A 72,089-nucleotide genomic window follows, 5' to 3' on the forward strand; every position below is an offset into this window, starting at 1 on the left:
ATTAACAATCTTACAGGCCTGTTAAATCTGAACTTAATAATAGTTGAATCTATGAGTCAAAGAAATTGACAAAAAGATAAATCATATTTTATAATTCTAGGAAAAGGCTTGCAATTGCATGCTTCAAGATTATTCAACAGGTTAATTACTAGCTAAGTTCAGACTGCTTACATTATCTGAATTGGCCATCCACAGGTACATCCTCTTTATAAGCTATTAACTTAATTTGACCTTATTGCTGGCTAAGAATTCTCCTAAACGTACAGATGAAATGGAGTATTAAAAACTCATTAAGATCCTACGTGGTAAAAATAATTTCTAATTAAAGATTGTGCTAAGCAACCTTCGTAAAACTCAGTCCTAAAATTCGAATTTACTTCAATGAGTGCTGAGTTATTTAAAACTAGTGTAAATGTAATTGTGGTATAATAATGGTAATACGAATCAAATGTTACACAAACGCGCGTGTTGAGGAAGATATGCATGCAAATAGTGTAATTTATGCTCGACATGACATGACAATCCAAGTTGCAATTTCACATGAAAAATAATGACATGCATAAAGACGAAAGGGGTTTTAATTTTGTGGTGATTTTATCACACTTTTATTCATAATATCATTGCTCCAAGTAAATAGTCACGGCAATAGAACACAGGGCACTAATACAAAAAAAATGTGGACATCAATATTGTTTAGAGATTTACTGAGATTTTGTACGAATGATCAAGTGTTGACTACGTGGAAACTTGAAGCTCCACAAAATTGAGGGTGGCGAGATGAGGCAAACAAATTTCTTTCATTAAACTTTAATCTTTATATCGTATTATTATCATTCCTGTCTATGTAGACCGTATCATATTTTTATACTTCAAATTTATTTCCATTTAGATTAATTATTACACGTACTTTGGCAGAAATAGATCGAATCACAAAAGGTTTCTTGTAATAATTGTTGGGATTACGTGCTCTTTAAAGCATATTGATTTATTTATTTTCTTATTAACAAAATATTTAAGATATTTTCATTTATCTTAATTGTAAAAATATTTTAAATAAGATCCATTTAATCATATTATATATATTTTATGTGACATCACATGGATTCACATAAAATAAAAATACAAATTATTTTATGATTAAATAAATTAAGTTCGCAGTTGATAAATAGAATTGTGCACTTTATTTTTGTTTAGACTGTAATAAATTCATTAAATGATTTGTCTTAATCATGTATGAATTTACTGTTGTAGTTTGACTATATTGAACTGGATCACATATGAGATTTAGTTAACCTTAAAATGTCTGTCAAACTTATTAAATCTCACAGGCATTGATTTTATTGTAATCTAAATCTTGAGTTAATTATAGTTTTATGTTCGTCATTGTCATTTCATTTGAGTTATCAATGGACGCGACATACATTTATAGTTAAGATTACCCAGTATCTTGATGGAAGTAATTATGAATAGTGAGATTATAGATTAACAATATAGAATTTGTGCAACACATCTCTTGACGAGTTTTTGGTACTTAATCATAAAATTGTTTGGGCAGAGTGTGTCAATATATATAATTAGTATATTAAAAATGATCATTAGAGAAAATTAGTAAGTGTCAAGGAATAAGATATAATTAAATTAATTGGACAATTGAGATATCGATTTAATTAGCGATGTGATACAAATGATTGTTTAGTAAAGAAATCAATGCGACATGGGTCAAATTATTATTCAAAAACACTATCATAGATAGCATATAATTATAGAAGCCAGTTTCAATCTTTTGATGGAGTAGATTTGGAATTAAATAATTTGACTAGTTTAACTATATGCCTAATTATTGTAGTTACTATTATATGTATCATATGATCCAGGTTAGCTCATTTAATTGACTGCATCACTACTGGATTAATAAGCAAGATAACTACATATTTAGGTTAAAAGCCTAAATATTTTATTTGATAGGAGGCTTAATTTAATATGCTTGTGTGTAAGGGGGTTTGTGTTATTTTACAAGGCGGACCCTTATAACAAGAACAAGTGATGCCACTTTTGATTTTATCTTTGAATTTAAATCAAATTTAATTAATTTAATAGAATTAAAAAAAAAAGATAAATAAGGAGCCTAGAGTTTCTACCAAATAAAAATATAAAAATGGCTTGTTTTCTTTACAAAGAAGAGAGACAGGAGCCATAATATGCAGATCAGAGAAAAAAAAGTTTTTCTCTCTAATGTTGAGAGGAAAATTTTCTCTTGCTAGTTGCTTTCACTAGTGATAAAGGCGTCCATATGACAAGTGCAGATCAAACTTGAGTCATAACATGAAAAATCGTTGGTGATCGTGATCTAGCAAGATTGAAGGTGACAAATCGTGATTTGGGAGCCTAAATTACTTCTGCAAAAAAAGCAAAGGTACAATTTCTAGATTATGGTAATTTTATATTGTATGTGAAAAGCGATCCAAATATTTCCACTGAAAAACTATTTTTAACCAACAATAATTTTATATGAAATAAATCCAAATACTTGTACTTTTTGACAGTGATCAAAGAACATTTTTAAACTCAAATAATACAATTATTGTAACTTAATCAGAACCTTAATCTTAATGAAACTAATAAAAGGCCAAAAAAAAAAAGGACCCTCATAACTTTTCAGAACTAACCAGCAAAGATCTCTCTCTCTCTCTCTCTCTCTAAACCCTACCATGCTTGATGGAGCAAATGAATAAAAAGATTTTACGCAACAGACATTTGCGAAAGCCATGCAGATCATCGCTTAGCCAGAAATGCAGTAGTTTTGTGAAAGAACAAAGAGCCAAGTTTTACATACTTTGCCGATGTGTTACCATGCTCATTTGCTGGCACGAGGATGATGACGACATCTAGGGCTCGCTGCTACATCTGCCCAATCTCATTTTATATTTAGTATAATTTTTAAGTTCAATCTTTTATATATGAGATTGTAATATACACAGGAGTCGTCGGCATGAGCTGTTAGCATGTGTTGTCAATTATGGAATTGATTTTGTAATTACGTTCGGGAATCTTTTAGTTGATCAATCTTGTATTTAAATATAGAAACAATTTATTTCTTCCTTTTTAGGATGTAATTAGCTTCATATATTGCCTCTGATTTCGAGAAGAATATACACATAGAATTATTTTCTGCATTGAAACCTTTGTTTGACATGGTATCAGAGCAGGTTCCTCACCAAGAGAATCTGTGTTGACAACCAAATATTTTCTTTTTTCTTTTTTCTCTCAAAATTCGTATTCGTATTCTGAATATTCACCGTTGTTTTGAACTCTATGGCTGATATCACAGGCGTATCAATGGATATTATCCCACCACCAGCACCACAAGTTGTTGTTCATCAAGACAACTCGGCATTTCCAACTAGAATCACTCTGGATGAGACCAACTACTCATTATGGTCTCAACTCATGGAGATGCAGATTAGTGCTCGCAACAAAGCTGGTTATCTTACTGGAGAAACGAAGAAACCAGCACCTAGAGATCCTAATCTTGGATCATGGATTACTGAAAATCAGAGAGTCAAGAGCTGGTTGATTGACTCAATGAGTCCATCGTTGATGCAAGGATTTATTCGTCTCCCTACAGCCAAAGATATATGGGAGGCTGTATTGAAAACCTTCTATGACGGAACCGATGAAACTTGTATTTTTGAGCTGAACTAGAGGTCTTTCTCTACCAAACAGGATGGGTGACTATTGCCAACGTATTACAACGAACTGGTCGCCATTTTTCAGGAAATCGATCATAGGACTACCACTCAAGAAGGCACAGTTGAAAGGTTGTTACAGCTGCATTCTGCAATGGCTAGGCTTCGAGTTCATATTTTTCTAAGTGGCCTCGACTCAGAGTTTGAACAGGTTCGTGGAGAAATATTGCGAAAAGACCCAAAGCTTGATTTAGAAAGCACATATGCTTATGTTAGAAGGGATAACCAACAGAGACAAACAATGAGAGGCTCTCATTCAATTTCGGAGAACCTTGCTATGCTGGCCAGTCAAAACCGAAATGGATCTTCGAAAAATTGGGGCAATCAATCGTCTAGCAAAGTTAACAACCTTGTGTGCACTCATTGCGGAGAAAAAGGTCATTCACAACAACGCTGCTATGAAATCATTGGCTATCCAAATTGGTGGGATTTCTCAAAGAAGCCCCGTAAGAAAATATGTAGGAAGGCTAATGTGACAGCAGGTCAGCAGCAAAGGATGAAGAACAGCCACCACCTTCAGCGAATGTTGCCCACCCAGGTATTATTGGTAAGGCATCTGTATGTTCTGTAACTTCTAAGAATAGAATGTGGATTATTGATACAGGTGCATTTGAGCATATGACTAGAGATTCTGGCTAATTAAAATATGTTCTTTCCTCTTCTCAATCTGTTACCTCCACTGCAAATGGTAATACTTCTCCTATTATTGGGGAAGGTTCCATTACCCTGAGTAATACTCTTACATTAGATACAGTTCTTGTCGTCCCATCTCGTGAATACAATCTTTTGTCTATTAGCTAAATTACCTCTACACTTGCTTGCACTGTAACGTTTTGGCCTACTTTTTGTGTCTTTCAGGACATCCTAACTCGGAAGATTCTTAGTTATGGTGTTAGACGGGGTAAACCTATTACTTGGAATTGACAGAAAATGAGGGACCAAATATCAGTCAGGCAAATCAAGCTTCTAATGAAGATAGAACTCGGGCAAATGTTTGGTTATGGCATCGTAGATCAGGACACCTTTCTTTTGGTTATCTCAAAAAATTACAGCCTCATCTTTTTTCAACTCTAAATGATTTGAATTTTCATTGTGACATTTATGAGATGGCTAAAAGCCATCGCACTTCTTATTTACCAAGTTTAAATAAAAGCTTAGAACCTTTTGTGGTGATTCATTCTGATGTTTGGGGTCCTGCAAAATTGCGTCTCTTTCTAAAACTCATTTTTTTGTGACATTTATTAATGAATGTACTAGAATGATTTGGGTGTCTTTACTTATCAAAAAAAGCAATGTATGTCTAGCCTTTCAAGAATTTCACAAAATGGTAAGTACTCAATATCAAAAGCAGATTTGTGTACTTCAATCTGACAATAGTATTGAGTATATGGATGCCTCTCTTGGCAAGTTTTTAAACGTTCATGGAATTCGTCATTAGACCTCATGCATATACATCCCACAACAAAACGGGCTGCCTAAGAGGAAAAATAGACAAATTTTAGAAGTGGTTCGTGCTTCTTGTTAAGTGTTAGAAAATGTATATTTATAAAGGAGAAAACCGTCATTTTACATTTCAAGTCTTACTAACAGCCCTTACTTTTATGTATTTAACCTTCTTGTGATTTAATTATATGTGTTTTATTTTAATTAAGTATTTTATGTATTTTAGGGGCATTGTAGTCATTTCACAATAAAGGAGAGATCAGACGGTAAAACGGACATCACTTTTGAACTCAGGACGGTCGAAAACCTTAGGAGGAGCATAAAAATAAAAATGATACTATTCACATGTACGACACTATTCACGTGTATGGTACTGTTCACATAGGCGGATCGATGACGTGGCATTGACCGATGATGTGGCATTGACTGATGAGGTGTCACGATCTTGTTGGACTAAAATTCTTATGTACTGTTGATGGTGACGTGGCAGCATATCATTAGACGAAAAAATCTCGCGTACGGTGCATGCATCACACAGGATTATTTTCAACCAAACCGTGTTACTGTTCATCCGCGTGGTCAAACCGTGGACTGTTGACTGATGACGTGGCGCAATCCCGAGCGTCCAAACTATTTTTAATCCGATGGCCATGATTTACTCCATGTATCTATAAAAAGGGGGCCTCTCCCCCCTAATTTGATATCTCTGAATCCATTTTTGGGATCCATTTTCTGTAATTCTCTCTCCATCTTGTATTTTCTTCGTATTTTAATAAATTCCCATTTTGCCCCTAGTTCAATTATGCGTGGCTAATTTTCTTTCAAGCTTGGGTTGAAGGTGAAATCTCAGCATGTGTCATGGGCTTTATTTGGTAAATTTATTTTCTCTTCCCCTCTAGTTTTTGTGGATGTTTTGACTTCTCGTCGACAAATAATACTAATCTTGTCTAGTACTGCCTTGGTTTCACCGGCCCTCTAGTACAAGGTTATTATTATTTGACACGATAAGTCCTTAGCACCATATTGATTAGAGCGTGGTTCATGAGGTGTGAATTCCCCCCTCATGATTTAATTGGCATTAATACGGATTATTTAGCCCATGATGCATGTTGATACGGATCCAGATACCCAAGTACGTTATTTCAATAGAATTCTCTTCAATTTATTCTCGCCATTTCAATTCCAAATTTAGAATTTATTCTCGCCATTTTAATTTAAGTTTTAGCATATTCCAAATCATTTCCACCACAAATCCAATCACCCATTTACAAAATTAATTCTACACATAATTAAAATCCACCTCCTCGTGGGATCGACACTCGTCACCATTAATCTATACTACAATAGATTCGTGCGCTTGTGAGTACATTAAAATTTGCACAACACTTCTCTTTTTGGCATGAATAGGGATGGCAATTTTTCCCGTTGGGACGGGATCCTGCGAGATCTCGTCCCGTTTAGGATGAGATTGGAACATATTTTTTCATCCCAAATTAAAATGGGATGGGATAAGGATAAAAATAAATCCCGCTTTTATTTATGGGACGGGAGGAGGACCAATTATAAAATCCCGTCCTGTCCTGTATATCCCGTTAATATTATAATTTTAAATAAAAAGTGAAAAAGTCACAAATAAAATTAATAATTTATAGCAATAATTACCCTTCAAAACTCAACCAATTTCCTAAATTAACATTGCACCCTAAGTGTTGACCGCCTAACGCCCCTTGCCCTCACCACAAAAATTTTTACTCCGCCACAAAAGTTCCCAAGCAGCCACCCACGACTTGCCCACTACACCTCTGCTAGCAATTCATCCACAAAATTCTTACTTTTCAGCCTCCACACCGTAAGTTAACATTCATAATTTGGCCTTTTTTTGTTTTTATTGTTCACAGTTTTGTGCTCTTTTCATATAATTGATATTTGTTAAATATTATTATATTATATACTGCAATCTAGTTGAAGTTGTTATATTATAATGATTATTATATTTGTTTAAGTAGTATTGAGTTTTAAAATAAAGGTTCTTGTGGTCCCATATTATTATTACTTTTGTTTTATATGGTTTGATGTTTGTAAAAGGTTAATTTATATTTAATTCATTTATTTGAGTTGTGGATTGTTGTTTTCTTTTTGCTTTAAAGGATGGATTCTCCTCCAGTAGTGGACAATGAAAGTTTAGATAATGATGATGTGCATGTTGTTGAAGAAAACGCCAAAGAGAATGATTTAACATCAAGATTAAGATCAGTGGTCTGGAAACATTTTGAAAGAAAGATAAAAAATGGAAAAATAAGAGCCTTTTGTAAGCACTGCAATAAAGACTATGTTGGAGGTCCTAGAGATGGAACAAGACACTTGAACGATCACATGAAAATATGGCCTCAGCGTAATCAAATTGAGAAATGTGAAGGTAGAGACTTATTCTTTTGATCCTGATGTCACTAGGGGATTGATTGCACGTATGATCATTATGCATGAGTACCCATTAAGTTGCGTTGAGCATGAATGGTTTAGAAAAGTGTTGTCTTCTTTAAACCCAATGTGGAAAAACGTATCTCGCAATACTATAAAAAGTGATATTATGGAGCTATATGAGATGGAAAAGGCTAAGGTTGTGAGTTTAATAAAGAGTAACAGTAGTAAAGTTGCAATCACAACCGACATGTAGACTTGTGGCTCCCAAACAAAAGGGTACATGGCTATTACAACACACTTTATTGATGATTCTTGGACCTTACGGAGTCAAATTTTGAGGTACTATGTTTAATTCTAATTAACATTGAAATATTTAGCATAGGTGGTAGAGTAGTTAGCCCACATCGTAATAGACTACACTCACAAACAGTGGAGGCATTGATGTGCACTCAAAGTTGGTTGAATGCTTACACAAGAGGTAATTTATTTTATTGTAATTTATGCATATTTTAAATCTTCAAACTTTTTTATTTTCTTTTCTAGTTTTTAAATTTTTTTTTTGTTTTCTAAGACAATGGGCATACAACTTCTAGTGAAAATCCTACATTTGCAGATGAAGAAAAAGTTGATGCAGAGATTGAAGAGGTAACTGATTTTATTAATAATTTTGAACATTAATGATTAATTATTATGTAATTATCAAAATATTAGTCTTACTCTAACCTCTTTTTATTAAATTCCTGTAGGTTTATACAGAAATTTGAAAGTGTGGTCTTGAAAGTGTGGTTAGAGTATGAAGTTTTCTTGTCTAATGAAGTGGGAACTGGAATTGAAGTCAACTTTTGGAAGATTATGTTAATTTTTAACTTTTGCTTGAACTTTGGAACTTAGATTGATTTGGATTAGCTTCGGAACTTTGAATTTTTTGTTTCTTTATTTGCTATATATTGATTTATGACGATCCTTAAAAGAAAAAATTAAAATTTATTTATTTACATTTGGGACTATTCGGGATAATGGGATGGGACGAGATATTTAATGGGACAGGATTGTGATAAATTTTTGTCCCAAAAAAAATAAAGGGACGGGAATGAGACTTTTTTTAGTCCCAATTCAATATACGGGACAGGACTGGGATTGACAAATCCCATCCCATCACATCCCATTGCCAACCCTAGGCATGAACATGCCTCGGTTTTATTGGGGAGAAGTTGTAAAATCTGCAGCTTATCTCATTAATCGAACCCCTTCACGAGTGCTAGATTTTCAAACTCCTCAACAAAAATGCAATCCTTACTCTCAATTCCTCATCTTCCTAATCTTAAACCCCGAATATTTGGTTGTACTGTTTATGCTCACATTCCAAAAAGTTTACGAACTAAACTGGATCCATGTGCCAAACGCTGTGTTTTTATTGGCTATTCTGATATTTAAAAGGGTTATAGGTGCTATGATCCACAAATAAAAAAATTACATGTAACTTTGGATGTCTCTTTTCATGAATTAGAACCTTATTATTCAGGGAGAGTCTCTGACCATTCCCTCCAGGGGGAGAGTTTGTGTGAAGAGAATGGTCAAAGAAAAAATGAAGCAGGAGGTGAATTTGTAGAATTAGAAGACATGGTCGAAAAACTCCAAAACGGTAATGGAAATGAGGTTCAATAAGGGTGTGATAACATGACTGAAACCGAATGTGATCCCTCCAATTTTCTGGACATGTCTGAAGCACAATTAAGGCCAGTAGAGCTACCCATGTCTACACCATTAACTGAAGAATTAACCGAAAGTGTTCCTCCTCAGGTAATTTCAAATCCATTGTCTAATGAGTCTAATGAACTATTTGTTTCTGTAGAAGATATGAATCTTAGATATCCACAGAGGTCAAATAGAGGAATTCCAAAGAGACAATATGAACCTGATCCCAAATCCAAAATGAAATACCCAATCAGTAATTACATGTCATCTCATAGGTTGTGTGAATCATATGCACTTACTATTAATCAATTATCCACTATATATATTCCTAGTAGTGAACAGGATGGTTTGGAGGATCCAAAATGGACTAAGGCGATGAATAAAGAGATGGAAGCTCTACAAAAAAATGCCACCTGGGAACTTGTTTCACTACCTAAAAGAAGGAAAACAATTGGATGTAGATGGGTATTCACGGTGAAACTCAGAGTAGATGGAAGCATTGATAGGTATAAAGCGAGACTAGTGGCAAAGGGATATACACAAAGGTATGGAATAGATTACCAAGACACTTTCGCACCAGTAGCTAAGATAAATACCATTCACATTATTATTTCTATAGCAGCAAATCGAGATTGGCCCTTGAAACAGTTCGATGTCAAAAATGCTTTCCTCAATGGAGATTTAGAAGAAGAAGTTTACATGGAGCTACCTCCTGGTGTCAAACATAGTTTTATATGTAGAAATGAAGTATGTAAGCTAAAGAAGTCCTTGTACGGACTAAAACAGTCACCTAGGGCATGGTTTGGGAGGTTTTCAGCGACAATGAAAGGTGCTGGTTATAAACAAAGTAATTCAGACCATACTTTGTTTATAAAACACAAAGACAGAAAAGTAACGGTGTTAATAGTGTACGTTGATGATATGGTATTAACAGGGGATGATTTATCTGAAATGAAAGCACTATGAGAACATTTGGCTGCTGAATTCGAAATGAAAGATCTTGGGCAGCTTAAATACTTCTTGGGGATTGAGGTAGCAAGGTCGAAAAGTGGAATTTTTCTTTCGCAACGAAAATACGTGTTCGATCTTCTCACTGAAACTAGTATGCTTGATTGTAAACCAGCTGAAACGCCTATAGAAATGAATCACAAGCTCGGGATTTTACCAAATCAAACTCAACTGATAAGGGTCGTTACCAACGGCTAGTTGGGAGGTTAATCTATTTATCTCACACAAGGCCAGACATGGCATATGCCATAAGTATAGTAAGCCAATTCATGCATTCACCAAGTGAAGAACATATGGATGCAGTCTATCGAATTCTGAGATATTTGAAGTGTGCTCCTGGAAAAGGTTTATTATTCTAAAACAATAATGTCTCAAACATTGAAGGATATACGGACTCTGATTGGGCAGGTGACCAGACAACAAGAAGATCGACGTCAGGTTATTTTACATTTGTTGAAGGCAATCTCGTCACTTGGAGAAGCAAGAAGCAGAAGGTTGTGGCAAGATCAAGCGCTGAAGCAGAATTTCGCGGAATGGCACAAGATGTGTGTGAGATGTTATAGATCAAGAACATACTGAAAGATTTGGGGATTAATTATACAAAACCCATGAATCTTAAATGTGATAATAAAGTAGCCATAGAGATTGCCCAAAATCTTGTACAACATGATCGCACAAAACATGTTGAAATAGATCGTCATTTCATCAAGGAGAAGCTTGACGAGAAAACTATACATTTCCCATTTGTTCAATCTGGAGATCAGTTGGCTGACATACTCACAAAAGCAGTATCAGGGAGGGTGTTTCATGATATAATTGACAAGTTGGGCATGATAGATATCTATGCTCACAACTTGAGGGGGAGTGTCGGCATGAGCTGTTGGCATGTACTGTCAATTATGGAATTGATTTTGTAATTACGTCCGGGAATCTTTTAGTTGATCAATCTTGTATTTAAATATAGAAACAATTTATTTCTTCCTTTTTAGGATGTAATTAGCTTCATATATTGCCTCTGATTTAGAGAAGAATATACACACAAAATTATTTTCTACATTGAAACATTTGTTTGACAGGAGTGACGGCCGGTGTCCAATGCAGGGAACCACCCCTAGCCCGGTGGGTACAGGCAGGGCTTCAATAGCTAAGTTCGACCGACCACGAAAGCAAGGACTGAATTTATTGCCCCGCACAAGGATATAAGATCCGTGCTCCCATCCAAGCTTTTGAATATGTATATATGTTGTAGTTTATATGTGTTAACTTAAGATCAAAGGGATGTGTTTAGGATCCTCTCATTTTTTTCTCTCTTTTTGCCTCTCTTTGTTTTCATAATTTAGTGAAGAACTGACTTGATTATAAATAAAGTGGGAAAAAAAGGTTTAATTGTCAACATAAACTAAAAAACTCAATCTCAGAGACAAGAAGAAAAACGAAATACAAAGATAAGATCCTTGTGCCAAAGGGAAAACGGTAAGGACAGAGCCACAAAAAAAGGGGGACTGATATAATATAAGTAATAATGTGCAAAACAAAATATTTTTAATAGAATACAAAAATTTAAAATTAATTCATTATGTGTTTCGTTTTGTATGTTTTGTAAGACTTATCAAATTGTGAAAAGCTTAAAATACCTGTTTAATTCTCGGTGGTTTTTTCAAAATTTTTAGTGTTATTTGATTATATTTTGAGTACAGCTCTTTAGAATTAAATAAGTTATTTTGTCTTTACTAGTAAAAACTCAAATTTTATCTTTTGAGAATAAAGGCAAAGCTTTTTCGAAGAATTAAATTATCTGAAATATTTTCTATTTATTTCACAATTTTATTCAAGTCCTTTAATAACTTATCTATTAAAGTAATTTTAAGATTTTTAATGAAAGCTTTCAACAATAACCAAATAAATGAAAACATTGTTTATAAAAGCTTTACTTTTAAAAATTTTATATTTTTTACATATATTTTTAAAAGATAGGGGGATGGATAGAGTTTAAATCAATTTTTCAACATCTACCTACCTTACGATTTAAACTTCGTAGCCACTTTAAAAATCAGTCGACTAACCCGATGGAGGAAACTATACCAAACAGAGCCGATTCGATTCAAAAGTTAAAAATATCTTTTGTTTAGGTTTCAACGAACTTTTTGATAGAAGCTCGATTCCTAAATAATCAATCGATAACTAACCCGTGATGGCGTGATGTCTCCATTTTTGAGGACCAACAGTTGCTTGGCTGGCTGCCTAGCTATCATGAATTACTTGGGCCTTCTAAAGCCCCACTCGCCTTGCTGCTTCCCTCATAAGGTTCAAACATAACACAAATCATAAGCTATTTTTTTTAGTGCTAATAAATATCAAGAACAACGAGAGAAGGACGAGAGAATTGCTTCTTCTCTCTCTCTACTGTCAGCTTTTTTTTCTCTCTCTCCTCCCACCACATGTTTCATTGTCTCATCTTTCTCTCATTTTTCTTGATACTTAGCATTTTACTTCTTTTTCCAAAATAAAATAATCACTTTATTTTATTGTTGTGATCGTGATAGCTTTAATTTGAACATAACAATAACTAAACATATCCTAACAGGCAACTCAATACACTTTGCCAACTTTAGAAACAAAATACATAGCATTAATTAATTATTTTTTTGGTTTTGCAGCAGCTGCAGCCTCAGATGGGCACTAAATTGACTCAACTTCACATGTGCAGTTTCGTTGACTAGCGCCAACATTAACACAATCACAATGCGAAGACATCAATGAAGGACTAACCTTAGGAGGACGGTCAGCTAAATCCTTAGCCCTGTCTCAGCATCCTGCTTTGTTGTGCTTGGATTAGTCGGCAACGCGACCCTTCAATGGGGGTAATAAGAAGAATGCATAAACTAATTGGCAGAATTGTTGACTTCATAATCATAAGCGAATTACTATAAAATTTTTCAAATGTCTAGCAAAATTTGCACTTCTCTCTTTGAGGCTTTCTTCTTTTCTCCACTCATTTTATCTTCTCCATCAACAGTAACAACAACGAGTTGAAAAAATTGCAGTGTTGTTGCTACTAGGCCACTCAAGTCTGAAACAAGCCATGAACGGCATAAATTTCGCGACCGAGACGTCGGTGATTGCATGCTAAAAGGTTCCACCGCAATTCAGCACCAGGTAGATGCGTAAGTTATCACACTTTTAGTTCAACTTTGTGTACTTATCTAGCCAAGCATGCAAGCAAATCCAACAAACCATTAAGAAAATAAGAAAGAAAAAAATTCAGATGGCTAACTACGTATTTTAGGTTAACGAAATAAAAAACCACAAAACCAAGCTAAGAACAATAAATTTGTATTTTGTTGGGGAGCGGGGTACCTCGCTTGTTCGGCACGTGCGGGCTGGTTAGGCTTTTTGTGGAGTGGAGGAGGATTGAAATAGAGGTGGATATGGAGGGAGGCCGACTTCAGGTGCGGAGGGCTGGTGAAACTCGTTTTAAACCTGCGAAACAACCAAAAAAGAGGTCAGAGGTGGAGCCGGGGGTGGCCGGCGCCCACACTTCGATGCTCAAGTCAGAGTTGGGTTATCTCAAGTTAGAGAGCTAGCAAGCTCTCGGTAATGGAGGTTTTGAGGTTCAAGAAATCCTAGTTTTTGGTGGTGTGTGTGTGAACTTAATTGATAAAAATTAAACCTGAGTATTTATATGGTGTACCCCGGTTACCGTGCCACCTGGCGCTATTTTAGTAGCGTTCCCTGCTGTCATGTCAAGAATATTCTTATTTTTATGCGTATAGTGGCTTAGGTGTTTCAAAAATATACGTGGAGAGCAAGTTTATGGCATATTCACGTGCTAGGCGTAGTGGAGTGGTCCCGCGTACCTCTATAATTCCGTTGTAATTTTGTAGGCGTAGCAGGAAAAGCTGGTGGTCCCAACTGTCATAATATCAAACTTTTGGTGGATTTTGCTGGCGTGACAGGCGGCTGTCTCCTCTTTTATAGCACGAGATTTCCTCACTGATTCTTTATTTTTTGACATGTATTTAACCGATCTTTTTGAGATTCGGGGCCCACATATCACTTCACATTTTTACGAAGGCTTTTTGTATCCTTGTATGTTGTACCCGAGGTACTCCCGGAGTACCTAGGGTAGCCGGGGTACCTAAGGTACCTGGGGTATCCAAGGTAAGCTAATTTCTTAAATATCGACACGTGGCGCTTCATCATTGGCCTCATATTTCCTTCCCAAGCAATATACTATATATTGATGCCATGTTATCTGGCAGGCCACTTATCTTTATTTCTTATTAGTCTTTAAATTCAGGTGAGCGTGGGTGCAAGCACATTTATGTCTTGGTGCTATGATAAACGTTTATATTTATCCTAATATATATACATAGATTACAAAATATATAATAACCAAAGGTTTCTTAAAGTAAAACATAACTTTTTTCTCTTATCATTTAATTTAATGACAATTTAATTTTTTTTTCCACTTATATGAATAGGTTTGACCCTCAGATCTCTTATTTTCAACACAAGAGATTTTATCACTTCAACGAGGAGTTTCCTGCAAAATAAAAAGAAATTAGATTAATTTCTTATGAAACAACTCCCAAATGCTTTAATGTTTTATCGGGGATGAAAAATGAAAAAAAAAAGCATTTCTAAATTGAAATCAGTCAATCACATTGATTTGAAACGTGAGACATTAATTATTTTAATCAAATTTATGAAAGGCCAAAGAGTGAAATGTGACTTCGAAACGGGGACCTCTAGTGTGAGATCAAAAACAAAAATAAAAGAGGGAGTGGGACTTTTATTATGTCTGAGCCCGGGTTCGAACTGGGGACCTCTAGTGTGTGAGACTAGCGTGATAACCAACTACACCACCCAGACCACGTTAGTAAGCTGTTTAAAACTTTAAACTTCAAAATCGTAGAGGTTAAAAGTTTTCAGATTTCTCTCATAAAATGCGCAATGTATCTGCTTACTGGAAAATCAACGTTGTGTAATGTGTGTATGTATTTTATCTATATGCACAATGTAATGTGTGACTTCATGAAAAATACTTTGCTTCTGTTTTGGTGTTTTTTTCATTTTTCAAAATTAAAGTTATGTAATATGTGTATGTATTTTATTTAGGGTAAAAGCTTGTTTAGTCCCTATATTATGAGGTTAGTGTCCATTTAGTCCCTATATTTTTAAAAATACCTCAAAATGTCCATGCTGCTAAATATTGACACTTATGCCATTATTTTTTATTCTTTTTAACTTGTTTTTATAATATTACACTCTTATAATAATTTTTTTTATATTAATAAAAAATTAGATTATCAAATTAAACTCAAAAATAAAATAAAAAAAGGTATATAGTAATTTTTGTGGAAGCTCACATATGTCTAAAAAATTAATATTGTAAAAAATTACATTATCAATTTTTTTAGAAAAATTAATATTTCAACTCAAGAGAGTGTTCCACAAAAATTAATATATATTTTTATTTTTTTATTTTTTTATTTTTTGGTGTTAAACTGGTAATTTTTTTTTCTTTTTAATAATGTCTAAAAAAATTATTATAATAAGGTAATATTGTAAAAATAAGTTAAAAACAACAAAAGATAATGTCAAGAGTGTCAATAATTTAATGATAGGGATGATTTGAGGTATTTTTAAAAATATAGGGACTAAACGGACACTAACTTCAAAATATAGGGACTAAACGAACTTTTACCCTTTTATTTAAATTTGTTACTAATTTACTATCTACAGATATATTATAATCTATATGTTATTTTAGAGTTTTTGAATACATACAGTTGTAAATATTATTTATTCATTTTCTTAAAGGAATTGTCAAAATTAATCCACATGTGGCTTAGACTACAAGCCTTATCATGGTGAAACGAAAATTCACCATTGAGTTACAAGCCTAGTGGCTAGTGGCATGTGTAGTTAGTAATTTTTTTTCATAAAAATCACCTAGAGGTTAAGGGTTAAGCAGGACTCTTGCCTGTAATTAGTAATGAAGCAAAAATATAAGAAGGGTGACATAAACCAAAACCTTTAAAAGTAAATGTAAATACACAAGAATAAAAAGAAAAAAATAAAATCATCAAAAGTAAAAAGAAAGCCAACAATGCTAGCGTCTGACTTTAAGGAACAACGTACGCATCCAAATAAAGAATATTAAGTAAGCCTGCAGGAAGATCCTAAGAACACAAGAAACACTGACTAACCCAATGAGTGTAGGCCCAATTGGCCAAAAAATCAGCAGCAGAAGTAGCCTCACGAAGTACATGCCTAACCAAAATAGGAGAGGAACATGTCAAAGCGCACACCTGAGGCAAAGAACAAGCATAATCCCAGTGAGCAGGACCTCGGTAATAAATCTAAGAAATGAAAGTGGTCGAGTCCGACTCTACTTCAAGTGCAAAGTAAGCTGAGCAGCAAGCTCCAACCCCTTACAAATAGCCATAAATGTTGCATGAGGAATTGGTCGACAACCAAGAAAATATCCAAAAGCAGCCAAAACTGCACTTCGATAATCTGTGAGGATATCGACCAAAGTAGCCATCCTAGGATTTCCCTTAAAGCAACCATTCGCAATTAGCTTCACAACCCTAAGAGGTGTCATCCAAGAAACAAATGGAATCGGTCTCCTAGGAGGAGCTATAACTTGCAAACCCTCTGCAATTTGAGAACCCAAAACACCCCTCAGCCGGGAAGGTTTAAAACCAAAAGCAAAAATAAAAGCTTGAGATCTAATATCACTTGATAGATAACTGCATCAATAGAGAAAGACTGCAAATCAAACCTGAAAGCATTATGCGCCTTTCAAACTTGCCACAAAATAAAGTAAGGCATAAGGATCTAAAGATGACTCCAAGGAGGGGCACACAGCCACCAAGGAAAAAGCAAAGCATTGGGGGTAAAAAAAGCAACATCTCTTATATCCAAAATCCCTGCACTTGGAAGTAGAAAAAGGAATAAATATAGTCAGAATTTGATTTTTCATCACCATAGCAGAAACAAAGGAAAAAAAAAAGAGTAAGAGTTAATTAACTATGATTGCAGGGGAAAGCTGTAATGAGACTCAATGCAGAAGTCGAGTTAGACGACCGCATCCTTTCATGTTCAAACCTGGCTAACCTATGGGCAATCAATAAATAAGTGTCGAGAAGTCTTAGCAGGCCAACCACAAACACACCAAGAGACCATGCAAAAATCCTTCGAGCATAAGGCATCATCAATAGTAAAAAACATATGTAATAATTGCCAAAAAAAAAATCCGAGATTGGATATACCACTGCCAAATAATTGAAAAAACCTTATCCTTCGGCCTAGAACAACCACAAGTTCTTAAGCCATCCGCAAGTGAAGCAAGCCATAAGGCACAAGATCCTATTAAATCAAATTCGGCTCCCCATTAGAAATAGAAGCTAATAAAATTTGCTCAACAGTGAAAGAAGGCAACATATCCTAGAGCGTACCTTTATCCGAGACTATACCCCATTAATAAAAAGAAACCGACACCACAGAAGTCATTATAAATGACCAAAGGACAGGAGCTCCACCAACAATTATACTAAAAACTACACTGCCTACGACCAACCAACCAAAGCACATGAGGCCCAGCAACATATTGAATTGAGCAGAGGCATCTCCAGAGAGGGGGCAGAATATCAAAACTAAATCTGAATCAGACTCAGATGTATAGCTCTACAATACTTAGACTTCATAAAAGAAGCCCATAACAAACTCTGCTCCTGAAAACGTCGCTAAAGCTTGAGCTGAAAAGCCTCAATCATCTATCAAAAGACCGGATACCTAGGCCACCTTAACCAGATAACAAACTAATGGTCATTTACACCAGTAAATCAGACACCTCATCTCAGAGTAATCGATATTAGTGACAAAATGGATAATAGCCTGGTATGAGGTAGAAATTGAGCCTTCAATATAAAAATTACTCATAGTCTGACTAATCAACTACTCAAAACTCTCATTTACAAAAATAACAACATCATCTGCAAAGCTTAAATGAGAGACAACAATAGGCGCAACAAAACAATACCACACAAAAGGATACTGAGAGTACAAACGATCTAAGCTCTAAGATAAAGACTTAGCAATAATGATACACAAACTCGGGGAAAAAGGATCACCTTGCCTAGGACCTCCCTAATGCTGAGGCTGACCCCATTCACCAACGTCAAGAACCAAGGGCCATAGATAGCTCGCCGAATAAAAAGCACCCACTACCCTGAAAACCAAAATACTGCAGCATCTAAATAATGAAAGAAAAAGACATATAATCATAAACTTTAGCCATATCAAGCTTCAGCACCATATTGCTTCCCCAGGAACAACAGTTGAAGTCAAGAACCAACTTATGAACCAAAAGCATATTATCGTGGATCACTCTGTCAGGGACAAAACCACTCTAAGAAGAAGAAGTAATACGAGGTAAAAGAAAGGCCCATCATAGCACAAGCAACTTGGTCAGAACCTTGTTGCTCACATTACATAGACCGATCAGTTTAAAATCTACCCAAAAAGCTGGGGAGGGTTCCTTAAGAAGAAAAACCAACAACATACTCTGAAAACTTGTAGGCATAGCGAACCTCTGAAATAATCGAGGACAACCTCCAATACGTTACTGATAATAATATCTTAATAAGACTAGTAAAATCGACTGCGAAACCTGTCCGGACCTAGAGCATTATTAGGATCAATAGAGAAAACCACTTATCTAACCTCATCCATATCTGGCTTCCTATACAAATCCATATCATCCTTCGTAATCACTAGAGAAGGTATAAAATCAAAGTCAGATTGCTGAAGCTAACTAGCACCACTCACCAATAACCCCTGAAAAAAATCAACTGCAGAAGCAGCAACGACAAATGGCTCAGAAATACACTCAGAAGAAGCATTCTGAATTTGATAGATATGAAAAAGTTGGCCACTTCTTCTGAATCATCGCATGGACAAAATGGAATGGGAAATTTACAAAAATAACCATAAAATTTTTGTTATTTTCACAATTAACCCTCTCAACTTTTTTCTATCAACATTAGCCAAACACATGCTTTTCTCCCCAAATTACCCTTCTTTACAAACCAAAAGCAACATTCTTTCTCCCCTTTCGTCAAACCAAAGGCAGCTTTCACTCTTGAATCATCAACCAACGGCAACGGCAAAAGGCAACGATAAAAAGTGAAATCCGATCATAATTTATCCGGATCCAACACTAATCGGCATCACATAGTGGTATGAGTTATTTTCTTGCTCGTGAGTTTGACTGAACTACGGATGATTTCGTGGGTGAATCTGGCGACAGGTTGTCTGTCGCACCAAAAGCCAGATTCATTATAATTAACTATTAATTTGATAGGGCTGAAATAATTTTTTTTTTTATAATTTCAGGCTTAATGGATTCAGTTGTACTTGAATTGTGTTACGATGGTTGGTGGGAGACATTAGAGGATGGGCGTATGGAGTATGTCAATGGTAAAAATAGAGTTTTTTTTATTGGGAAAAATTATCTTTTTGATCAGTTATTGGCAAGAGTATACGATGTGTTACAAATTAATCCTAATGAATATAGTATTACAATGAAGACAACTTTAAGGTCTAGTAACACATTATATCGTGTATGTGCACTGCCCATGGATATATTTGATGACGAAATGGTGAGGGTTGTGTTACATATGACATCCGACGTAGCTAATTTTAGATGCATTCCTATATTCGTTACCACATCACATCGAGTTCCGAGTGAAGGTATTGAGCCACATGTCGATACAGAAACTTCGTTTAGAGCAAATATGTCTGGCCCCGATAATGAAGAAGAGGTGTTGCCAAGGACAATATCACTGCAGCAATATTACTGTCCAATCCACGATAATTATGACAACATAGATGATGACGGCGTTACGTTACAGGATGTTGGAGCAACGGTATTTCCAATAACGACGTCGTTGGAGCAACGGTATTCTCCGTATCACAATAATGATTTTCGGGACAATGATGATTTTCATGATGAGACAAAGGGGGATAATGTTTGTGCAGAACCTTCTAATAATATGAGGGGCACTCATTTCAATAATGATGGTGATGATAGAGGAGCCGGTCCTTCGAATGTTCCGTCGTTTCAGCATGAGGATGAGTGTGAAGACAATACTTCTGTGAATAACAGAGGCAATAGACATATTCCTTCTATGGTTCGATCGAGAAGGAGAATTGACCCCCTCACAAGTCTTGCTCCAACTTTGCCTTCGAACATGGTTGCTCCAAGCTTTGTTAGCAGTTGTGACTCAGATGATATCAGTGTGGGTAAGCTATTTGCTGAGAAGAATGAGTTTATATTACAACTACGCAAGGTTGCCTTTCGGGATAAGTTTGATTTCAAGATTGCACAGTCTACTACGACACGTTTCGAGGCTCACTGTAGTTCAGAATCATGTAAATGGCGTATTCGAGCAACTAGATGTTCGAACGAGGAAAATGTTCCTTGGGTGGTGCGGAGAATTGATAATGTACGCACTTGTCATAATGAGGTATTGGTTGCTGGACGTCATCAAGTCAGGAGCTAGGTTGTCGGTCATATTATCGCAGATAAATATATTCAAGACAAGAGAATTTATACTCTGAATGACATAAGAGCAGATATGCAACAAGAATACGGTGTTCAGTTAACATACCAGCAGGCATATCGGGCGAGAGAAGTTGGTCTTAAAATAGTTCGAGGCAACCCTGCAGAGTCATACAACTTGCTCCCTAAATACTCTCACGTACTAACTACAGCGAATGAGGGTACAGTCACTCACATCTAGCAGGATGGAGATGATAATTTCTTGTACTATTTTGTAGCACTCGGATCTTCCATCAAGGGTTTTATGCAGTACATTCAACCTGTCATTGCTGTAGATGGTACTTATCTCAAGGGGCTATATCGTGGAAGCATGTTCGTGGCAACATGTCTTGATGGTAACAATCAATTGTATCCGTTAGCCATTGGGATCATGGATTCAGAAAACAATGATGCTTGGGAATGGTTTATGATGAAGTTACACGGAGTGATTGGCAATAGACCTGAGTTGGTAATTATATCTGATCAGCTTGTATATGCTTATGCAATTGCGGCGTGTCTAACACACCGGGTGGATTATATTAATCTTTGCTTGGACTTTTACACTACAGAATGGTTGGCGATGGCTTATGCACAACCAGTGGAGCCAGTTGGCGATGTGGCTGATTGGGAAGTTCCAGATGAAATTCAGGAGATGCAAGTATACCCTCCAGTTGAGGCACCACCACCTGACCGTAGTAAAGAGCTCAAAATACCCTCGGCTGGCGAGGACGTTAACCAGCAGACTGTAAGATGCGGGCGGTGTCATGAACTGGGCCATAATCTTAAGTGGTGTAAGAATCCCATTGCGTCGACTCGAAGTTAGTTGTATTGTTTCAATGATTCGTTGGTTAAAATTGTTATATTTTTTTAGTGTATTGTACACTTATATGTGATTGTGATTTTTTTATTTTGAATATTAAAATGTGAGCATTCAAATTATATAAACTTAAGTGTGCAAATTAGAATAAAAATTTAAATTTCAACACTGAAATTACTACAACGGTTTACAATACAATATCGTCATTAAATATGTCAACCACAATCTTCTTTCTAAAGTACTCGACATGACTCGCGGTAAACTCTAATGTAAGCCCGAACATTAAATAGATCGCAACCATCAATACAAAAACACCGCAATCGCCAGTTCCGCGCTCCTGTTGTGGCGCGCTCCTAACTGCGATAACTTTCCAGGGGTCGGCACTCCGCAACTCAAGTCAGATGTTGTAGAACCCAACATATTCCAACCATCGAGGGAAGATAACTTCAAGTTGCTTGAATTTCAACCTGTATCTCATGTCGTCACGGCATGTGAGTAATGAGTCATAAATCCAGACTTTGTTTTTCCGAAAGTCTACTCGTGCCAGTACCCAATGCTCGCCGTCCAAGTTAACAGGGATGAGTAACTGTATATAAAAATTCAAAAACATCTTCGTTATATATGAAATTGAAAAGGTCGGACTAAGAAAAATCGACAACTTGTATATGAAATGCAATAAACTACATACCATATCAACATCCGTCATCGATTTGGACCTTGTGTGCTGTCGCCCACAAAGATAGTTATTCAAGCGGTCGTCGAATTCTAATGAATCGACCGCACAATCCCCATTGTTCCATAACTGATAACCAAGAAATGCATTAATTAACAAAACTTAAAGGCGATAATTAAAAAAAACATAAATAGTATTTATGTTCGTTATGTTGGCACGTTACCCAAAAAAATGTGTCGGTATGTGTGACACGTTGAAGTAAGGCATTCGGATACTGCCGTTGTTTCTCACTAATCAAGCGAAAATACTCGTGAATATGCTGTAGAGAAACATAAACATTACTATTTAAAAGAAAATATTTATATACAAATCCACATTACTCAAAGAACTTTGAAAATATAATTACCTCATCGCCTAGCCATCCCATCGAAGTTAAACCCAAAAATATTTCAAAGAATGACCGCGGGTGCCGGACTCTCCGAACCACTGTCATATCACCAGCGAACCATCGATCAAACTCAGCAAACATACTAGAGTCCTCCAATCCTCTCAGTGGATTTATATCCACAGTCGTACTCATGTCAATCGCATGCTCCAAGATTTGGGGTCGAGGTAAAGGCCGGACGTTCTGTCTTCGCCTGACTAGAGGAATCACGTAAGCGAATACGACGGTATGTACGCGCGGCCGGACTTACTAACGCCGGGAGGCACCTCAGAGAATACCTGCACGCTCTCCCCACTAACATTCCCGTAGAAACTATACAATGACGTGGGCGTAGACAAATTTTCATTGCCCACGTCAGTATACACTCCATAGTCAGCCGGGGCCTGTCCATTCGCCAAGAAGAACATATTAAACAACTATTAAATTAAAAGTTAAACCAACATAATTATTAAATTTAAATTTGCTCACCGCATACGAGCGTGCAGTGGGAGAATCCTTATTTGGACGTTTAGAAAATGTGTCGATGAAGCCAACAACGGTTTCTTTCAAAATCTTTTAATTCTGACTTTATTTCATACACGTTACGATCAATCTTATCCAGCCGTCGTCGTATGTAATCATTAAACTGCTTTGTCCTCGACTATTACAAAAGAAAAAACATAAAACTTTAGAATAACAATAAAAAATTAATAATTTATAAAGGAAAAATATCGTATATTATTTATAACCTCAGAATCCCGTGCGTCATCAGAGTTGTCTGTTTGCTGCTGGTGGTCATCAACAGTCGGGGCCTCATCCTCATAAGTGTCATGACGCTGCTTTGGTATTGGGTTTAGTATGTCGTCATGATCGTCATGCTCGTCTGATTGCCTTGTAACTGACGGTATCGCGTTGATTGAGGGTTGGTGCTATATAAAGTATCATTTAAAATTAGTAAATGAAAAATAAAAAATTTCGATTAAAAAATTTTTAGTACTTAGAGTATACCAACCTTATAAACCCAGTCTGGAATGCTTGGCAAGTAATCCTTCACAGAGAGCCAATATTTTCTGCTACTCTCCTTTGAATTTGGCTCAAGAGTTTGTAAAACGTCCCCCTGCCATAAATTCAATTGAAAATTTTAAGTAAGTATACATAACTTAAATTTAGTAAAGTTAAAAAAATAAGTAATACATATTACTTACAAGACGAGATTCGTCGTTGAAGAACGAATAAACCTCCGCAAAATTGATTCTCGAAGACGCCATGGGCTTCCATTGCAAAATGCGGGGAATCTTATTCTTCGTTTTGACGACCCATGTTGATGGCAACCCTCCGATTACTTCGTAAATCCAAGCCTAGAACAACCAAAGTGAAAAATCAAATAAAACAACTATCAAATACTTAATACTATAAAACTTAGTAACAAACAAAAAAAAAAGGCACCTGAACCCCAGACGTAAAGTCGTAAAGATTGTATTTTTCAATGTTATGATCTGGATTTTTCAACCGAGTCTTCTTAAATTTCTCATCTTTCTCGAACAGTGCATTGTTAAGACTCTCGTAAATCATTTCCCACGACAATAAACCCCATGGACGCTTTCGGAAGTACTGTATATCATCAACTTGGTCAAGCCAATCGAAATTGATTTGACAGTGATTTTTTCTTGCATTTAGTACTCTGTCCACAAAATAAAACAGCGCAATCTTTAATGCGTGCATATCGTCCATTTCCTCGAATTTCAACTCCTTAAATATTGCATCGAATTCGTTCACATTAATCTTACGATGCACACCACCAAAATACGTATTCCGTAGCCTCTGCTCCATTTCATTATTTTTTTTATTGGTATCAACACCAAATGAAAGTCCAGTAACCAAGCACCATTCGACAATTGACAAGCGAATCAAATGCTCACCAATTTGAAACCATAACTGATCCTCACGGCTATCTTCTTCATGGGCCACTTGCCTCAGTAAAAGATTGTGCAAAATTACCCCACTAAATGGAAAACTTCAACACTCCAAGAAATGTCCAAATATATCCTTTTTTAACATACTCAACTGCCGCTTTGTTAATTTTCCCTCAATGGCTTTTACGATCGAAGATAACTTACACATGCTCGAAATTCGACCAGGAAAGTGATCGGCATAACGAAAATACATCTTACCTACTTCAATATCCGGTGATTCTGATTTCGCCATGTATCTGTAATATTTATAAAATTATTACATTACGTTTACAAAAAAAAAAAAATTGACTCGTTAAAAAAAAGGACACTCTAATTTTTGGTGCGACAGTGGGGCGCGCATGGGCGCACGCACCCCTTGCCCCCCTCCCTCCCCACCCCCAAAATTAAGCCACAACACTTCAAAATCGAAAAACAATACTCCCAAACACCACCAACCACCACAAACACCACCACCACCACCATTATTCTCAAGCTATAACTATTATTATTCTAAAATCTCATTTTAAATTAATGAATATAAGAAAAATGACTAACCTAGGTTTTGTTGAAGGCTGTAGATCGTAGATCGGATGCCGGTGAGAGATGGAGCCGCCGCCGACGAGGGTTGATGTCGCCGCCGATGATGGGAGTTGGATCGGTTTGGGAGAGATGAGTGAAAGGGAGTGTTGGGGGAGAGATGAGAGAGGGGTATTTTGGTATCAAAAGTTGTTTAATGGCTAATGTTGGTAGAAATATTTTTGGAGGGTTAAGATGAAAAAATTCAAAACTTTAATGGTTATTACTGTAAATTTTCCAAACGGAATTAGCATCCCCCTCCCAAACCCAGTGACCGCTGGACTGTTGATGCAAAAAAAATTCTCCTTATAAAGCAAAGCGTGCTGCAGCGGGGCAGTGATTTGTGGATTTTAGTAATTTGTGTTTGACTTACTTATTTTTCATATTATTTTTTACAAAGGAGAAACAAATAAGTTTTGCTTTTGTAAACCATAAAACTATTTCTATGCACTTTTTATTTTAATTTTTTTTAAAAAGAGCAAAATATTTTTGCCACTGATCCACAATAGACTTCGAACCGCTATTCATATGTGAAATGGGAGTGGGTGATCACGTAACTATTGTGTGATTCCTAGGTATAACTTTGCTTGGCCATATAGAATATTTGCGATTGCTTGGTTATACAGAATTTCTTGATTCAATGGGACACTCTTGTCTCGTGTTATGGCCACGGAATATCACTAATTCACTATGCATGGCTATGATTTAATCTTGAAATATTCTGAGATTTAATTACATATCATACACACCATACGATGGTCAAAACATAATCCATGTAACTAAATTGGGAGCATAAATTCATAAATGAATTTTACAACAATAATTGAGCTAACTTGTTAATGTACTTTTGCAACTAAGGAATTAGCAATTGTGACTTTACTTTCAGAGCAACAAGCATTTTTCAAGTTTTATTTAGCAAAAAAAAAAGGGTAGTTTCCATATGAATGCCACATATCCTCAATTGATTACATTCGACCACAGAAGTTATGTTTGCTAACTCTTCAAAATTTTTTAATATTGTATATAACATTCTATACGTTCAGAGACAAAAACGAAAATCTGGAGATCAATAACAAGGGTTTTTTCAACGCAGTGATAGATGAGAGCTTTACTAGCCATCGTCTAACTGGAGTAATTATCCTCATTCTATCCATAGAAACAGAATAAAATTTTAAAAAAAATTAACAAAATTGGTCAAAAATAATGTCGACCAGCTGGTGATTTTCTGAAAATGATCATTGAGGCTGCAGTGTTAAGTTGTGTTGGTTTCACATTCTGAACACTGCACGTGTTGGAAAACTCCACCACATGCAAGCAAATGTTATTAAATTTTATTAATAACCTTTTTCAAGTTTCTACAGCATTGTTGTTTGAATGTTGATCACTTTGGAAAGGAATTTTTGGGTTCTGAGGTCACCATTCTACCCAAAGAAAAAATAAAAAAGACCATTCAAATTCAATCTCCAAGGTCGAAATTCAAACAATGGATTCAACGCTTTCTTCAACATCTGGCAGAAATAATAACCAGTTATTAAAAATAATTTTTTTTTTGCAATTTTCGATGCATCAATTAGGTTTTAGGAGAATTCAAGAGAAAATTTTATTATCCCTTTTCTTTTTTTGTTTTTTTTTTCTTTCGGAATGAATAAAGTCCAAGTCAATTTTTTAAGAGGCTCAATAATTAGAGAAAGTATTCTTCTATAATCTAATCTGATTATATTTGAGTTTGGACAGATTTTCTTTGAGTTTGGAAGGATTTTCTAACACATATATACTTTTATTTATGTATAGTCAAGATTTACTTATTTATTATATTTTCATTTATTAATTACCAATCATGTGAATGTATTTACTTACATAAAAGATCAGATTAGGAGAGGATCTTAATTCTAATAATTGACCCCCATAATTTGTATTAATAACCCCACTTTTCAATTAACTTAATTTATTTTCAGAATTACTCCTATTAAAAAATAAAAAATTAATATTTATTTTTTAACTTTTTCTTTTCTCTCTTACATGCACTCTCTCTTTTTCAAGAATCTCCACCAAATCTATCAAGAAATTGAACAATATTTATTTTTTAATTTTTGGGTAAAATACGGTGAAGAATTGGGTTCTCTAGGTTTTGAATTGCATTTAGGACAAAGCAAGTTCGGTTCATTAGTCACCTTTAAGCTATGATTGTACTTATAATAAGGATACGTGTTTGGCTACTTCTTTGATTGATGACAGCAATCTATCTTAATAGAAGAAGACTGAGAAGATAAGATAAATTTTAACAGTCAACAATTTTTCTAATTTAATATAATAATTATAGTCCTTGTCGATGCAACAAACATCTTAGAAGAGATGTAAAATTTATATGTAAAATTTACAAACTGTGACGTTTGATTTATAATCCAATTTGTTTATAGTGTTTTACAAAAAAAGTAAAAATTAAAATTAAAAAATTAAAAAATTAAAAATAAAAGTTGTTTAATATTTGGTGATGGATTTAGTGGTGATGAAGTTGGGTGCAGTGGTGATTCCTCTAAAAGAAGTGTGTAGATGAGAGTGCAAATAAAAATTTTTAAAAAATTCTGAAACTAAATGAGATTAATTGAAAAGTGTGGGGGATGATGCAAATTGAGAGATCAAATATCATTACTTATTTTCTAATCCCCTACCTCTCTAACATTCAAATTCTGGTAACCAACTAAATAAAGTTATTTAAAACTTACTTCTATGCTAATGCATTTTTTAGTGATACCAAAATAAGGTGTTTCGTTTACATTAGTAAAAGTCCTATCTTAATAATTTTTTTTTTTTCAATCGATTACAATCTATTAGAAATGATAATACTCCTCAGAAAAAAGTATTAAAGACAAGATACAGATGTTAAAATTTTCAAACTAATTGTTGGTATTAATTAATTTATCTGATTAGAAATTTCTAGCGTGACGTAAAATAATTTGAGATTAGAAAAGAGTTTAGCTTACAGTATATGTTCTGATAGATCCTTAAAAAAATGTCCTGATAAAAAAAAAAAAAACAAAAAGGTCTAAATTAAGTTTGTCATCGTTAGATCTTGAAATCGGCATTGATTGAAATTAAACTAACGGTGAAAACTTGCGCTCAATTTGCTTAATCAGCATAATTTGGTCATCAGTCAACTAAGGTAACCAAGAAAAGATCTCAAGAAATTCTAACAAAATCTCAAGTTTTGTCCTTTAAAAGTTTGGAAAGCAGAAAAATTATTATTAATTTAATGATGATAGCCTCGTTATTCTCTAACCACCATCTCAAGTTCTCAACTCCTCAATATTTATGAAAAAAGGTGATTAAAATCACTAAAATATATTGGATTGCTCCTGTTATAGTGGAAGCCAGTGCATCCCATTTGCGGAAATTACCTTTTCCTCCTTGTTAATTTTTCTATTTAAGAATTTATTAAAAATCATTTTCAATACCATCAAAAAATTAAAAAATATTCTAAATAGCTAACCTTACATCTTTAATAATGCCTTGGACCAAATGTGTAAAAAGAATCTGTGATAATGACTAGCTATGCAGTCTATGCTAGTTAACGATCGACTGTAGATGTATACACTATTGAATTTAATTAAATAAATGGAATTTATTAAGAGAACCCTAGCTACTTGGGTGAAGGCTAACGGCTAGTCCGTCAATAGCCAACCATTGCAATTAAAAAATTGGATAGGTTTAATCTATGGTTATGTGGTCCTTCTAAAAAAATAATTAAATTCATTGAGTTGTTTAAAAGAATCAAAATGGCTGGTTATTAACGAATTCCTTGTTGGCTCTCTGTAAAATTTTCGTGTGGCCGAGGGCTTCCAAACACATCATAAGCCAACCTCGTGCTAATGAATAATCAACCGTAATTAATAGGGCATGAATGATTTTATGGTCTACAGAAAGTTAAATCTTAAACGAATAGGGTTAAAACTCAGATGATTCGAATTCGATTCGTTTAACAAAACGAATTGAAATCTCAAGATTTAAAACTCGATTTAGCTCCTAGTAAACGAATTGAATATGAATCCATTTACAATTCGTTTACAAAAATAATAATTAATAAACAAATATTAAGCAAAATAAAATACAAAAGACCATAAATTGAACATCCTACGAAATACAAATAATCTAAACCTTATTTTAATCTTAAAATATACAACCATCTAAACAGCAAATTATAAATCCTTCACAATACAAAATAACAATAATTAATATCCAAATTAAATTCATCAATTTATTAAACGAATCATAAGGGGGTGTTTAGCACCCCTCATTACATGGGTTATGCAAGGCAACCCTACGTTTGGCTGCAAAACAAGTGGTTGCATTAGGTAAACCCAACTCCCAGTCGGGTTTTGCTAGTCCACTAATGCAGTAGTTGTCGCATTAGTTTTTTTTTTCAATTTATTACAATGTTAAATAAATATAGCTTTTTAATTTAATTTAATATTAATTTTTATTTTCTTTTATTACTACATTATAATTATTAATATAAACTAATAAATTTACAATTTATTATTTAATAATATTATTATATTATTATATTAAAAATATAACTAAATAATCTATTATTTAATTATAGTAATTAATATATAAAAATTGATTATTATTAAACAATTTAATATAACTAATAATAAATACTTTAAATATAAAAATTTGAATATTATTAATTTAAAATTAATAGTGCTATAAATAATGATATAAAATATTATTATATATACTACAATACATATTGTACCAAACATAATATTGCATTACAATTGAATACATTATAATATAACACAACTAATGCAATATAATACAGTGTGCCAAACGCACTCTGAATGAATAAATGAATCAGTAACCTTAAACATGTATTCGTCTATTCGATTCATTTATTTGCCGACTCAAATCGAATCACTAATTTATTAAATGAATCATGTTTTTCAAATTCAAAGCCATTTATTTCATATTCAATCAAATCAAATAGACGAATTCTAACCTAGATTACCACCCCTAGACTATTCCCAACACAAAAACACCAAAATTAGCTAAAGTAATTAAATTTATTTCCATCAAACTAAGTAGATACCATCAAAATTATAAGATAATATATGAAATTAAGTAAAAATAGAGTTTCATGATTGAATACATCCATAAAATTTACATGGTATAAATTATCAACACAATTATCTTCATCAATTCTCAAAAGTTTATAATTGATGTTTTTTATAATTATATTATTTTTATAAATATTATGGTTTTTGCCATTTACATCCATACTATTACAATTAAAAATTTAAATGCATTTAAAAAATTAGGAAAAAAAATGACAATGGAAATGGGGAAAAGGGTATTAAATTGTCTCTATCTCTTATTCGAATAAGAAATTAAATATAAAATTATTCCCTTACCCTCTTTGAATAGAAAAAAATACTTCAAGACCCTATTGACTATCCCATGAAAATTTCTACCATCTCTAATTCTTCATTTATTTGGTGGTTGCCTACCCTCTTCATTTTATTTATAGTCTTGCTTCCTACTTATAATTTGTTGCTTGCTCAAGTTACCTTAAGAAAAAAAAAAAGACTAAACTTAGCATTTTCTTTTAATAAAAAAGACAAATACCTAACTTTTTTAATGAAAATTCCAAATTTTATTTCTAATTGCATTATTATGTCATGATAAAACTCGAGATTTATAATGCAAAATTTTCGTAATAAAAGAATAAAAACTTGTAACAAGAAGTACCATATTTAAATGAAATGATTAGGGATAAAATCGTCTTTTCAACAAGAAAAAGCTTTGCTCCCATTAATCTAAGGTATCTCTTAATCTAATCAAACTTGTATAAAGGCCAAAATCCCTTCTAACTTCACCACCAAACCAGCAAAGAATCTTCCTTCTATGTCTCTCTCTCTCTCTCTCTTTCTCTTCCTCTTTCCTAATTCCCATCACCTTGCTGCCTTTTTTCCCCCTTCTCTTACCATTGTAGTTAGAAACAGAAATTGAGCAGTTTCAAAATAGAAACATCAATCAACAAGAAATTAAATATATAGCATTAATTTCTGCAATGAATAATAAGCAAGAAAACACAGCAGCATCAACAGCTGCAGGCTTCTGCAGCAAGCACTTGCGTAAACCCTGCAGATCCTTTGGAAGAAGATGCAGCAGCCTTGTCAAGGAGCAAAGAGCAAGATTTTACATTCTCAGGCGATGTGTCGTCATGCTCGTTTGCTGGCATGATTACGAATATTGTGACCCTTAATCAATTAGCATTTTATATATTTAATTAGCTAGGGCTTGCTAGTAACTTCCACAATATGATGAGATTATTATTATTAGCTCGTACTATTCTCCTTCTGTGTGTGCGTCTGTGTATATTAGTAGTATAAACAATAGAAGATTTTGTCACTTCTTTTTCATTTTTCTTTTTCATAATGTTGGTCATGTACTACTAGTACTGCTCTGAAATTAAATTTTGGCCTCTTTGATGATATGGGAATTTTGTTAATTGAATGTTTCTCAGTTTCTTTTTCTAGCTTCTTCTCCTTTCTTTTTCTTCCTTCTTTTTAACTATCTAATGAGAATAATTAAATGTTTGACCTAGTTTTTGTCAAAATCCAAGATATTTATAAAATGGTGGGCTAGCTTGCTAAGGAACAATTAGCAATTTTTTTTTTTCACCTGATGATATTTCAACTAGAATTGTGTTCTCAATTATTGGATATACTAAAATTGAAGAAGTGGGTTTTTGTTTTGATTAATTATTGCAATTTAATTATACATGTTCCAAGAGATAGCATACACTTGGTTTACATAAGCCTCGGCCGTTATGATTTAACAGGTGTTATTCATTAATAAATTAAAATTCAGAATTCATCTCGTAATTGGTACTTCCAAAATTAGAATAGTTTTACTTTTACACACTCATTTGGTGGGATTTCATTAATTGATTGATTCTTCTAAGCATAAAACGTCAATCAATTGTTTCTTTCTTGTGGGATCTGATTTGCTCTGCTCCTTTCATTAATTTCCCTTAAAGGAAAAATGTTCAATAATTTCTACGTTGGCTATACTAGCTAAAGGATACTAAATTATTACAAATCACTCAACTCCACGAGTCACTCAGATCAACTCATTGATTTTCAATTTTTTTTTTTCAATTGAGTGTGTAGAAGTATTTAGACTGAGTCAATTCACTGAGTGAAAAAGAAAATTATAATTATTAAATAAGTTATATTAGATAAATATTTAAAAATAATAAAAAAAAAAGAGGGGAGAGGAGAGGAGAGGAGAGGAGACAAGGAGAATCCGTGGAACAGAGTGACGTCGTGCTGCGCCTTCACATCTCATCTCCCTTTTGCTTTTTAACCCCCTCGTGCGGCTCCTCTCTCTTTTCAACCCCAACAGAGACTTATTTATCAAAAATAGCCCTTTTAAACCCAAAAATCTTTTTTTTTTCATTTTTTTCTTTTACCTTTAAATGTGGAGGTCCTACAGTCCTGCTAATCCTAACCGTCAAATGGATAAAAAATCAATGATAGTTAGTTAAATCTGACAATCTGATGGCGTTAGTATTTTAGGATACAATATTTTAAAAATACTGTAATCACAGTTTTGGATATAATAAAAAGTTCGTGAATTCAATTAAAATTCTTTTTTTAGAAAAATAAAATAAAATCATATGGTGGATAAAGGCATCAGGAACGGGCTTATCATTAATGTTATTTGTCAGCGCGGACCTACGGTTGGCTAGACCGGACTGTAGACCGGTCTAGTTTAAAAAATCATTTATATACCTTATGTTTTGATTAATTTTATATAATAAAAGAACTTTTATTTTCCTTTCATAGATGTCCCTAATTTCCTTATATTTAAATCAATTTTATATTATTAACAGAATTTTTTATTTATTTTTAAATATGTCCTTAATTCAATTATTTTTTTTCCCAATTGAAAATAGTAACTTATTTTATAAAATGATTAAATTATATATCTATTGAATAAATTGAAAATATTAGGGCTAAAAATGTTATTATTGCTTTAATTTATTTAAAAAATTCTAATTGAAAAAAAGGTATGTCAATCAAATATAAATTGTCACTATTATTAAAAGAACTTACAAAAGTAACATATAGTAACAATTATCAACATTTTTATAAACTTTTTATGTGAATTTTGAGATTTCAGTTATTAGTTATATTAACTAAGAGGACAAGTTAGAAGATAAAATTAAGTATTTTGAGTAGTTTTTTTAATAGAAGAATCATCAGCATTTATTCTTCAAAGAGAGTTAGAGCACCTGATAAAGAAATAACGACATACAAATACGTTTTTGCTGGACTGAGTTTAGTTTATTATTGAAACTTTTGACTAATAATATTTTTATAATTTAAAAACGGAGAATAAATTTAATTGTTTAATTTATTTAAGCATGGTAAATAGGTGCTCGACTTCAAATATTAAAGTTTTACTTGTGATTTTTAATTGATTGTAATTACACGTATTGATTTATTTCACCTTAAAATTCTTAATTGATTTATTGATCTTTATATAATTACATATTATTATAGGTTGTAATGTCAAATTCATTCTTGAAAAATGTTTCTATATTTAAATTACCTTTTATTTTCTACTCTTTTTTATAATTATTTTTATTTAGATACATAAGGATAAGATTTTTTTTGTCCCTCCTTATTTGATATACTTTTTTCTATTTAAGATATCAATTTTTTTAATTAATTTTTTTTTGTGCTCACTTCAAAATATCAATTTTTTTTTAATTTCGCCCAAAGTACTATAAATTCGTAGGTCCACTCCTGAATGTTAATATAATTTATGAGTGATTGAATTTGTGTTAATTTGTTTAGTCTTAGCGTTTTCATGTCCTAAGCTAGTAATTTTAAAAGGAAATTAAACCTAAAAAGCAAAAACGTCCGATCATAAACAAGAAAGGACATGAAGTAAAGTGATTATATATTATTCTTCCTATTATAATTAATAAGTGGGAATGGTGGGTTGATTTTTTTTTTCTTTTCGTGTTTGGCTTTATCTCTTTATTTTGATCATCGAATGGGTTGATTATATTTAGATGAAGTGATAATTTATTTTAATTCACGTGGGTGCTCAAAGATTACATTGATGTTGTTGCAGCTGAAAACAAGAAAAAAAACCCAAGAGAAATTCATGCGCAATACCCATGGAAGTGGGGACACCCAGAGAGCTTGACACGTTGAATTGTGATGAATAAAGAGATGAATGGCCATGAGCATTAAGCATGGAATCACATCAATATACCATAGTGCAATGGAGAGACAAGGATATGATAGTCTAATCTTCTTAACTGGAAAAAAAAAAGATATTGACTCCTATCTCTTTCAATCATTTCTGCTTTTTCTTGCTCTTCTCTAGATTAATATTGTAGTAAGTTTTAAGCAATTATTTTTTTTTAATTTTTCCTTTTTTGTTTCACTTTCATTGTGGTAATGACATTTTATAGTTTGATATAATTATTAGAAACTTGCATGAATTAGTTGTATGATGTGCAATCCAAGAATTTATGTCCAAATTAAGAGGCCAAATATATCCCTTAAACATCATTTTGAGACTAGAAATAAAAGACCACAAAAGAAGTAGGTGATATTCAAATCAAAATGAGCCGGTTAAGCAATTGATCTTAAGTTGGTAAATATACTTAAAATCGATATGGTTAAATCAAATTGACATGATCACAAAACAATTGAGATGTCAAAATTAAGAGGACAAATACAACTCTTAAAATTTGAGAGAATTCAAGCCCTTCAACATCATTTTGAGACAAGAAATAAAAGACCACAAAATAAGGAGGTGATATTCAAATCAACAATCCTTGTTTAGTGTAAGCGCCCTCATTTATTTTTTATACGGATACATTATTAAACTATGTGATTTAATAGAGTTAATTTTTAATTCACTAATAAACCATACGGTTTAATAAAGTTATTTTAATTAACAAGATCTAGAATGATTTAACAGGCACTTGAGAATGATTGTTCAAATCAAAATAAGTTAGTCAAGTAAGTGATCATAGGTTGGGTAAATATATTTTTGGATTGGAGTGGGAATCCTGAGGAGTGGAAATCTTTGGATTAAGAGTGTGGAGTGGGAGTGAGAGTAGGGTGTTTACTTAGACTAAATGAAAGTATAGATTGTCAATCAGAATCCTAATTATTTGTTTACTTTGTCTTGGATTGGGAGTAAATTGTTTTAAATTATAATTTTATCCTTATGTACAGAATTATAATTTGTAATTAAAAAATTAATAAAAAAATATTTGGAAAATAAAATAAATATTTTATTATATTTCTAAATTAATAATAATTACTAATATTCTTAATTATGTAAATCATAATTTTTTATTAATTTAAATTTAAATTATGTGAATAAAAATTATTAATAATAGCAACACAAATGAAATATTATTATTGATAATACAGTACAAAATTAATATTTTTTTAGAATAAAATATTTATTATTATTAATTAATTAAATAATTAATATTTATTAAAATTAATGTTTAATATTATTAATTTAAATATAATATTTATTTATTTTTATTTTATTAAATTTAATAAAATAAATATGATATAATTATTATTTATTTTATTAAATATTATTTATTTATTTAATTATAGGGATAAAATGGGAAGAGGGGGGAGTGTATTCTCACTGCCACCTCCTCCCATGGGAGTGGGAATCCCACTCCCCACTCCAAAATTGGGTGGGACCCACGGATTCCCACTCCCACTCCTCCATTTTTTAAGGTAAGTAAACATTGGAGTGAGAGGAATCCACACTCCACACTCCCACTCCAGAAAGTAAACACTACCTTAAAATTGAACTGAATTAAATTAAATCAAATCTAGTTAATCACAAAACAATTGGGATGTCCACAAATCGATCCACGATCGATTCGTCAATTAATTTTAAGACAGTTAAATCATTTTGATTTTAGTTTAGTTCCCTTAAAAAATGAACCTAATCAAAAGAATAAAAATAAAGCGAAATGAATCAATTTGGTTCAAATCAAAATCGGTTTAAAATTTTTTATCCTAAGCCCTTTTGTGAGCTATTTGAAATATCTGAAAATATGATGTTATGTAATACTATCGTATCATTTTAGGATTGTGGAAAAACATATGGTTTCGCACTTCACTGATAAATTGGGCATGTGTATACCAAAACAAACAAGGGTCCTAAAATGTTCACAAAAAGTATAAACACAAAAAAAGCCATTCTATTATTAAGCTTTAACTAGAGTTTGTCTCCCATAAAGCGAGTTAGTCAAATCAAAATCTTCAGAAATCCTCCAATATCTTGTGGCTCAAGTCCATATAAATAGTCGCAATCTATTTTATCACATTATCATGTCTTCATTTGGGTGGCTATGGCAGGCTTTCGAGCATGAAAGCTCAAGTGAATATGCATTATTCTTCGGCTAGCATTATTATTTTGCCGGCAAATGGGTCTGGGATTGGCTTAAATGTTCTATGAATTATCATTTTCATCAAGAATAAGATCGCTGAAACACTTACGTTATAGGTCTGCTTGAAGTACAATCAGGAACAAACATTGTGGCTTCACACGTGTAATATTTAACTGACATTAGTTATTTTTTAAAATTAAAAATACTAGATAATTGTCACTCAATCTTTGACGTATGCCGTTAAATAATTAAATTGTATTGACTTTATAAGTTTTTAAAGGGATGGTATTTAGAAGCATCGAAGTTAGACCTTATATGTTAATTCTATATGAGAAAACATTAAATAAAAAAAAATAAAAGCAGAAGAAAATTGACATTGATGAAATTGAGTATAAGAAATGTTTTGGCCTTTTCTTTTTATTATTTATTTTGAAAGATACTAAAAAAGTCATAATAATAGACATTAGACATATCCATTGGATTTGGAAGGAGACGTGAAAACAAATCTTTGATTGCAGGTCTTCACCGACCACCCCACGTGCCCAATCTGACTAATCAATTAATCACTTCATTTCATTGATACAGAGTTTTAACATGTCCAAATTCGTGCAATAATCACCCGTTAAATCTTATCATCACAATTTAAGGAAAAAAATCAATTATTTTTAGCTGGATTATTGAATTCAACCGACTCAATGTTCGGCTCCTATATATTTGAAGTTTCATTCTTTTTCGTACCTCTCGTGGGGGCACCTCAAACTTGTTGCTTACTGAAGATGATTAATGGTTTGATGCAGCACGATGCTATAAAAGGAGTACTGTGCAGTCAAACTGACCCACCAGAAAGATAAAGTAATGCAATGGAGGGATAAAAAATGTGGGCCATTGATAGATAGAGATATTGTCTATACTTGAGAATATCACAATTAAAAAAAAAATTAAATCCACGTTAATTTTAAGAATACTCGTGAGTTTAAGTGTTAAAATTCGTTGATTTTATAGAATATTAAGACATAACAAGAATTGAATTTAAACCAAGAGTTTATTTTAAGAAAAATCAATAACAAATAATCAAAATATGCATGTAAAAGTTACAAAAATTAATTATTTATACTAACTAAGACTGATCTTAACTTGACTAGAAAACCTATTTTAATAAAACTTATACTTAAATTAAGAATATAACTCAAATAAGTAATGCCTAAATAATAAATTCTAAATAGGCAATCAAAATAAACTGGGATACAAATTAAATAAAATATTAATAAATATTATAAATTTCAATCTAATTAGAATTTCTTCAATTACTTACTTTATATCATGGTTTAAATTTTTTTTATGGCACTGTTTTCGATTTTAATGATATTGGGTCTCAATTAAAGGGATTAATTAGTTTAATTTGTATTTGAATCGCTGCACCACTTTTAAATTTTATCTTATTAAAAAATTTAATAATATATATTAAAAATAGAGATATATTCTAAGATTCAAATGCTACTTATATCGTTGAAATATTTACTTATTACTATTTTAAAGTATTTTTAATATTGTCAAGAAGTATTGTCAACACGAAAAAAAAAAGAAATACTATTGAGACACTTGTTCAATAAATCTTAAAAGAGATCTCATATAATATTTTAATATTTTTCTACATTTTTTAATGGACTTTTTCAATTATTGCATATTATTCTTGGTGAAAATAAAAAGAAAATGTATATTGAGTTGTTTTGATTTTATCAGCCTAGGCCCAATTGTGCTTCATGTAGTGCCCGTGTTGGACTCAGCTTTTAGTAGAGATGGTATAAATTCTCATAGGGACAAAGTGATAGGAGATTTTTCCCATTCGGAAAAAATATGTGGATAATTTTATACTTAATTTTTTATTTGCAAAAGGGATGATTGAGATAAAATCCTCATCCCTTCTGCATTTTCTCATTTACCCCAATTTAATTTTTTTAGAATTATTAGTGAATAAATAATAATATTTTAATTATAAAATATTAAAAATTAGTGTAAATAACAAATATGAAAATATTTATGCAACTAATATAAGTATTAGTTAACATATAGACTTTAATGTAATTTAGACTTCACTACAGACAAAGTTCACAACCCCACGAGCTCACAATCTACCAATCAAACCCTAAGCTACTTTCCTACAGTGTCACTCGTCTTTTCCAAATCATTCACGCTGCAGCTAGCACCTGGCTAGTTCTTATCACATCACAACCTAGTAGGATGTCACATTGTCGATGGCCGAGCAGCCCAACCTATCGCATTGTCAACTAGTAGCTCAGCTGGTAGCATTCATTACGCCATAGTTGGTGGCCAAGAGTTATCATTACTTTTGGACAACGCTTACATCAATATTGTATAAAAATCATATTATTTGAGTTTTATTTAAAAAAATATTATTTGAATATTATATATATAGCAAAAGTTTCATAGATTAGAATGAAATAAGATTGATTCATGATCATTCTCGTTTTATTTTATATATTTTTTATGTTAATATGATTAAATTAGAAAATTAAAAATATATTAGTTACTTGAGAATCAGAAACTCTCGAATCTCCTATTATTATTGGGGATCCCATCCTCTCCCCTCAAGCAATTTTGATGGGGATTAGAAGGGGACGTGGACGTATGCAAAATATCAAGTAGGGATACAAGAATGTCAGTCCCCTCCCCTCCCCTTCTCACCCCATTGCCATCCTTAATTTTTAATTAGGCACGGTCCATTATCTTGTGTTATGTTATTATGAACTTTGTGCTTTCTCCTTTTTTATAATGTTTAATTTTTTTATTTGTAAAAGTACTAAAATATCCTAAACTTTAGTTGTTATTTTATTTTTATGCTGTATATCCTTTACTTTTGTTATTTAACATTTAAAAAAATCTAAAAAAATGTTAATGACTTTGCACCAGCCCATTAGCTTTTCTTAGCAAATCATCGTGCTTGTAAAATTTTATTTGTGCTTTCATGTCGTGCCAATCCAGTCCATTTTGCAATTTTACATTACTAAGTAAAGGTAAACAATTCAAAAATAAAAATGAAAGTTAGTAATATTTAAATTTATCTAAAGACTTCTGTTAATTGTATTACAATTACCTGTGGTAAATTATAATTAATTAATTAAAAAGATTGATTGTGGTCCAATTACCAAATTTTGGTTGTACCTAATCAAAGAAATGAAGAACAAATGGTCAAAAAACATAAAAAGAAACGGGAATTGACGTGGCTTTAGATTTAGACATTATGGGTATCTATTCATTGCAATAAGATAAGCCTTTGCAACCATGATCCTACATGTGAGTAACAGCTGATATTAGACAACTCCTTCAAATTCTATCCCCACCCATTTCAATCAAAACCAATTTTGCAAACTCACGACTTTCTCTTTTTTCTTTCCCCCCCTTTTAGTACAATTCATATTCATTAGATATTGATGTGAAATAAAATTACAGGTTGTTAACTAATTTGAAGAGAAACAATAAATTACTAAATTAAAACCATTAATTATCAAGTAAAAGTAAGTCAAATAATGCAAAGCTAAGTAATCAGTTTGAAGATTGGGTGCCTGTAATTATTAAACTAGAAACGAGCGATTAAAAAGCAGGAAGTTAGAGAGAGAGAGAGAGAGAGGAAAAAAAAAAAAAGAACTTAGAAATGAAAGGATGATAGTGTCAAAGATGGACCCCAATGTATATCTAAATTTGAGGGGCTTCAGGTGGGTTTGTCTATGGAAGTTGTTCTGTCCAATCAATGACAAATATAAATACTCAAATTTGTGAAACATTTTTCCCACTTGATAGCTTCAGATGTTACCTTAACGCCAAATGGAAAATTCATCATCCAACAAATTGATATAGCCTTTTTCTTTAGCTTTCCCAAATTGTTCACTGAATGTTTCATCTGTTACTCATGGGGCCTGCCTTGTTTTATCTTTTGAGATTGGTACACCACCTAATTCAGAGATGCAATGTAATGTGCTATTAGATAATACGTTATAAATTGATATATGCATCACAAATTTGTATGGACTTATTTTGATCTATCGTAGTCTAAGTTGAGCTTAAAAAATTCAACCTGAAATATATATATAAAAGTTAAAAGAGAATACTTGAACCCTCGATCTTAATAGTGCATTTATTCAAGTGTTCACTATTCGACTATAGAATAGCTTGCAATTGGTGTAATAATGTGAAGTGACTTACATCAGCTATCTCTATTAATTAGATTGCAATCTTATGAATATATCAATCAAAGACATTTTTCAACTCAGTCTTCGAAAATTCAAATGCAATACAGCAAAAACTGAAGATCAAGAAGTAGAAAATCACTTTCTCTTGATTTAACAACCTATCAAGAACAGAAAGCTATTGCAATTAGACTTTGAATTTAATGGAAAAAAAAAATTGCTTCCAGCAATATCTTTGATGGCTTGTCTGCCTTAGCCAAAATAGTGTAATTCTTTATAAGTTAATTAGTTATATACAGTAAAACCTCTTTATACTCATTATGTTGGGATCAAATTAATTTTATTACTAAAAGAAGGTTATGATTTAATGGATATGTTATTGCAAAAAAGTTGAGGTTATTTGAACCCACAAATTTACTTATTAAACCCATTGACTAAATAAACCCACACTCAAATTTTGAAATTTTAAATTTGACTCAACAAACTAATCTAAGTACCCAATATATCCTTATCAAATCCAATTTATATAGTAATAGTATTTTTACTAAAAATTTAGATGTGTTCAAAATAATGAATTTAATTGTTTGTTTATATAATCCAATCCACAAACGAACTAAAAATTTTGTACTCAAATAATTTAATCTAATCAAGCCTTTAACCTAACTGCTAAAAAGATTCCACTAACGAAAAATCAAGAAATAATAGTGCCAAAAATGAAGAAGCATCTAACAATAGCAAGAAGAAGATACTTTCGATGAAAACAAATAATCGTCATCTCTGTTACTAAAGAGTTTGGTTACAAAATTGTCTCGGGGATATTTAGATAGTTATCTCTTTTCATGCTTAAATTTCGAGCAAATGACAGCATGCCTGCACCATTATGAGAATTGAGCTTCATGGAACTTGAAACTTTTCCAAAGAAAATCATATGGCTAAATTTCTTTCTTTTTTTTTTTTCATTTTTTATTCTAATGGTGGTCTAGTTAGGTCAATGCATGGTACCTGACCTGAACAGAACTAAGATCTTTTAATTTAATGTTATTAAGCAATCCTCAAAATTACAAATTCAGTTTAGAAAATACATTTAAAAAAACGGGTTTAAGAAAATAAAGGATATCAACTTAGGGTTTAAAAAAAATATAGGATTGAAGGTAAAGATGTGCTCAAAAAGTTTTTTGTTGTTGTTGTTTTAACTGTATTTCAGTGTCTATAGTTAGAAATTGATCTAAGGGTACTTTAATAATTAAAAGGAAAAATGGCACTTACACCCTAAAGTATGGGAAAATGATCAAAAAGATTCTCAAGTTTTCAATAAACGAGACTAAAGACCCTCTTTTGACTATAATATCTTTGGCTTTATAAACCTAAAAATAATTGACCCAAAGTTATCTCAACAGTCAAATGAATAAATCATTTCCCCAAATTATTTTAGAAAAATATTTTATATTATCTTAAACCTTTAATGTAATATAACATATAACTTTTGTAGTATGCTGATGGTTATTACTATGTGGCAAGTTCCTAAAAATGTGATCTAAAAACATTATAACATATTATAATATGAAATTTATTCTTATTTATAACTGATCTAAATTAGGAACAAATTTGCTATGATTGGATGGAGCTTATTCCTATATATTGAAATATCACTATAAAAAATCTTACTATACTTATTAGGGGTCGAAAAATTCGGGCTTGGTTCAAGTTCAGATAAACTTGATCGAGTTTTGGGTTAGTCGGATCAGAAACAAAGTAATTTAAACTCAATTTGAAGTTTTAGTTTTGGATTTGATTGAAAATTTGTGTCATAAATTGTTTATGTGTGCATGGTATTTTGGATCGGATCGGTTTTGATCAAATCCAATTCGATTGAGTTGAGCAAAATCCAACCTGACCAGATTGGAGTCTTCACCCGCACTTGATCTGAACCTGAATTTTCCTAAAGTCGGATTGGGATATTTGCCCACCCTTAAAATTCTCACGTATCAAAAACTTTTTTAATTGCTACATGGAAATTCTTCCAAATATTTTTGGGCCCTCGGCCAAGCCCAAGCCCAAATATGCTGAATGCAATTGGTGATTGGGCCTACTAATTAATTCACAGTGGGTCTTCTTGCTCCTTTGTGAATTAGCTGGGCTTACCAACATTAGACAAGCGAATGGTGCAAACGTGTTGTAGGCATAGGTGAGAAGTTTATAATAAAAAGGCAAATTACTAGGCCAGGCCTCCACGGGATTAATAGTTTACATGTCCATTCAGAAAAACAAAATTATTTTATCTATAGACATAAATTATTAGTTTGTTACAGAACAAATGAGATTGTTGAGATGCATTGTTGTAGAATCTAACTTGTTATTAAAAAATGATGATAATAATAATTGTCCCTACTAAAATGGACAATTATTATTTTTTTGGAGTAGTGCAAGAGATATAAGATTTGAATTCTGCCACATTGGTGAGAATGATATTTAATTTTTGATGGCTTGAGTAAAATTTTACTAGTTAATCCAACTAATTGACATTAAATGATAAATTAATATTATTATTAATTCACATGTGCTTTGGTTATTTAAAGTTATATTGTACTCAATTATATTAGCTTTTTTTTTGTTTAATTTATCCAATTGATGATTACTCTTAATTTTTAAATCATTAGGATAATCTAAATTTTTATGAAAAGGATAGCCAATGTATCAAATTTTATCCGAAATTTTGTCTTTTCAGTAAAGTAGAATTGATTAATTTATTTTTTAATTTCTTTAATAAATAATCATTAAAATAACACATTTTTTTAATATATGCAAAATACAAAATAAGGCCCTCACTGCCCCACCATTGAGTGGAGAAAAAAAAAAAGGTTTGGTGCAAAAGTAGAAGTCAAGAAATTGCCTTGTTTGAGTTTCGGCCATTAACGAACAACATCCAAAGCACTGCAGCAAATCAGCAATCAATCTGCTCATCGCAAAATCACTCCATTACTAAAACCCTAATTACACATATACGTGCATACACATACTCATATACATACTCGTTTATATATTTATTCGTACAGGTCGCATGGGTTGCTCAGGTTCTGTTCCAGGTACTGTTTATTTATTAGTCGAAACCTAATTTTTTTTTTAAAGTGATAGAAATTATATTGTTTAATTGGTTAGTTTTCAGCTAAAAAATATTGAGTTTGATTGAGATTTTGTTATTTGCGGAGTTGGCATGTGATCGGGGGATAGTGATCGAGTTTTAGGGTTCTTTAATTTGGATTAGGTTGTTTTTTTAAAGCTGTGATTTGGTAGGGCATTTGGTAGTTTTTGTTGAATCTGGTTGATTTGAGCCAGAAAGGATTGAACTTGATGTAGAATTTGTAAAATTGGTTTCTAATCTGGAGGAGGGGGTTGGGTTCAATTTTAGGATTTTAATTTTATTTAGCATTAATCTTCGGAATTGGTAACCCATTTGGGAAATATTGTTGAATTTAATTGAATTTTGGATTTTGGGTGTTGCAGCTAGGAGTTCTGGCCAGTCCGGTGGACTTAACAACTTGGAAAATGCAGGATCATCTGATGCAAAAAACCTACGTGTTAAGGTATTATTTTTGGAGGGGAGATGTTCTTTGTAATTAATCCATATGCTTGAATGACATTAGTATGTTTTTATTTTGGCGTTGAAAGTTAATGTGGGTATAGAATGATTTTATATTTGTACGCATCATATAATTACATTTTCTTTTTGTCTTTTTGGATGAAGCATGCCAGATTTAGTAAGTTCAGTAATTATATTTCTTATTTTGCAACCATTTTTACTGCATTTTAGCTAACATTTGTTATTTTGCTGCGTCCAGCTGGTTCTGTTAGGTGATTCAGGTGTTGGGAAAAGTTGTATTGTTCTCCGCTTTGTTCGTGGCCAGTTTGACCCGACATCCAAGGTAAGAATATGTCATCGCTCTGTACTTTGCTAGAAGTGTTGTTAAAATTGTGCCTTCTTTGCCTGATAGCAAGTGCAAAGCAATTGTCAGGTGCTTGAAACATGCTCTTCGCTAAAATGCAAAGCAGAAAAATGCAGGCCTTTTTTCTCGTTCAGATTTATAAAAATGTCAAATCAATTTTATCTCTTGGATTAGCATCAAAATAAAATGTATCCCCTCATCGAGAGGTCTGTCTACCATTCTTTTTTGTTGTGCCTCAATGTATGCATATGCACACTCATGCAAATAGTGTGGTCTATGTAGTATTTAGATCTACAACTTTTGTGCCATGGCTTAGCACTATGACCAATTGAGCTAATTGGCGAGTTTCATTGTATATATTTATGCTATCTTTTTACACTTGAGTATAGTTATTATTTTTTACTGAAAATACAAGCATTTTGCACTTTTAGGACTAGGGATATAACCTCTCTTTAGAAACTATTGTATATAAACTGACATGATGCTATTATATGATTGCCACCTAGCTCACATTGTTTATTGTCGTTAATGTCATTAATTTTTGTGTTTTCATCAAACCAATAAAGTTTGTATCCCTAATACTATTGTAACTCTTTATCAGTCCGTATTTCATTTTATGCTTTGTGTTCAAGTTCTTGGAGAACTTCATGCTTAAACTACCCTGACCTTGTAATAACATGGGCAAGAATATCTTATATATTGTCAATGGGAATATCTATCTACTCTCTTAAAGGTACTTGAAGTTATTTCATTAGGAATTCACTCATTTGTTGGTTTTTATATTTTCAGGTAACTGTTGGAGCCTCCTTCTTGTCACAGACGATAGCTTTGCAAGATTCTACAACAGTTAAGTTTGAAATATGGGATACAGCTGGTCAAGAAAGGTAGTTTGCAGTTATCATTGTATTGTTTTCATAGGGAACTCATATTATTCTCTATTTTATTTTGTTATATTTATTATTATTTTTTTATTGGGACTCCTCGCCTCCCACTCTCACCCAATCTCATTTGCCAATACACTTTTCACTGGAGAATTTTAATCATCCACTGTTTCTTCTCAGATATGCTGCTCTGGCACCACTATATTACAGAGGTGCTGCAGTCGCAGTTGTTGTGTATGATATAACTAGTCCAGATTCATTCAACAAAGCGCAATACTGGGTTAAGGTATATTTTTTGGATTGCAACATTTTTTCATTTCTCTTTCTTTTTTGTTTATATAAATTTCTGTTGGAGATTCTTTTTGTTTTCTGCATTATGTTTTTAACTGATGTTTTTAAACTATTTAATAGCCTCTGCTGAGAGTGTGTGATTATTTGGAGAGCTTGTCATTTGTATCGGGGATTGATAACTGTTATGGGTTTGAAGTCAAAATATAGTCCATATTTCGCATGATGAAGTAATAATTATTTTATATGGTCACTTAGTTTTGAGTAATTGCTGGCAAACTTCTTTTCAAGGGTTTCCAAAAAATCATACTTGAGATCTGGAGTGAGCTGACCAAATTGTAAGTTCATGTGTTGATTATTGTGTCCTAATACTGACCCAAAAGTTGGGGGTACTGTTGTATTATGTACAAGTATCTGCTCCGTTCAGTTTAGGTAAACTGTTTTTAGCTCCAATCAAACTTATTTCTCTGCACAAGTGATTAATTTTAGTGTCTAACAGGAGCTACAAAAACATGGAAGTCCTGACATAGTCATGGCTTTAGTTGGTAACAAGGCTGATCTTCATGAGAAGCGAGAAGTACCAGCTCAAGTGAGTGCATATCCTCTGTGGTTGTATTAGATTTCTTTTATTGGCAGAATTTGCATTTATTTTCTGCATCAAATCCCTGTATTTCTGCAAAGTGTTTTCTCACTGTCACTGATTCGACATTTTATGTTATGTTTTGAAGGATGGCATTGAGTATGCGGAGAAGAATGGGATGTTCTTTATCGAAACATCGGCCAAGACTGCAGATAATATAAATCAGCTGTTTGAGGTACTCATTACATGTACTTCTTCATATTGTAGCTAGGTTATATTAGCTGTAGTTGTAACTGTATATAACTGTAAACTCTGTAGATAGCTCTTGTTAACTACCATTTGCATTTCAAATTATAATAAAGACGGGCTTTGAGCCCAAGGACAGGTGACGTCTTTTAATTTTCTTGTTCCCTTCTTTCCTCTCTCTATGGGGATGGTTGGGGTACAGGCTAACATCTCTGACTGCTATATATGCAGGTGACTGGGGTAACTAGGAAGTGTTCTGTTTGATATTTGAGATTATTTCCAAGGTTTTTATGTTAATTAGTTGTTTAAATTACTTTTTGAATGAATCACAGAAGGATCTGTTAATAAGGCATGGTATGACAACAGATGCCCTTGGGCTTTAGATTGAGTTGTAACTGATGAGTTCATCTGCATGATTGGATCTTCTTTTGATCACAATCTCATGGAAAGGAGTCCAGAAGGAAACTACATTAGGCTAATCTTTGAACTTGATTGCTCTTAGAGACCTGAACAGAACTGACTTCTACTGTTGAAATCTTTAAATTGGTGGTCAATGTAAGTTAAGAAGAATGAAACCATATAAGAGGAAACTTCAGATTGAGTTCTTGTCTATGGTTGGAGGAGTTTCCTCATGATACTTTCATTCGGATAACTGACTGGAGAAGTGCAACGTGTGTAATTTTGCGGCACTATGAAAACTTGTAGTTGGTGAAATATTGTAGTGCAGGAACTGACGGGATGATTCTTTTTTCTGACAGGAAATTGCTAAGCGACTTCCCCGCCCATCACCTTCTTCATGATTGTGGATTCTGGAATCTGAACTGCTGTGTCTGCTGATGTAACGCCGAATCCTGTCAGTTTGTCATATCAAAGATTTGTGTATATTGTGATATATGATGTGGTTCCCTGTTTCATTTTGCAACTGCATTATGATTTATGAATCTCACTTGGAAACTTTCTGTTGCAACCTTAAATCTTAAGGGTGATATAAACATTTAGACGCCGCAATGATGCAACCAAAGAGTTGAATTATAGATTATTTTACCTTTTAGTATGTGAATGATCTCAATTGGCATTTTATGGATCTTTGAATCTGATCAAACTTGAATTGACCAATTTGAATAAATTTAAATGGATTTTGAACTACCCCTTTGTCCATAATCATTGGGTTTAATTGAATTTTTATATTTTGATTAACTTTTTTTTTTTAATAAACTTGATTAAAAAAATTGTTTTTTATTATTCAAAAAGTCGCTTGGCGGGTGATGATCAAATGGGACCCATGATTATTTTATTTTATTTTTTTGAAACTGGACCCATGATTATTTGGTCTCAAAATCTCAACGACTTTTATTTTGTCAACAGAAATGCGTGGTTAAATAAAATGTGTGTTGAAAGGATCGCGTGGCGTCCGCATATTGCCATTGGGCTTAGTCCATCCTCATCCCAGTGAATCTGATCGTGACACGGTGTTTGTGTATTAGCCCGGCTCATAATCTCTCGACACGTGGCCGCTTCGGCCGTCATTCACCAAACACGCTTTGACACGTCAACATTGTTCGTGCTAGCCGGTTTTGTTTGTTGGCTCTTCCGGTCAAGCCGAATAAAGCCCACGTCCTTTTGATCGGCTTTTCGAGATTCAATCATGACCGTCAATTAACAATTGTGCGCGGGAAGACAATCAATCAATAGCTGTTGATTACGCGCCAAACCCCAAAAGGGTGACATCAGTCCATAAACGACAGCTAATTTACACACCAAATAAATACAATATTGATGAAGACCGAAATTTTATTTTGAATTTTTTATTCTTTATTTTTCCGAAAATGAAATTATGTAAAACTGGTTTCTTACTTTCTTTTGAATGAAAAAAGAAATAAATAAACATACGGATAAAAAGAAAAAGTCATTAATGTAACAATAAGTATGAGGTCATTAATATGTTAATTAAAAAAAAAGGAGAGGTATCAGGTCATAGGTGATCTCATTTCTCTCCTACTCTTCAACTGCAAACCAGTAGACCCGGTAATTCCGATTAATTAATCCACATCCACACTACACCAATATCCTAATTCTTAAAATTTTTCTTCTGTTAAACCCTTGAATTATAATTTTCAAACCATCGTTGCTTGTTCTCGTAGAATCACTTCTTTTCTTCTTATTTCACAAGAACCCATTTGAATTCACTCAATTTCCACATCTGGGTATCTCTTATTTCCATTGAAAACTTTCAGTATTGGAATTAAGTTCTAATTTTTTGTTTTTGGGTCTGTTTCGCAATTGAACTCAGTTAACTCACGTGAAAACCCAATTGAATTATACTTTAGTTTAACTTCTAACTCTAGTTACCAGATTGAATCTTGATTGTTTATTGATTTATCCAATCGGGGTTGGTGGTTGAATTTTGGTGAAGAAAATGGCAGTTACAAATCCTGGCGCTGAGGTATTGAGTCGACTTGTTGACTCAGTGAAGGAGGTGTCTGGGTTACCCGAGTGCAAAAACTTTTTCAAGAAAATGCATGGGAATCTGGTACGTAGAGTCAAGTTATTGAGTCCTTTGTTTGAGGAATTGAGAGATGGCAATGAAGGGCTTAGTCAAGAAGAGATTAAAGGCTTTGAATTGTTGAGAGATGCTTTGGATTCGTCTGTTGATCTTCTCAAATCAACCAATGACGGAAGTAAGCTGTTTCAGGTACCGGCTCTTGGTTCAGTTTTCTGTTTAGATTCTTAAAAAAATTATATATTTTGTAGTTTTGGGATGAAAATAATGTGCTGAGATTAAAACTTATTAAGTAGTTTTATTGTGATATTTAGGTGAAGGTTGTGGATATAGGGCTTAATTGTAGTTTTGGAGATTGGAAAATTATCAAGGTTGCTTAATTGCTACATTTCCTGGTTGAGATTGTGTGCAGTTGTTGTGTGTTTTGTTGTTGGATAGTTGGAATGAAAGAGCATAAATTAAAATTTAAAACCGTATTTAACGATCTTTAGCCATTTTATAATCATCTAGTTTCCTGTTGTTATGTATGAAGTATAAAATGGTGAAGCTGAATGGAGTACCGAACTGCAACTAGTTTGGAACCATATTGAACTTAAAATTGACTATAATTTTGATTCTGTTTTGTCCCGGGGATAAATGTGGTTCTGATATGACTGATTCTTCTTCACTGCCTTTCTGGAGTATGCATGTTGCTTCAGTTCTATCTCATTCAAATATGAAAGCAGTGCTGCAAATTTTCAAAACTTTAGCTTATGCTTTTCACCTTCTTTTATCTTAAAATATCATGTGAGAAAGTTATCATTGTTCTACTTGTTCATTTGTGTAAATTTGTCCATGTTAACTTTCACTAGTACTCTTGTCATCAGAACTTCAAAAACTTATATTTTTATCCCTTTAATGTACCCCACTTTCATTTTCTGAATTCCTTTGTGCTTCAAATTCTTTCATTCTGTTCGCAAAGCACTCTATAAGTTACTGTAGCTGAGCGTTGATTCCAATTTTATAGTGTTTGCAAAGGGATAAGATTGCAGCACAGTTTCATCAACTGACAGAACAAATTGAAGCAGCACTGAGTGACATTCCATATGATAAACTTGATTTGTCTGAGGAAGTTCGAGAACAGGTACTTCAAATAAATTTTGTTGCGGTGGAAAATTACTGAAAATATACGAGTTTTCTTTGCTAACTGAAAATATACGAGTTTCCTTTGCTATTCTAGTTTCTTTTGAACTGTCAGCATATTTTCACAAAGAGAGACAGATTGTGATCAAAAATAGGTTTGAACTCAATGTAACCATTTGTATAAAGTTGTTTAAATATCCCAAAATGTTGACAATTGGCATTTTTCTTTTCTTGTTTCCTTCACTTTTCAGATTGAACTCGTGCATGTTCAATTCAGAAGAGCAAAAGGAAGACCAGACTCACCTGATTTGCAACTGGATCATGATTTATCTCTAGCACAGAAAGAAAGAGACCCAGACCCTGCAATATTACGAAGACTTTCAGAAAAACTGCATCTTAGAACCATCAACGATTTGAAAAATGAGTCCCTTGCTTTTCATGAATTGGTCATTTCAAGTGGTGGAGATCCTGGGGACTGTTTTGAGGAGATATCATCCCTGCTAAGGAAGCTAAAAGACTTTGTGCTGATTGAAAACCCTGAAGTTGACATCACTGAGGGTGAGAAGGGCTTGATGAAACACAGATCCCCTGTTATCCCAGATGATTTTCGATGCCCAATTTCACTAGAATTGATGAAAGATCCTGTAATCGTCTCCACTGGACAGGTTAACCTGACACTACATTTAACATTTCACTGTTTTGTATCAGTATTGGTAACCATTATTCATTAAATCCTCTACATCTCTTTGCAGACATATGAAAGATCCTGCATCCAGAAGTGGTTGGATGCGGGGCACAAGACCTGTCCGAAAACACAGCAGACACTGCTGCATACTGCCCTAACACCTAACTACGTTTTGAAGAGTCTGATTGCTTTGTGGTGTGAGAACAATGGTGTTGAGCTTCCTAAAAATCAAGGGGCCTGTAGAAGCAAAAAGCCAGGAACCTGTGTTTCTGATTGTGATCGTGCTGCTATTGATGCCTTGTTAGGGAAATTAGCAAATGGGAATGTGGAAGAACAAAGAGCCGCTGCTGGAGAGCTCAGGTTGCTGGCCAAAAGGAATGCAGATAATAGAGTGTGTATTGCTGAAGCAGGAGCCATTCCACTACTTGTAGAGCTATTATCATCAACGGATCCTCGAACACAGGAGCATGCTGTTACAGCACTACTCAACCTTTCCATAAATGATAGTAACAAGGGAACGATTGTAAACGCAGGAGCTATACCTGATATAGTAGATGTGTTGAAAAATGGCAGTATGGAGGCGAGAGAAAATGCAGCTGCAACCCTTTTCAGTTTGTCTGTAATTGATGAGAACAAGGTGGCCATAGGAGCAGCTGGAGCAATCCCTGCTCTCATTAGATTGCTTTGTGATGGGACACCCAGAGGAAAGAAGGATGCTGCCACTGCAATTTTCAATCTTTCTATCTATCAGGGAAACAAGGCGAGGGCTGTTAGGGCTGGTATTGTGCCACCACTGATGAGATTTCTTAAGGATGCTGGGGGTGGAATGGTGGATGAAGCACTGGCAATTTTGGCTATTCTCGCTAGTCATCAAGAAGGGAAGACAGCAATCGGTCAGGCTGAGCCAATTCCAGTTTTGATGGAGGTTATAAGAACTGGTTCTCCACGAAACCGGGAGAATGCTGCAGCAGTATTGTGGGCAATATGCACAGGTGATGCGGAGCAGTTAAAAATAGCAAGGGAACTTGATGCAGAAGAGGCATTGAAGGAACTCTCCGAGAGTGGTACCGACAGAGCCAAGAGAAAAGCTGGTAGTATACTAGAGCTCCTTCAAAGGATTGATATGGCTGTCAATTCTCAATAATCCAAGTTTCAGTGTCAAGAATTCTTTCGGTGCCCCATTGGGGGATGAAAAGGCACTAACATATAGATATATTTCAAGAAACTCTGAAGAAAATATGAGTGTTCTAGTGTTATATACTTCAATGTTTCAAAACGGGCGTTCTATTCTATGTACAGAGAAATTATGCGAGGATGCTGAGATTAATTGGAGAACTGCCAGCAATTAAAAGTGGAAAAGGATCAGCACAAAGAAGTTGTACTTGTGTAGCAAACCAATGTGCAATTTCATTTTATTTTGTATAAATTCACTGAAGTATCGAGATTTGCATTAATTCTTGTGATTAAGTATAGAAATGATATGTGTTCTTGTTTTTTAATGGTTTTATTTTTTGCTTGAACCTATGTACACGAGGAAGTCTCAAACTTCTTACCTTGTTTCGCGACATACGTGGTAGAAAAGTCTGTAATTTTGGAAGAAATAAATAATTTGAAATTTTCAGAGAAACACATCGGAATTCATCTCTACATAATTCATGCTACCAAATAGAGTGTCCTCCAATAGCAGATGATTCGGCATTCGATAACTAAAAGTAACGAACGGATGATCTAGTGATGAATATAGTTAACCAACAGTATCTTTTTGTTGAATCTTCATAACTTTGTTGAAGTTGCTTTGCCTTGCAAGTGGTGGAGCTATTTTGTTAAGAAAATTAATTGATGTACAAAAATAAGGATAAAATTGGCGGCACGAACCAATAGAATATAACAACACATGTACGTATGATAAATGAAATTAATAAAAGTAAATGATTTTATTTTATTTAAATTTGTCTCGATTTTCACAGTTAATCTTGTGCATATATCAATACTTGTTCGTTAAAAATATTTTAAACCATTCTATCATAATGAGTGTTTTCTGGGTCAATACCCTCTGCAGTTCCCTCCAAATCAAATATTTCAACTCACATCAACAGAATCATGTTCAAGATAGCATCGACCTTCCCCTCCAGTTAAAGTTTTATTTTAAGAGTTTTATTATGTTGATCTATAGATTCTATTATTACATCTTTTGTTTGATTTCCTATGTCTTATTTACTTTTTGGCGTGGGAAAAGAACACCTACACCCTCAAAATTTGAAAAAATAACTTCAAAGATCCGTTTTAAAAAAGTGACACCATGATTTTTTTATTTTATCATGATGCCCTTTAAATATAGTAATTAAACAATTGACTTTAATTTTTTTAATTAATACAAATTTAATATAAATAATATAATCTATCCAGTAAACTAATAATATTAAATTATTTTAACACATAAAATAATATTAAATTTTTTAAATTATTAATATTGTTTTAATAATATATTTGTATTTATTATAAACATTTTAAATAAATCTTTGGGTTAAACAGATTTTACAATTACCAAAATACCTCTTATTAATAATATTAAATTATTTTTTACATAATATTTAAAATAATTTTAATTTTAATATTATATTTCTATTTATTATAAACATTACTCTAATATAATAAAACAAGTTTAATAGATTGTAAAATAAATTTTAAATTTTAAATATTAAAATTATTTTAAAATATATATTATTACAATTATTTTAATGCCATATTTTTATTTATTATAAAAAATTGAGGCCAAATTTTTTTTTGGGTTTTTAGAGTCAAAAAGTATTATGGTCAAAAGGGAGTTTTAGTGTCCTTTATTGAAAACTTGAGAGTTTTATGACTATCTCTCCAAACTTTGGGAGTGTAAATGTCATTTTTCCTATTGGTGTTTGTTTAAGTTGTAGGTAGGCTGATTAGAAAAATATCCAACTAGTGAGATTGTCCGCAATTTCCTCACACAAACTGTGTGAAGAAAAAATGTTTTTGTTTTTGTTTGTGTATATGTTAAAAATATTTGTCTGGATATGACACAAATAATACACGGTATGAGAATAAGGTCAAACTAGATCTGGGTTTCACTTGATAAGTTTGATTTTGGTTCGAAACCTGAATTTCTTAAAAAAAATTAAAATATATTATTTTAAGTAGTTATATTTATTTGACCCATCTGTTGCATAAACTTAAAATTTTAAATATTTGAGTCTATATTTTCAAAGCAAATTCACTAAAATAAAATTTAAAAAATTAAAAATAATAAAACATAAAATATGGGTTCTTTAGCCCCACTATTAAACTTTTTAGGCCCCGACCTAGCCAAATAAACAAAAAATGTACCTGGTCAGATTCAGAATTGACCCATATTTTTGATAGATCAGAGCATTTCTCCTTCCATCTCTTCTGCATCTATTCTTAAATTTCTTGAAAGTTTTGACTATATCTTTGTAAAGTTCTCAATGATTATCTTTTTTTTCCAAAAATCCATGGTCAAAATCTTTGAGCCTATCCTGCATCATGCATTAATTTACATTGATGATATCTTGCTTTTTTCAGGATCCCACGATGAACATCGCCAGCTGTTAACTCAGTTCTATGATATTGTTCAACATTATGGAATTATGCTATCAGCCAAGAAAAGCACCATTGCTACTGACAAAATTGAATTCCTTGGTATGGTCATCACAGATGGTCATTACCAGCCTGGAAAACACATTGCCCAAGAGTTGCTTCACTTTCCAGATCAGCAACTTTCCAAAAGACAAGTCCAACAGTTTCTCGGCATCATCAATTACATCCGTGATTTTATTCCACATGTGGACCACCACACTCATCATCTTTCGGCTTTATTAAAAAAGAAGCCCCCCGAGTGGAATGCTGACCACACCACTGCTGTCACTACTCTCAAACAGATCGCGCAAAATCCGCCTCCTTTAAAGTTGATCACAGATGGCAGACGCATCCTACAAACTGACGCAAGTAATGAATCATGGGGTGCCATCCTCCTCGAAGAACTTAATAATAAGGATCACTTTATTGCTCATGCTAGCGGCCACTTTTCTGACACTCAGAAGCACTACCATAGTGTGTTCAAAGAAATCCTCGCCGTAAAAAATGGCATAAAAAAATTTGAGTATCATTTGATTGGACACCACTTTCTCATCCGAATGGACAGCTCAGCCTTTCCCAATATTCTCAATTTCAAAGGTAAAACTGTTCCTGAGAAAATGTTACTCAGATTAAAGGATTGGTTTTCCAAATATGATTTTTCGGTTAAGCATATAAAGGGGTCCCAGAACCTCATCCCTGATATGCTATCCAGACTTTCAAAACCAGAAAAACCTCTCACCCTGTTCTCCACCACATATCACTTTCCGATAATCTCCATGGCTACATCCCTTCCCTCAGAAGCTCTCACCAAAAAAAAACTTTTCCCTTCAACAAAACCTTCTCTTCTGTTTTTGATATCCAAGAATTTGCAAGAAAAGCTCTTTTTCGGTTCTTCATGAAAGCCTATCTTGTCACAGACCCTTTCCCTTTCTCCTCTTTCCACCCAGAGAATATGTTTTCTACAGGTTTAACCCTTGATCCATCCAGAAACACCACTGAAGACGTGTTATGGTACATCTGGTGCCTAACAGTCCTTTATGCAACCAAGTTGATCCTCCCAGTTACTCCCACACTGGAACATCTCCTTCATCCCGACAATGCTACCTCCCTTACCTGGACGCTCCTTGAATGGTTCTCCCCAATACCATGGTGGAGAAAGAAGCTTCAACAGCTCTCAGAAATTCACAACCTTGATCGTATGCCTACCTCTGAAGCAAAATTATGGACAACAGTTTTCATCATTCACAGGCCCTACTTCCAACATCCAGCCACCAACCTCTTCTGGACTCAAGATCAAGCATATGAATGGTTCACTGCACCACATATAGCTATCATTGACAATGATCTTCAAGATGTTCTGCATAATTACCTTTGTCAACTAAACCACAAACCTCCCCCACTGAAAAATATCTCACACACCTCCTTAGGACCCCAACATGAAATCCTTATGATCCCGACTCCTTCAGCCACCTCTAAACCTAAGTCCACAGGAATTGTCATTAAGGAAGAACGTCCAGACTACACTGACTTCCTCTACCAAGACTCCCAGGACCCTTGGGAAGACTTCCTTCCTCTCAGCCAACACCTTCACCAATTCCCCCAACCTACACTGGATGAACCTGACCCTTCTGCTCCAGGACCATCACACCGACCTTCCAATACCCCAGTTCGACCCTCTCAAGCCGACAAAGCCACCCAAACTTCCCCAAAATATACTCCAAAGGGTACTCCGAGGGAATACAATTGCCCTCATCCCCCATGCCGTGGTCCCTCCTGCAAACATCCCAAGCTCAAGCTCTCCAAATCTTTTTTCCAAAAGCACTCTGGTGACACGGACCCCGATGCGACAGAAAGCTCCTCTGAAGATGACTACATGAATCTCTTCTCTCCATAAAAGTAGTTTGTCTTCTTATGCTTTACTTTATGTTTTGTCTTATGTAATCATTGCAGCTTGCTTTTACTTTAAGCTTTTGCTTTTGCTTTTGCTTTTGTCAAAAGTTATGCTTTAATTATTAAAGCATCTTTTGTCCTTTTGTAATAATTAAAGGTGTGTCATGATGTATATTTACTTTTACTTTTGTAAAAGATAGGAATCTTATCCTATCTTCCTGAGTTTTCTCCTATATAAGGAGTTCTCTCTTCTCTTGTAAAGGATAGAAGTTGAAAAGAAATAAACTCGTGTGTTTTTCTCCATGACTCCCTAAACCCCTCTTCTCTTTCTGCAAATGAAGTTTTCGAAACGGAAAAAAGAATAAAGAATTAAATCTATTCATTTTGAAAACCTAAGGAAGTATGCTCTGCACTTGCCTTTTCTAAGGATCCTGTGCATCAGAAAACTTTTGATCATTTCTTATCTGGTTTGGTACCCTGTTTTAGACTAAAGGAAAGTCTGTTTTGGGTTGTATAACCCGAGAAAAATGTTTTAAAGTTTTGCGAAAGTATATCGGCTGGAAACCCGAGCTTGCGGACTACTAGTACTAAGAACAGTCTTAACTGTTGTAGTTCTGGTATAACAACGCCACGTACTTCACCCTAACTGGTATGATTTGTTCTTTATTCTGTTTTGTTTTCTAATCTTCACCACGCAGAGAGATTTTCTCCTTCATGGCTTCCTCTTCATCTTCAACTCCGGTTACTCTTTCTTCTACACTCTCTTTACCTAAATCCTGTACTTCTCATACAACCAATAAAATCGAAAACCTTGTCGAATATTCCTATATCCCTGAATCTGCCCAAATTAGTGTGTCCTCTTATCCTCTCCTCAGTCCCTATCAGCTTTACAAACGTCCTAGTTCTATTGCCTGCAGTATCCGCACCCTCATCTCAACCAGACGCCCCCATCCTAAAGAATATATCCAATCTTCTCGCCTGGATCAGTGTGCTCTCCAAGCAACCTCTGCTGAGCAATATGTCACTCTGGAAATACCCTCCGAGCTCCTCTCCCACTGGAAACGTGAAGGTTATACCCATCTTCATCTTGGCGGCATCAGATTAATCCTTACCCTTCATGGTCGAAAAGGATTACCGGTTACAGCTCGCCTTGCTATGCTTGATACCCGGTTTAAACAGTACCAAGATGCTGTTATAGGCACTGTCCTCACAACCCTCCATGCAGGAAGTGTCTTACTCACCTTTTATCCAAACTTTAACCTTTCCCTTCAAGATCCCAACTTGCCCACAACCCTCAAAGTTCAAATCCAAATTCAAGGTGCTGAACAAATTTCCTCTGCCAAAATAGCCACCTTACACCACCAACTAGTCTATAGGCTTCAGAATCATGCCTTAGATCTACCCACTCCAGAACACCACTCTGACACCCTCATGGTGTTAGCTGAATCTGACCAGATCCCTACCATCATCCAAATCCCAAGACAACTCCCCCGTCATGAGCTTCTCAAGCTTATGCCTCTTGAATGGATCTCCAACTATGAGCAGTTCCATAATAATACAGCTCCAATTCAGACATCTGAAAGCATGTTTGAAAGACGACAGGATGGAACTGTCAGACTGACTTTCAAACCACCTCCCAGTGCTCCACAAGAACCTCCTCGGCTTTCCTTTACTTATTCCTCAATGCTTACGGCTGTTCCCACAGCCCAGGAAGACCTGCCCATTTCCGGATTTAATTCCGACGGCTATCATGTTTATCCTGCAAAGCAAAATGGACATTTCCTATGGGATGTCCCAGGCTCAGGCATGTGTGACCCAACTTGTCCCTGCTGGGATGATTGGGAAGACGATGATGATTATACTACCAAAAGAAAACCCAAAAAGAAAAAACCTCCGGCCTCCTGTCACCACTATGATCCCAAACCACCATCAGATCCTCCACCTCCACCGGCTCCATTACCCTTTTACAAAAAAGAACTCAGATGGATTGCCAAACATTGCAAAACTGAGACTCCATCTCCAATCCCACTTCAAACCCCACCTTTGGCTTGTATGATGTTTTCCTCTACCTCTTCAGACTACTCCTCCTCTTTTCCATCCTTAGACCCCCACACCGACTCCCAACGAAATGTTGTGTCTAAGCCTTTTATCCCTTCACCAATTACCTCCACTGGCCATCTCGAACCCCCTAAACCCTTTGAGTCTGTTCTCAACTGGCAAACCCAAAATGCCAGGGCACAGAATGATACTTTGTCCAACATCCATTCCAAAGTTGACAAAATTAGTTTACGAACTGAACAAATTGAGACAAAGGTTGATTCCATCACCACCCAAATGCACCAAATCCACCAAAATGTCCAGTCCAGGATTACCCAACTTGATTCTGAACTACGCGCTATGCTTGCCCAGCGCTACTATGGTCCAGAATTTGATCAAAAAGAACGAGAAATCCGTCGCCTAAAAACTGAGCTTGCTCAGATTGAAAGGCCTTCCCTTTTTACCTCTTCACCTCCTATTCCTTCCGTTGGTCCAACTTATCATCCTTTTGCCTCTATGCTTTCCCCCATCAAACCATATGATCCACCTAAACTCTTTGGCATGACCCATACTCTTTTTCGTGATAATCCACTGCCCAAACCTAAGCCAAAACCTAGACCACAACCCCGCTCACAACCTCGACCTGTCTCACTACACCCTTCTTCTCTATCCATCCCTGGTCAACCTTTAGCTCCTCCTACACAGATATCTCCGCCAGCTCCACCGCCACTACACCCTCAACCCAAAGATAAACAGCCCATGCATCAATTTAGTGCCCATACAGTAAACCAATCCTCTACTTCCGATGACCAAACTTCTGATTCCAATCTAGCTGTTTCTGATAGTCATACTGAATCTGACACAGCCTCCTCACCATCCTCAAGTGACTCTGAAAAGTCCTATGCTGATATCACCCGAATCTTGATGACCCAACCTGATCAGCCTTCTCCCGGACAACCCTCTCATACCGAACCCTACGTTGATATTCCCTCCGAAGTTGACGAAGACATACCTGAATCTTCGGCAACAAACCAACCTCCTCCAGCTCAAACCCAGCCTAGTTCCCCCAGTCAAAAACCATCCAATGGTCCATGGTTCACATTTGATGATCTTCCATCCCATAAATGGCGTGACCGACTCAATGAAATGTCTGCCTGGATTGACCTCCAAATGCTCAGACCCGGAGCTACGACTGAATCAGTCCTTAGAGAATATGCTACTCGTTTTACGGGTGCTCTAAGAGATTGGTTTGATTCTCTCGGTCAATACCGACAGCTACAGTTTGTCCAATTACCAGAAGTCTCAAGTGCTCTTGCGGTTATCCATGATCAATTCCTTGGAGACCCCTCTGCAGTCTTTGAAGCTGCACGACGAGACTATCTCAACATGAAATGTTGTTCGCTCAATGCTAAGGATCTTGACTTCCATTATAAGCGGATGTCCTTGCTGTTCTATAAGCTTAATGGATTCAACGAGCCCACACTGAAGCATGTTTTTCTGTCATCCCTTCCAGATGAACTCCAACCAGACATGCAACGACAACTCACCGCCTCCAACCTTGCTGTTGAAAACATCTCCCTTGGCAAAATCTTTCAGCTTGCCAAAACTTGCCTTGACAAACTTTGCGAGCAAAAACAGTTTTTCAAAGAACTGTTAAAAGACAAAGAACCATTCCGAAGTGCTTGCAAAAAACCTTATCTGCAGATCAAATGCCACAAGAAAAAAGATTGTGATTGCAGTCCTAAGAAAAAAAGGCATTTTAGGAAATTCAAAAATCCAGAATCTTCATCCAGACCTCGCAGATCCAGAAAACCATACCGATTCTTCCGCAAAAAGTCCTCTTCCTCCAGAGACTTTCAGCGAAGAAAATCAAGCCGATGTTTTATCTGCAAAAGAAAAGGTCATTTTGCCAAAGATTGTCCCAACAAACGAGAAAAATCTATTCGGTTAGTTGAGCATCTTCAAGCCACTACCGATTATTCTCCAGCCACGGATGAGCTGGAATCCTATTTCTCTGAACAAGATGAACCTAATGATGAAACAGTGTTCGCACTACAAAATTCCTCTGATTCCGACAGCGATCAGTCCCAAGTGATTTTCCATCAACAGTTACTGTCCCTAGACACTACTGTTCCTATTCCATCCATCAAGATCCAGATCTTACCCTCAAAATTCCAAAGGCCCGTTCCAGCAATTGGTCTCATTGACACTGGTGCCCAACGCACCATGTTAAATCCCCATATTCTTCCATCCGAATATTGGACCAAGTCTGAAGAACATTTCAAAGCTGTCAATGGCAAAGTCTTCTCCACTTCTTTGATTACCAAAAAACCCATTGGTATTCAACTTTTTCCCAATTGTGTCATTTGGACCAAAGTTATCGGTTCCACCCTTCCTGATAAGGATGTCTTGTTAGGTTTTGATGTCCTCCACCAGCTCAAACACCTCCAAATCATTTCCACTGGAATCCGAGTCAAGTCCATGTTCAAACCATACACAAACATTCTGAAACTCTACAATCTGTCTGAAACACCCCAGTCCTACCAGGATATTTCCACTAAACTTTTGAGTTTCTGTCCCGAAACCCATTCTGAGTTTACCCATCCAAACCCATTGTGGAAAAATAAGTCTTTCTTCATTAAGCTCCCTTTTAAGCTCAATGAAGACATTAACCCAACCAAGGCCACTCACCCAGGAATGAGTCCTTCTGACTTACTCCTAGCTCAACAAGAATGTTCACAATTGTTAGCCCAAGGTTTAATTGAGCCCACAAATTCTCAATGGGCTTGCCAAGCTTTTTATGTTGAAAAACATTCTGAAATTGTCCGAGGAAAGAAACGCCTAGTCATTGATTATCAGCCCCTAAACATGTTTTTACAAGATGACAAGTTTCCATTACCCCGCAGACAAAGCATGTTTACTTTTCTCAAAAATGCCCAGATCTTTTCCAAATTCGATTTAAAATCAGGTTTCTGGCAATTAGGCATTGAACCCTCTGACCGTTCCAAAACTGCCTTTTGTATCCCCAATGCCCATTTCCAATGGACAGTTCTGCCTTTCGGTCTCAAAACAGCCCCGTCCATTTTCCAAAAATCCATGGTCAAAATCTTTGAGCCTATCCTGCATCATGCATTAATTTACATCGATGATATCTTGCTTTTTTCAGGATCCCACGATGAACATCGCCAGCTGTTAACTCAGTTCTATGATATTGTTCAACATCATGGAATTATGCTATCAGCCAAGAAAAGCACCATTGCTACTGACAAAATTGAATTCCTTGGTATGGTCATCACAGATGGTCATTACCAGCCTGGAAAACACATTGCCCAAGAGTTGCTTCACTTTCCAGATCAGCAACTTTCCAAAAGACAAGTCCAACAGTTTCTCGGCATCATCAATTACATCCGTGATTTTATTCCACATGTGGACCACCACACTCATCATCTTTCGGCTTTATTAAAAAAGAAGCCCCCCGAGTGGAATGCTGACCACACCACTGCTGTCACTACTCTCAAACAGATCGCGCAAAATCCGCCTCCTTTAAAGTTGATCACAGATGGCAGACGCATCCTACAAACTGACGCAAGTAATGAATCATGGGGTGCCATCCTCCTCGAAGAACTTAATAATAAGGATCACTTTATTGCTCATGCTAGCGGCCACTTTTCTGACACTCAGAAGCACTACCATAGTGTATTCAAAGAAATCCTCGCCGTAAAAAATGGCATAAAAAAATTTGAGTATCATTTGATTGGACACCACTTTCTTATCCGAATGGACAGCTCAGCCTTTCCCAATATTCTCAATTTCAAAGGTAAAACTGTTCCTGAGAAAATGTTACTCAGATTAAAGGATTGGTTTTCCAAATATGATTTTTCGGTTAAGCATATAAAGGGGTCCCAGAACCTCATCCCTGATATGCTATCCAGACTTTCAAAACCAGAAAAACCTCTCACCCTGTTCTCCACCACATATCACTTTCCGATAATCTCCATGGCTACATCCCTTCCCTCAGAAGCTCTCACCAAAAAAACTTTTCCCTTCAACAAAACCTTCTCTTCTGTTTTTGATATCCAAGAATTTGCAAGAAAAGCTCTTTTTCGGTTCTTCATGAAAGCCTATCTTGTCACAGACCCTTTCCCTTTCTCCTCTTTCCACCCAGAGAATATGTTTTCTACAGGTTTAACCCTTGATCCATCCAGAAACACCACTGAAGACGTGTTATGGTACATCTGGTGCCTAACAGTCCTTTATGCAACCAAGTTGATCCTCCCAGTTACTCCCACACTGGAACATCTCCTTCATCCCGACAATACTACCTCCCTTACCTGGACGCTCCTTGAATGGTTCTCCCCAATACCATGGTGGAGAAAGAAGCTTCAACAGCTCTCAGAAATTCACAACCTTGATCGTATGCCTACCTCTGAAGCAAAATTATGGACAACAGTTTTCATCATTCACAGGCCCTACTTCCAACATCCAGCCACCAACCTCTTCTGGACTCAAGATCAAGCATATGAATGGTTCACTGCACCACATATAGCTATCATTGACAATGATCTTCAAGATGTTCTGCATAATTACCTTTGTCAACTAAACCACAAACCTCCCCCACTGAAAAATATCTCACACACCTCCTTAGGACCCCAACATGAAATCCTTATGATCCCGACTCCTTCAGCCACCTCTAAACCTAAGTCCACAGGAATTGTCATTAAGGAAGAACGTCCAGACTACACCGACTTCCTCTACCAAGACTCCCAGGACCCTTGGGAAGACTTCCTTCCTCTCAGCCAACACCTTCACCAATTCCCCCAACCTACACTGGATGAACCTGACCCTTCTGCTCCAGGACCATCACACCGACCTTCCAATACCCCAGTTCGACCCTCTCAAGCCGACAAAGCCACCCAAACTTCCCCAAAATATACTCCAAAGGGTACTCCGAGGGAATACAATTGCCCTCATCCCCCATGCCGTGGTCCCTCCTGCAAACATCCCAAGCTCAAGCTCTCCAAATCTTTTTTCCAAAAGCACTCTGGTGACACGGACCCCGATGCGACAGAAAGCTCCTCTGAAGATGACTACATGAATCTCTCCTCTCCATAAAAGTAGTTTGTCTTCTTATGCTTTACTTTATGTTTTGTCTTATGTAATCATTGCAGCTTGCTTTTACTTTAAGCTTTTGCTTTTGCTTTTGCTTTTGTCAAAAGTTATGCTTTAATTATTAAAGCATCTTTTGTCCTTTTGTAATAATTAAAGGTGTGTCATGATGTATATTTACTTTTACTTTTGTAAAAGATAGGAATCTTATCCTATCTTCCTGAGTTTTCTCCTATATAAGGAGTTCTCTCTTCTCTTGTAAAGGATAGAAGTTGAAAAGAAATAAACTCGTGTGTTTTTCTCCATGACTCCCTAAACCCCTCTTCTCTCTCTGCAAATGAAGTTTTTGAAACGGAAAAAGGAATAAAGAATTAAATCTATTCATTTTGAAAACCTAAGGAAGTATACTCTGCACTTGCCTTTTCTAAGGATCCTGTGCATCAGAAAACTTTTGATCATTTCTTATCTGGTTTGGTACCCTGTTTTAGACTAAAGGAAAGTCTGTTTTGGGTTGTATAACCCAAGAAAAATGTTTTAAAAGTTTTGCGAAAGTATATCGGCTGGAAACCCGAGCTTGCGGACTACTGGTCCTAAGAACAGTCTTAACTGTTGTAGTTCTGGTATAACAACCCGAGAAAAATGTTTTAAAAGTTTTGCGAAAGTATATCGGCTGGAAACCCGAGCTTGCGGACTACTGGTCCTAAGAACAGTCTTAACTGTTGTAGTTCTGGTATAACAACGCCACGTACTTCACCCTAATTGGTATCAGAGCCATACTCGTCCTTGAAATTTATGTTTTCAAAATCTGCTTTTCTCATCCAAAATGGTATGATTTGTTCTTTATTCTGTTTTGTTTTTTAATCTTCACCACGCAGAGAGATTTTCTCCTTCATGGCTTCCTCTTCATCTTCAACTTCGGTTACTCTTTCTTCTACACTCTCTTTACCTAAATCTTGTACTTCTCATACAACCAATAAAATCGAAAACCTTGTCGAATATTCCTATATCCCTGAATCTGCCCAAATTAGTGTGTACTCTTATCCTCTCCTCAGTCCCTATCAGCTTTACAAACGTCCTAGTTCTATTGCCCCCAGTATCCGCACCCTCATCTCAACCAGACGCCCCCATCCTAAAGAATATATCCAGTCTTCTCGCCTGGATCAGTGTGCTCTCCAAGCAACCTCTGCTGAGCAATATGTCACTCTGGAAATACCCTCCGAGCTCCTCTCCCACTGGAAACGTGAAGGTTATACCCATCTTCATCTTGGCGGCATCAGATTAATCCTTACCCTTCATGGTCGAAAAGGATTACCGGTTACAGCTCGCCTTGCTATGCTTGATACCCGGTTTAAACAATACCAAGATGCTGTTATAGGCACTGTCCTCACAACCCTCCATGCAGGAAGTGTCTTGCTCACCTTTTATCCAAACTTTAACCTTTCCCTTCAAGATCCCAACTTGCCCACAACCCTCAAAGTTCAAATCCAAATTCAAGGTGCTGAACAAATTTCCTCTGCCAAAATAGCCACCTTACACCACCAACTAGTCTATAGGCTTCAGAATCATGCCTTAGATCTACCCACTCCAGAACACCACTCTGACACCCTCATGGTGTTAGCTGAATCTGACCAGATCCCTACCATCATCCAAATCCCAAGACAACTCCCCCGTCATGAGCTTCTCAAGCTTATGCCTCTTGAATGGATCTCCAACTATGAGCAGTTCCATAATAATACAGCTCCAATTCAGACATCTGAAAGCATGTTTGAAAGACGACAGGATGGAACTGTCAGACTGACTTTCAAACCACCTCCCAGTGCTCCACAAGAACCTCCTCGGCTTTCCTTTACTTATTCCTCAATGCTTACGGCTGTTCCCACAGCCAAGGAAGACCTGCCCATTTCCGGATTTAATTCCGACGGCTATCCTTTTTATCCTGCAAAGCAAAATGGACATTTCCTATGGGATGTCCCAGGCTCAGGCATGTGTGACCCAACTTGCCCCTGCTGGGATGATTGGGAAGACGATGATGATTATACTACCAAAAGAAAACCCAAAAAGAAAAAACCTCCGGCCTCCTGTCACCACTATGATCCCAAACCACCATCAGATCCTCCACCTCCACCGGCTCCATTACCCTTTTACAAAAAAGAACTCAGATGGATTGCCAAACATTGCAAAACTGAGACTCCATCTCCAATCCCACTTCAAACCCCACCTTTGGCTTGTATGATGTTTTCCTCTACCTCTTCAGACTACTCCTCCTCTTTTCCATCCTTAGACCCCCACACCGACTCCCAACGAAATGTTGTGTCTAAGCTTTTTATCCCTTCACCAATTACCTCCACTGGCCATCTCGAACCCCTTAAACCCTTTGAGTCTGTTCTCAACTGGCAAACCCAAAATGCCAGGGCACAGAATGATACTTTGTCCAACATCCATTCCAAAGTTGACAAAATTAGTTTACGAACTGAACAAATTGAGACAAAGGTTGATTCCATCACCACCCAAATGCACCAAATCCACCAAAATCTCCAGTCCAGGATTACCCAACTTGATTCTGAACTACGCGCTATCCTTGCCCAGCGCTACTATGGTCCAGAATTTGATCAAAAAGAACGAGAAATCCGTCGCCTAAAAACTGAGCTTGCTCAGATTGAAAGGCCTTCCCTTTTTACCTCTTCACCTCCTATTCCTTCCGTTGGTCCAACTTATCATCCTTTTGCCTCTATGCTTTCCCCCATCAAACCATATGATCCACCTAAACTCTTTGGCATGACCCATACTCTTTTTCGTGATAATCCACTGCCCAAACCTAAGCCAAAACCTAGACCACAACCCCGCTCACAACCTCGACCTGTCTCACTACACCCTTCTTCTCTATCCATCCCTAGTCAACCTTTAGCTCCTCCTACACAGATATCTCCGCCAGCTCCACCGCCACTACACCCTCAACCCAAAGATAAACAGCCCATGCATCAATTTAGTGCCCATACAGTAAACCATTCCTCTACTTCCGATGACCAAACTTCTGATTCCAATCTAGCTGTTTCTGATAGTCATACTGAATCTGACACAGCCTCCTCACCATCCTCAAGTGGCTCTGAAAAGTCCTATGCTGATATCACCCGAATCTTGATGACCCAACCTGATCAGCCTTCTCCCGGACAACCCTCTCATACCGAACCCTACGTTGATATTCCCTCCGAAGTTGACGAAGACATACCTGAATCTTCGGCAACAAACCAACCTCCTCCAGCTCAAACCCAGCCTAGTTCCCCCAGTCAAAAACCATCCAATGGTCCATGGTTCACATTTGATGATCTTCCATCCCATAAATGGCGTGACCGACTCAATGAAATGTCTGCCTGGATTGACCTCCAAATGCTCAGACCCGGAGCTACGACTGAGTCAGTCCTTAGAGAATATGCTACTCGTTTTACGGGTGCTCTAAGAGATTGGTTTGATTCTCTCGGTCAATACCGACAGCTACAGTTTGTCCAATTACCAGAAGTCTCAAGTGCTCTTGCGGTTATCCATGATCAATTCCTTGGAGACCCCTCTGCAGTCTTTGAAGCTGCACGACGAGACTATCTCAACATGAAATGTTGTTCGCTCAATGTTAAGGATCTTGACTTCCATTATAAGCGGATGTCCATGCTGTTCTATAAGCTTAATGGATTCAACGAGCCCACACTGAAGCATGTTTTTCTGTCATCCCTTCCAGATGAACTCCAACCAGACATGCAACGACAACTCACCGCCTCCAACCTTGCTGTTGAAAACATCTCCCTTGGCAAAATCTTTCAGCTTGCCAAAACTTGCCTTGACAAACTTTGCGAGCAAAAACAGTTTTTCAAAGAACTGTTAAAAGACAAAGAACCATTCCGAAGTGCTTGCAAAAAACCTTATCTGCAGATCAAATGCCACAAGAAAAAAGATTGTGATTGCAGTCCTAAGAAAAAAAGGCATTTTAGGAAATTCAAAAATCCAGAATCTTCATCCAGACCTCGCAGATCCAGAAAACCATACCGATTCTTCCGCAAAAAGTCCTCTTCCTCCAGAGACTTTCAGCGAAGAAAATCAAGCCGATGTTTTATCTGCAAAAGAAAAGGTCATTTTGCCAAAGATTGTCCCAACAAACGAGAAAAATCTATTCGGTTAGTTGAGCATCTTCAAGCCACTACCGATTATTCTCCAGCCACGGATGAGCTGGAATCCTATTTCTCTGAACAAGATGAACCTAATGATGAAACAGTGTTCGCACTACAAAATTCCTCTGATTCCGACAGCGATCAGTCCCAAGTGATTTTCCATCAACAGTTACTGTCCCTAGACACTACTGTTCCTATTCCATCCATCAAGATCCAGATCTTACCCTCAAAATTCCAAAGGCCCGTTCCAGCAATTGGTCTCATTGACACTGGTGCCCAACGCACCATGTTAAATCCCCATATTCTTCCATCCGAATATTGGACCAAGTCTGAAGAACATTTCAAAGCTGTCAATGGCAAAGTCTTCTCCACTTCTTTGATTACCAAAAAACCCATTGGTATTCAACTTTTTCCCAATTGTGTCATTTGGACCAAAGTTATCGGTTCCACCCTTCCTGATAAGGATGTCTTGTTAGGTTTTGATGTCCTCCACCAGCTCAAACACCTCCAAATCATTCCCACTGGAATCCGAGTCAAGTCCATGTTCAAACCATACACAAACATTCTGAAACTCTACAATCTGTCTGAAACACCCCAGTCCTACCAGGATATTTCCACTAAACTTTTGAGTTTCTGTCCCGAAACCCATTCTGAGTTTACCCATCCAAACCCATTGTGGAAAAATAAGTCTTTCTTCATTAAGCTCCCTTTTAAGCTCAATGAAGACATTAACCCAACCAAGGCCACTCACCCAGGAATGAGTCCTTCTGACTTACTCCTAGCTCAACAAGAATGTTCACAATTGTTAGCCCAAGGTTTAATTGAGCCCACAAATTCTCAATGGGCTTGCCAAGCTTTTTATGTTGAAAAACATTCTGAAATTGTCCGAGGAAAGAAACGCCTAGTCATTGATTATCAGCCCCTAAACATGTTTTTACAAGATGACAAGTTTCCATTACCCCGCAGACAAAGCATGTTTACTTTTCTCAAAAATGCCCAGATCTTTTCCAAATTCGATTTAAAATCAGGTTTCTGGCAATTAGGCATTGAACCCTCTGACCGTTCCAAAACTGCCTTTTGTATCCCCAATGCCCATTTCCAATGGACAGTTCTGCCTTTCGGTCTCAAAACAGCCCCGTCCATTTTCCAAAAATCCATGGTCAAAATCTTTGAGCCTATCCTGCATCATGCATTAATTTACATCGATGATATCTTGCTTTTTTCAGGATCCCACGATGAACATCGCCAGCTGTTAACTCAGTTCTATGATATTGTTCAACATCATGGAATTATGCTATCAGCCAAGAAAAGCACCATTGCTACTGACAAAATTGAATTCCTTGGTATGGTCATCACAGATGGTCATTACCAGCCTGGAAAACACATTGCCCAAGAGTTGCTTCACTTTCCAGATCAGCAACTTTCCAAAAGACAAGTCCAACAGTTTCTCGGCATCATCAATTACATCCGTGATTTTATTCCACATGTGGACCACCACACTCATCATCTTTCGGCTTTATTAAAAAAGAAGCCCCCCGAGTGGAATGCTGACCACACCACTGCTGTCACTACTCTCAAACAGATCGCGCAAAATCCGCCTCCTTTAAAGTTGATCACAGATGGCAGACGCATCCTACAAACTGACGCAAGTAATGAATCATGGGGTGCCATCCTCCTCGAAGAACTTAATAATAAGGATCACTTTATTGCTCATGCTAGCGGCCACTTTTCTGACACTCAGAAGCACTACCATAGTGTGTTCAAAGAAATCCTCGCCGTAAAAAATGGCATAAAAAAATTTGAGTATCATTTGATTGGACACCACTTTCTTATCCGAATGGACAGCTCAGCCTTTCCCAATATTCTCAATTTCAAAGGTAAAACTGTTCCTGAGAAAATGTTACTCAGATTAAAGGATTGGTTTTCCAAATATGATTTTTCGGTTAAGCATATAAAGGGGTCCCAGAACCTCATCCCTGATATGCTATCCAGACTTTCAAAACCAGAAAAACCTCTCACCCTGTTCTCCACCACATATCACTTTCCGATAATCTCCATGGCTACATCCCTTCCCTCAGAAGCTCTCACCAAAAAAACTTTTCCCTTCAACAAAACCTTCTCTTCTGTTTTTGATATCCAAGAATTTGCAAGAAAAGCTCTTTTTCGGTTCTTCATGAAAGCCTATCTTGTCACAGACCCTTTCCCTTTCTCCTCTTTCCACCCAGAGAATATGTTTTCTACAGGTTTAACCCTTGATCCATCCAGAAACACCACTGAAGACGTGTTATGGTACATCTGGTGCCTAACAGTCCTTTATGCAACCAAGTTGATCCTCCCAGTTACTCCCACACTGGAACATCTCCTTCATCCCGACAATGCTACCTCCCTTACCTGGACGCTCCTTGAATGGTTCTCCCCAATACCATGGTGGAGAAAGAAGCTTCAACAGCTCTCAGAAATTCACAACCTTGATCGTATGCCTACCTCTGAAGCAAAATTATGGACAACAGTTTTCATCATTCACAGGCCCTACTTCCAACATCCAGCCACCAACCTCTTCTGGACTCAAGATCAAGCATATGAATGGTTCACTGCACCACATATAGCTATCATTGACAATGATCTTCAAGATGTTCTGCATAATTACCTTTGTCAACTAAACCACAAACCTCCCCCACTGAAAAATATCTCACACACCTCCTTAGGACCCCAACATGAAATCCTTATGATCCCGACTCCTTCAGCCACCTCTAAACCTAAGTCCACAGGAATTGTCATTAAGGAAGAACGTCCAGACTACACTGACTTCCTCTACCAAGACTCCCAGGACCCTTGGGAAGACTTCCTTCCTCTCAGCCAACACCTTCACCAATTCCCCCAACCTACACTGGATGAACCTGACCCTTCTGCTCCAGGACCATCACACCGACCTTCCAATACCCCAGTTCGACCCTCTCAAGCCGACAAAGCCACCCAAACTTCCCCAAAATATACTCCAAAGGGTACTCCGAGGGAATACAATTGCCTTCATCCCCCATGCCGTGGTCCCTCCTGCAAACATCCCAAGCTCAAGCTCTCCAAATCTTTTTTCCAAAAGCACTCTGGTGACACGGACCCCGATGCGACAGAAAGCTCCTCTGAAGATGACTACATGAATCTCTCCTCTCCATAAAAGTAGTTTGTCTTCTTATGCTTTACTTTATGTTTTGTCTTATGTAATCATTGCAGCTTGCTTTTACTTTAAGCTTTTGCTTTTGTCAAAAGTTATGCTTTAATTATTAAAGCATCTTTTGTCCTTTTGTAATAATTAAAGGTGTGTCATGATGTATATTTACTTTTACTTTTGTAAAAGATAGGAATCTTATCCTATCTTCCTGAGTTTTCTCCTATATAAGGAGTTCTCTCTTCTCTTGTAAAGGATAGAAGTTGAAAAGAAATAAACTCGTGTGTTTTTCTCCATGACTCCCTAAACCCCTCTTCTCTCTCTGCAAATGAAGTTTTCGAAACGGAAAAAAGAATAAAGAATTAAATCTGTTCATTTTGAAAACCTAAGGAAGTATGCTCTGCACTTGCCTTTTCTAAGGATCCTGTGCATCAGAAAACTTTTGATCATTTCTTATCTGGTTTGGTACCCTGTTTTAGACTAAAGGAAAGTCTGTTTTGGGTTGTATAACCCGAGAAAAATGTTTTAAAGTTTTGCGAAAGTATATCGGCTGGAAACCCGAGCTTGCGGACTACTGGTCCTAAGAACAGTCTTAACTGTTGTAGTTCTGGTATAACAACGCCACGTACTTCACCCTAACTGGTATCAGAAATCTATATGTAAATTAATTCTTGAATTTATAATCATTTGTCTTCTTTGAGTCATAGACCAAATTTTTTCTTCTAACATATCTATGTATACTCCTAAGTTTTCTTCCCAGCTTAGATACATTCTATCAAAGCTTTCGTATGTAAATTGTAATTTGAGATCTGCATCTTGAATCAACATCTCCA

The 72,089-nt window shown here is 35.3% G+C and overlaps 2 protein-coding genes and 1 non-coding gene across 3 annotated transcripts; 2 read left to right on the forward strand and 1 right to left on the reverse strand.

Moving 5' to 3' along the window:
* Positions 1 to 15,114: 15,114 nt before the first annotated feature.
* On the reverse strand, positions 15,115 to 15,188 carry TRNAV-CAC (transfer RNA valine (anticodon CAC)). Its single transcript has one exon. It is a non-coding gene; the product is annotated as a tRNA-Val (tRNA).
* A 28,672-nt stretch (positions 15,189 to 43,860) lies between these two features.
* LOC102622088 (ras-related protein RABF1) lies at positions 43,861 to 48,026 on the forward strand. Its single transcript, XM_006485544.4, has 8 exons — positions 43,861 to 44,119; positions 44,538 to 44,617; positions 44,873 to 44,956; positions 45,767 to 45,861; positions 46,039 to 46,144; positions 46,646 to 46,735; positions 46,875 to 46,961; positions 47,731 to 48,026. Exons 1-8 carry the CDS (start codon positions 44,095 to 44,097, stop codon positions 47,770 to 47,772), a joined length of 609 nt encoding a protein of 202 aa, XP_006485607.1. The 5' UTR covers positions 43,861 to 44,094; the 3' UTR covers positions 47,773 to 48,026.
* A 913-nt stretch (positions 48,027 to 48,939) lies between these two features.
* Positions 48,940 to 52,778, forward strand: LOC102621804 (U-box domain-containing protein 14). Its single transcript, XM_006485543.4, has 4 exons — positions 48,940 to 49,664; positions 50,479 to 50,595; positions 50,846 to 51,259; positions 51,347 to 52,778. The coding sequence occupies exons 1-4, from the start codon at positions 49,389 to 49,391 to the stop codon at positions 52,421 to 52,423; spliced, it is 1,884 nt and encodes a 627-aa protein (XP_006485606.1). The 5' UTR covers positions 48,940 to 49,388; the 3' UTR covers positions 52,424 to 52,778.
* The last annotated feature ends 19,311 nt before the right edge of the window (positions 52,779 to 72,089 follow it).

This window comes from Citrus sinensis, chromosome 4 (assembly GCF_022201045.2).
Source record: "Citrus sinensis cultivar Valencia sweet orange chromosome 4, DVS_A1.0, whole genome shotgun sequence".
Classification (NCBI taxonomy): Eukaryota; Viridiplantae; Streptophyta; class Magnoliopsida; order Sapindales; family Rutaceae; genus Citrus; species Citrus sinensis.

Excerpts from the sequence above, each read along its gene's own strand:
- LOC102622088 (XM_006485544.4), top strand. The coding sequence starts at position 44,095 with ATGGGTTGCTCAGGTTCTGTTCCAG. Across the intron at positions 46,145-46,645 it reads AAGCGCAATACTGGGTTAAG|GAGCTACAAAAACATGGAAG; the intron begins GTATATTTTTTG and ends AGTGTCTAACAG. Across the intron at positions 46,736-46,874 it reads AGCGAGAAGTACCAGCTCAA|GATGGCATTGAGTATGCGGA; the intron begins GTGAGTGCATAT and ends TATGTTTTGAAG.
- LOC102621804 (XM_006485543.4), top strand. The coding sequence starts at position 49,389 with ATGGCAGTTACAAATCCTGGCGCTGAGGTATTGAGTCGACTTGTTGAC. Across the intron at positions 50,596-50,845 it reads CTGAGGAAGTTCGAGAACAG|ATTGAACTCGTGCATGTTCA; the intron begins GTACTTCAAATA and ends TTCACTTTTCAG. Across the intron at positions 51,260-51,346 it reads TAATCGTCTCCACTGGACAG|ACATATGAAAGATCCTGCAT; the intron begins GTTAACCTGACA and ends ATCTCTTTGCAG.